A 72089-nucleotide genomic window follows, 5' to 3' on the forward strand; every position below is an offset into this window, starting at 1 on the left:
TCTTAAGAATGAAGTAAAGTAGAACGGACAGATATTTGCTGATATACCTGGCGCTTCTCTTTACATAGTAAAAATCACAGACGTAGACCAATATATCTTTTCTAATAGGGTCACTTCCACAACATTTGCACATGCACATAGACATGACACATCCAGGCTGTAGGAGTTTATACACACAGAGTCTCAGAAGAGCAGTGTCCCATTTCTTTGTGTCCTTCGTGGCCTGAGCTACTTTTTCCACACTTCATAGTTTAACCCTCTCTCTTCAGAAAAAGACCAAAATACACTTGAAGCTCTCGTTTGGAGTTAATAGCATGAATATTTGAGGATGTCCATCTTTATGAAACTGCTCTTCAAACTGTCAAAGTCATTGCTGAGTCATTATAAAGTAAGTGGTTGTGGTGATGTCACGTTTTATTTTGAGAATTTATCAGTCAAGATAGTGGTTGAAGTCTTACAAGGTTTTACTGTCCTTATTCTAACTCATCACATTCTAAATATTGTGTTTGTGTACTTGTTTACTCAGTCTTTCAGGTCTCTGCCTCAAAAACCACTGTCTGTTGACCTGACAGTGGAGGCAGGTCAAAGATTAAAGGTCATCTACGGTTCCTTGTCCGGGTTCCACGCCATCGATGTCGACTCTGGAACACCGTACGACCTCTACCTGCCTACTCATGTAAGAGTCTCAGTTTTATATACATATACATATTATACATATATGGGCCATTCCACCGAATTGGTGCAAAGTCAGGTTGGAAATATTTTGAAATTTTGTATGTTTTATTCCCAAAACTTTTTCCGTATATATATTGTACCATATCTAAAGTACACATATCTAGTAAAAGAACCGTCAATTTTTATGTTGTATTTTCAGACTGTTGGAATGTTTTTCCTCTCCCAAAAATTGTCACTACCGAAACATAGCAATAAACTAGAAAAAAAAGTATAATTATTAACCTGTTAAGATTGTGTTTCCTTCCTTTCTCTGAAGAGTATTTTTAAAAATATTTCTTGAAGGTTTTCACAATTAAATCAATAAAAATGAATTTTTTACCAAATTTCAAAACTCAATTTATACAATTTGTCAAAATCTAAATGCAATATTTCTTTTTAAAATGCATAATACTGCTCATATTGATTCCAGAGTTGATGATTGATGAAATTGAACATACATTAAACCAATCAGTATCATAACATTTTAGTGGATAACTCAATATACTTAATTTTTTACAAAACATCCAGTGTTTCGGTAGTGACTGATGGGATTGAACTACTTACCATTCCATTATGACACTACCGAAACGATCATGTCACTACCGAAACGTTACCATTTGTTTCGGTAGTGACTCTTTCGGTAGTGACAATACTAGCTAATTTTGAGCATAGCTAAAGAATGCTAGTTAGCACATGGCTAGCATACACATCTTTGAAGAGGTGTACACACATAAAAACACAATACTTTGCATAAAACCCAAAAAAGTTTACTTAATTGAAGATAATATGTGTTTCGGTAGTGACAATTCTAAAGGTTACACGCTGATTTTCAGACTTTGGAACACATTTACATCAAAAGTATAGGTTTTAGCTACTTACCATTGAGCCAGGAGGGACAGGGATTCAGTGTCACTGCCTGCTCAAAAATGCAGGGGTGTGGCTAAAAACCGGGCTCAGCCAATGGACTAAAACTCTTGTGTTTCGGTAGTGACATGAAAACTGGGGACATGATTTTTTGACTATAGTTTTTTAATTTAAAAATTAAACCTACAATAAATCTAAATCTTCCAAGTTCTGTTTGAACTAAATCATAAAGATCTTTGAAATAAGATCACTGAAAAAAATCTAAAAAATTGATAAGGTGTTATTTTCAGAAATTGAAATTTAGATGTCAGGGTTGGGGACAGCTACTTCGCAATAGAAAGTACCCTATAAATGATGATTTTGTATATATTTAGCTTATCCCTATCTCATTTAATGTCTTGGGTTTAAATAGACCTTAACACATTCTTAGTAAAAATCTATGTCATGAATATTTAATTGTTTTGTAAATAGCTTTTCTTGTTGGGGGACCATATATATAATATAATATATAATATAAGAATGGCCCATATATATATACTTTGAACACAGAGGCCTAGTTAAAATAATATCTCAGGAACACATTGACGGATTCCCTACACATTTGGAAAACTTGTATGCTTGGTCCCATGGATGGTCAAAGGTCAAGGTCGCTGTGATTTTGTTTCTTCAACTGGATATAGCAAGATTACTTTCAGGCAAAATAAATTCATATTTGGTTCATTCACAAATAAACTGCTTTCAGACATGAACTGAATTCTGGAGATCCTCCAAACTCCTACTGGCAATGGGAAAGTAGTAAATTGTCTTTTTATTTAGCAGGTTTACCCGCATTTAAAAAATACCCAGTAATAATTGGTGTAAAAGACGTGATATATATCAAGAATGATGTGGTTAGAATTTGCTGGGTAAAGGTCAAGGTGACCTCACGACACACATAAAATTGACTTTTGGGCAGAGGCATAAAAGTGTGAGATGGTAATTGTAGTTCAAAAAATACAACACAAATAGGATTTTTAATGAAAAGAGAAAAAGAGAAAAATTGAACAAAGCATTATAATATCTGTGATATCTACATTTTTCATAATTTTACCACGATAGAAAATGGGAGGCGTTGCAGAAGGAATTAACTGATTTTACTGAGTAAGTAGTCAAAATATGTAATGAAGGTTACAATATTGATTAAGAATGAACCTGAAGGAGGTTAGCAAGGCAAGATTATTTGTACAGCACATTTCAACAAGTCAGTTTAATGGGCTTTACGTGAAATATAACAGGTGTTAAAGCAACATAGGACAATACGAGAATACTTTTTTTTATAATAAACATAGAGAATGAAGCAGAACTCTCTCAGTGGAAAACAATATAGGCAGTGCACAGGATATTTTTAATAAAAATGCTTCCTCCAGTGCTGAACCTTTAAATATTTTTTAGCAAAGAGATCTCTGATGAGATATAGATGTTATTCTCCCTGTAGCTAGAGTTCTATATCTTTCCTGACTTTGATTTTGCCCCACATTTTTCTTATATCCTACAGCTGTTAACTTTCTATTCTACAGCTCACCTCACCCCCTCAGTCCCTCAGGATGCTCTTCTCCACCTCCTCCTCCCACTCTTAGTCTACAGATGTCACTCACTTCTCTTTTTATTTCTCACAGTTTTTCCTCCATCCACCCCCTCCACTCTCCTCCTGCTCATCTATAGCAAATACATTATTTTCTCTTCCTTTTGCATCCATCTCCTCGTTTTCCTCCTCCCACTCAGCCAATGTTGCATCGTTCATTTGCTCAATTTCTCTCTCTCTCTCTCTCTCTCTCTCTCTCTCTCTCTCTCTCTCTCTCTCTCTCTCTCTCTATCTCTCTCTCACTCTCACTCTCTCTCTCTCTCTCTCTCTCTCTCTCTCTCTCTCTCTCTCTCTCTCTCTCTCCCTCCCTCTCTTACAGAATACTGTGACATATTGTGAATGTTGTACGTTACATGTTTGTATTCTTAACTTAAATATCTCCTAAATTTGTTTATATGGTGAGTTTGTACTAATATGCAGCATCAAAAAGCATCAAAAACTAAAAAGAAATATTTTGTGAGTTAAGAGATTGAAGTCCTGATTTCAGAGATCTAAAGCAGTGGGTCGCACTTTGACTGAAACTAAGACTTCAGATTTCACTTCACGGCTTTATATGCAAATAAACACACATCACTGCTGTGTGCAATAAACAAAATGATGATGTTTTTAGTCATTATGACTGTGACAGATGGGTCAGTCGTCTGCGTGTATGTGCGTGTGTGTGTCGCTGTATGTGTGTGAGAGAGAGAAAGAGAGAGAGTGAGGCAATGAGGACTGACTGAAACAATTTTTAAATATTCTTATATAGAGGGTCAGAGGATATCAGCTGAGGTGATCCTTCAATGTAACCCAGGACACGTTCACACAGATAAAATGAATGTAACCATGTGCGTCTCCGACCCCCTCCTGATGGGGTCCGTGTGATCAAATCTCAAATACATCACTCCTGAACTCAGAGCTGTCCACGGAAAATATCCCTCGTGTTGTCATAGTGATGCATCAGGTTACCTCAGCTCAAACAAACAGCGTGCATCACACTGTAAATCTGTTGTTTAAAATGCATCGATATATTCACAAGGCAGGGGAGCTTAGAGACACTGTCAGATAATATGAAATGGAGAATCCAGCAATGTGTGGCTTGACCCGTATGAGGGTCCAGAGCAGAGACAGATAGTAAGTTCCACTGGACTAAAAAGTACAACTGCCAAACTTCAATGTTTTATCATATTGAGATTTCCTTTTCTAGTTTATCCTCGTGAACACCCAATCTCTATTGCAATGTATGTATTTGCTAAATGCCTAACAATAAAAGCATTCAGTGGCTAAATATATATCGTACTATCATTATTTAGGATCGCTGGTCATATTTTTGAATGTATCGTTAAGATGAAGTTATAATGGCTCATAGGAGTCTGTAAGCTTTGGCTATTTCCATGTCTAATACGTTTTCTGCGAATTAATTAGTCTTTAAATGCAGAAAATAATTTCCAACTGCTGGTAATTAAAGAAGCAGATGATTTGTGTCCCTCTCAGTTGTATGTGGGCACTTAAAGTTCACTGTCGCTTCTGATGAGTCATATTCACATTCACATTCAAACACATCCTGTTATTTCTATCTTACATTCATTATTTATTTGTTTTGTTGGTTCATATACCAGATTATGTTAAATACGCTGTGCTCATATAGTGTTGAGTGGGTGGACGGAGAAATGTTGGGTAAAACAGTTGGTCAAACATTTATGAAACACGTCTCAGTTCAGGGAAGAGCAAGAGCAAGTCAGAACACAGACACACACACACACACACACACACACACACACTCACACACACACACACACACACACACACACACACACACACACACACACACAAACGAGAATAAGCCAACATGTGCTACTTTCTGTTACAAAGTTGAAGATGGAGCAAGAAAGATGTATGATAAGAAAAATAAGCTAAAAATACACCCCTCCTGTCCCACTCTCAGTGTGTGTGTGCATGCGTGCGTGCATGTGTGTGTGTGTTCTTTCCATCACCCTGGTATATTAAGTGAGTCTGCAGAGAGCTACTACACTGGTGCCTTGTACAGCTGCTGCCGCCGCTGCGATGTCTTTTCACCTCTCAAGCCTGCCTCGTTCTCTTTTTTGGTCTCATCTGGTCTCTGATTCGCACTCATTCACACTCACACACCTTCTCTTCCCACATCGCTCATTTTCCCACACACACACACACACACACACACACACTTGCATCAACAGTAAAACACATTCACACAACACTGTGTCATAGTCAAAAGCAATTCAAACACAAGCATAACCCACATTTCACACATGCAAATGCAGCACTCACCCACTTGAAGAAGCTCCTACACACACACAGGCACACAAGCATCATTCATTGTTGCCTGCAAACTATGTCACAATGCTGATTCCAAGGCAGAGGATTAAGATTGCGTTGCGTCTGTGGATGCCTGTTCTGATGCTCAGGATCGTGGTGGCTCACACTCTGGTAATGTAGGAAACATGTTCACGTCGACCTGCTGTTTGTTACAAAGAACTGAATTCTGCTGAACCCTTTATTTATTTTTTTCTGGTGGAGCTGCGTTGTTGGATTTGAACAGGGATTCCCTGTTTTGGTTAAGATGTGAGCTGCTGCAGAGTTTAATCCTGGGTAGTTTTATTTGTAGTAGAAATATGTCGCTGCTTGTCAGTTTGACAAATGCTGATATATTGTTTTTAGACTATTCTTCTCAGTAGTAGATTTCTCAACTAGTTTTTTGCTGATGAACAATTTTCTTTCTTTTTTTTGGCTTGGTTTCCTGTAAAACACATTCACTACGTCTGACATGCATGTTTCTGAATTAGTGCAATACAGATTTGACTTGATGCATGTTTCTAAATTGGAAGAGATGTTTTTCTGAACTGTTAAAGAAATGTCTGAAATGGTCATATAAACATTCCGGAACATTAAGAGAAGTGTTTATTTTCTGGATAGAGAAATGTTAATGAATTTTTTTTGTTTCATGAAGATAGTGGTTTTGGCTTAAATCTAATTCATTCAAAAGAACTGAGAGCTTTTGCTAATAATAAGTGGAGGTTAAGTATTTGACTGTTTCAAGGTTTCGGTCATTTCCTATAAAATGGCACTGAAATTTGTCATGAATTGACCTTCATGCTTCACTCAGGGAAGTTGTTTTTTAAAAAGAAGTCCAACATGTCTCTGTATCTGTGCACTCAGACATTCCATTTCATTGTATTTACATAAAACAAAATCCACCTCTCCCCCTTTTAAATCGAATTTTATTTTGTTTTTTTATCGTAGTCTCTTACTGTTAACTTTCCTAATTCTGGTCGTTTTTAATGGGTTTACCATAAGAATGAAATCAAGAACAAGAGATCATTATTTTTAGCTTGACAACCTAAAGACATTGTTGGTTAACATCTGAACAAAAACACTGCCAACTTTGAGACAGTTTCTATCTCTGAGATGTGCCTTTATGTTTTATGTACAAAGAAGTGTCCGAAACTTGAAACACGCTGAAGTATTTGAATTTGCAGCATAGTCTTCGCTTGGTGGGTTGGTTGTTGTTGGTTTTTGATGGATCTGTGTTTGGTTCACAGATCCAGGGCTCCATCCGTCCCCACGCCATCATCATCTTGCCAAACAGCGCTGGAACGGAGGTTCTGGTTTGCTACGAAGACGAGGGCGTCTACATTGACACCTACGGCCGGATCACCAAGGATACAGTGCTGCAGTGGGGGGAGATGCCTGCATCAGTCGGTACGTGTCCATCACACACGCACTAACATAGAGCTGTGCAGTATGAGCGAAATCTATTTTCCTAATAGAGATCACATTAACAGTCAGCCAGCCTCACAAATGGACACAAGGAGTGTGCTTATTGTTTCTCAGGCATGAAATGACAACACCCACAAGTGTACACAGTGTTAGTGTTCCAAACTAAGATATTAAATCATTCAAACAGCTAGAGTTTATAATGAATTGCTGTTTGATGCATTGATTCTAGACCAGGAGGTGTCCTGAGCACTGAGGACTTACCCTGAACCAGATTCTATAAAGACAGATCTAGGACAGGTTGAACTAAAAATAAAAAGCAAGGGATTCTCAATGTGAGCGAGTTGGCTTCAGTAGATCATTATTCTCACAAGGACATTCTATAGGGAATATATTTACACACACACACACACGCACACACACTTCACAGGTCATTGCCTTACATTGATTTCCTGGAGACATACCCTAACCTTAACCATAGTTACTACCTACCTAACCCTAAATGTAACCTTTTCCCTAAACAGGTCTTCACCCTTAATGTAATGAGTTCCATTATAATGACTTGCTTTTGGTCCCCATAAGGTGAATTTATAAACATATTTAGGTGCCGAGGTCATTAGTCATTAGTATTCTAACCACCTATCCACACCTAGTCTCACATAATATTAGATGGGGGGGGGAGACAATAAGAATCATATAAATTAAATAAACAAATAATTAAATAAACAAATAAATATGAATTTAAATAAACTGTAGGCTGCAACAGGCCTTTCCTTCTTCACATGTAAATTGGATAAATGATGAAACTGAAGAGCACATAATGAGTGTCCTGTAAATGAAATAGCTATTGACATGTGTTGGTGGAGTGAACATGATCTGTGGTTGTTTCATATGTCCTGCACGTGAAGAATTATCGGGCCCTAAAGGTTTACAAAGATCATGAGGGCTCTGAGCCACAGAGATATTTTGAGGGGAAAAGACGACTTCCACTGTCCAAAGCAAACAGCACTTTGTTTTTTTTCCTGACTTTTGATGACCTGGTACCACTCCAAAATAGCTATTTCAGAATATGGTACCATTATTTGAACACACACATGTCCTACCTTAACTCTACCCATCTCTCTCCCTTTCTCTCTCTCTCTCTCTCCAGCCTACCTGCAGTCTAACCAGGTGATGGGTTGGGGAGAAAAGGCAATTGAACTGAGGTCTGCCAACACAGGAAACCTGGAGGGAGTCTTCATGCACAAAAAGGCCCAGAAACTCAAGTTTCTCTGTGAGAGGAATGATAAGGTAGAAGTTACAAACACATACATTCATTTATTATCTAAATTTAAACCTTTTGATTGTATCAATTAATAAAAGCCCCATGTTCAGTCAACAGTGTTGTAAAGAGTACAGTTCTGTTGTCAGTTTACTTTGGTTAATGATGTCAAGCAAATGTCATGTTAAATCTAGTTGTTCGTAGATGTTTAGATGGATATAGTTTGTTGTTTAAAATGTATAAATGTGGTATTTATGAGCTTCCATAATCTTATACTTAATAAAAATTAAGAAACACAAGTATCAGTAATTTTTGACCTAAGAAATAGTAGCTGGGTTCAAAGTGGTCTTGAATCAAGTTTCACTCGCTGGATTTCTCTCAGAACTGTCAGCCACACACGGCCACGCCGTCCTTAGCAGATGCACTCGTTTGTTTTCACATAAAAAAAAGTCAAACATGCTGACAGCTGAACAATCTTCATGAGAAACCTCAATCTGCTGAGAAATCTAGTATGTGGACATAGAGGAGGAATTTTCTGTTGTTAAAAAGATATTTGTTGTCAACCATATTACTCATCTGTTTTTAACAAAATAACCGAAGTAACACCTGTTGCATACGACAGGATTTTCAGATCTTAACTGGTTTTAAAAATGTGGGCGACCAAAGACATAACGACAGATGTGATCGCTTTTATATCTTTTAACCATGAGAGCACACACTAGATGATCTAGTCAAGACGCAGGACCTCACACTTGCCGTTTAAACAAACCTTTTCTGAGCAGTGATCTCAGAGACCTGGGACAGCTAAATTGGGCCGAGAAATCGGGGAGATTATCCTCTACTGTGCAGCAGCAATGATCCACAACCACAGTAACATTTGTGGACATTCAATATTGTTCCTAAACCGGAGTCTCTCTTTTGCAGGTGTTCTTCGCCTCAGTGCAGTCGGGAGGCAGCAGTCAGATTTACTTCATGACTCTTGGACAGAACTCTCTGTTCAGCTGGTAATGACTGGACCTGTGAACTCTGGGATCAACTGGTGATGTCTGCCTATTTTATTCTGTGATCGCCTGGTGATGCCTTTTTATATTTGTGCAGACTCGTGTTGACCTCCATGGGCAGAAGACAAGGATCAACTAAATTCTCCTGGATGCATCACTTATGTCTAGTTTCCATGTATGGATCCACAGTTGAGTTGACCATGATGCCAGCGGCAGAACAAAATGCTTGAATCCATCGCCCCACCCTTGATTTTTGCAGCGGCAGCAGCACAAAATTCTGGACATCACGGTTGCCTCACTTGTCAATGGAAGAGTAATCTTTACATGCCTGATCACTTTGGTCATCATTTGATCATTCTGAGTATGTGGCCAGTTCTCATGAACAACAGATCACTGGTCAACATCTGGCCTCAAGATTCCTCTTCACATCTGTCCGACACCACAGGAGTCTATTCAGTTTGTACCATATTCAGCTCATCTCTCCGGGATCTGTTAACTTTTCTGAAGGGCACCATTGTTAACGGTAACTTTGGTATTTTTATCTGTTATTCACTTCTATCCATTTGCCTGGCTGTGGCTTGTGACTGGATCATCTGCTTCGCTCGCATGCAAGCAGCCACTGTGCGAAAAGGAGTGAAAGCGACAAAAGAAGCTGTTACTCAACCATGTTCCCTCTGAGGGGCCAGATGTTGGGGCCAAAATGTGGACTGAGTTGGACGGTAACCTTATGTCATCACAGAATTTTGTTGTGGTTGCTTGAAAGAAGCTAGTTACTCTGGGTGACAGTGAGTCAGCATGCCCATTACCGTTATAGACCAAATCAGTTATATTTAGCTGTATCGTTAGCTGTAATTATACCGTCGATGCAAACCTTATAGTGAAGACAAAAGTCATGATTAAGATGCACAATATCCTTGCACCATAGTTATCTTTGACTATTAACAGATCATTCTGTTCTAATTAATGAGATTTCAAATTCTTTCTCTGCTAAGCCTGAAATCAGTTGCTAATTTATCCAATACATTTTCTTATGCAAACCGCTTTGGATCAGTCCTTTCTGAGCGTTAGCTCTATTTCAGATCTGCACTATTTTACTTTAGTCTTTTAATGGTTTAATTAAGGACCTGGAGAGCCTTTAACTTTACTGTAGGAGCCATAATTCAGATGTACAGCATCAATAGTAAAGACACAAATCAACTCCACTCAAAGGCAGTGAATGCTTTTTTTGTTTTCTTGCATCTATTGTGTAAATACTGATGTAACAAGCACTGTTTTTTAAATATTGTATAATTGTCAGGACATCTTGATGTACAGTATGTGTACAGAAGTATAGGCTAATGAATGTGAACTTCTATCCCAAAGCAGAGTTAAGAGTGTTATTTCCATGATCCTAGAACACTTGTGAACATGGACATGAGCTACTGACAGTGAACCTGAAGGCTCATATCCATGTGTTTAAGAACAAAAAAAGGATCATGTGAATTCTGTTTTGTGGTTGATTTTCTCCTAACATGTATAAGTCAGGCTTTTTGCACAATGGCCTCTCTGTACATGTTTTCTGTAATATATCATACTTTGAAATTGTTTTTATTTTTCAAAGTGGGAAACATTTCAAGTCATTCTCTAGTCCTGTCAGTGTGTAAGAGATCACTGCGAGCCGTTGGCTTTAGACCTGTTTCTTCACCACCCAACATGGGACGCACAGTTGTTTTTATTGGGTCATCTTGAGAAATAATTATTTTTTGTTGACTCTTGGTCTGAAGAGATGCAATTAGCTGGGCTGAAAAAGTTAAAAGCCCCATTTTATAATATTTAGTATGTTTTCCTTTTCTTTTTTTATGTACACAATGAGCTTAAAAGCAAGAAACTAAAGATCAAAGGCTTTGATTTTTGGTTTCCCTTGATAATTAATGAAAAGAGATCTGACAAAAAAGAATCTATATCGGAGAAACACCCAGGGTTTGGGGTGTATTATTTAACAATGTTCAAAAGACTCAAACCAACATATCAGCCTACAAAACCCCTGGACTGGTGTGTTTTGCTAATTCTTACAGATATGCAAGTTATTGTTTCTAGCCTTCTTACATTTAATAGCCTACATTTATGTTTAAGACAGTATTAGATTTGGTGAAAGTGAAGTTATTGGGTTTTACCTTCAAATGTGAATTTTCAATTTGTTCATTTCAGATTCATTTTCACTTTACCAGTCTTTTTATTCCTTCGTCCGATTTAGCTTACACAGCTAGTTATACATTCCTCTCTATATTGTTATTACTCTTGGGTTTTGTGACTATCAGACATTGTGCCAAATGTTTTATATCCAGTGATACATTGAGTTTTTATTGATGTCATATTACAGCAGCTGGTTCTGTGAGAGTAATTTAAACTGGAATACAAACGTTCTGATATTGCTCAGTTGCTAACAAAAACACAGGACCAGATATCTAGCTACACAGGAATTTAAATGTATGCTGACAGATGCAGAATATAGCTAACATGGGCTAATATTTTTGAACTATTTAAGCTACCTAGTGTAATGCAGAGTTTCTAGTTAGCATGTGGCTGAGATAGCAACTCTTGGTAGGCAAGCTAACATTTGCTTAGCTGTGTAAAGTTTCAACACAATATTGGTTCAAAATGGTGGAGATTATTTCAAACTCTATTTACATTTATATGCAGTACATGTTTTGCATAATAAACTTTTAGCAATTCAAATTCATTTAAATATCAAGCAAGTCACAAGGGTTCACTTTTTTACTTTTGAATCTTGACCACTTCATTCAGTTACACAATACATAAGAATTATCCATCCGGCAGAAGAAATGTAACATTAGCATCAGGCCCCTTGGCTACTTTGTGTTAGATTAGTCTTCAACTACAACAGTGATTCAACCAACTGTCCAGTGTACAGTAAAGACAGTATTTGCTTCTCCTATATATGCATACGTATACATGTGCGTACAAACACGTAGTAATCAAAACCTACTTTTTTCATTCATTACATTATACATCCAATAATGTATTAAATCATCATATGCAATTTTATTACAATGACAGATTTGATAATGATTTGGACTAAAAACTATTACTAAATTTAGTCTTGAGTTTGGAGTTATGTTGTGTTGATATTTGAGGAAAAGAAGTTTATTTTATTATCATTATTGTGAAACTGCCATTTGACAACATATTTTCATTGATCAGTATGTTTCTTTTAATCTGTATCTTTCTTCCACCTGCTCCAAGAAACAGCACAGAAATCAGCTCATATTCAAACTTAAATCAGTGTCGTGCCTAAAGATATGTGTTGATCTGAATGATCCAGAGAGCTATTTTAGATACGGACATTTTCTTCCTCAGCTTCACTTTGTCGTCTGCTGAACATTTGACTATAGCTCTGTCACTAATGAGCGAGAAAGAGATCAGTGCACCTCCTCCCACACCTTCCACTGTTTCAGGCTCGCTGTGACTCACTTCTCTAACTCCCACCAACTCTTCTTCTCTCATTTTGTCAACACATCTCTTCTCTCTGCTGCGTCTTATTCCCTCAGCTCTCTCCTCAGCCTGCTATCGTCTGGCTCTCTAGTGTCTAACACCATTCTCCTGATCAGTTTGTTCCTCATGTCTCATTCTGGATTGTCTTTGTTTCTCTTGTGTCAAATCTCTCCGTTCACCCCCAGCCCACCTTCAGCCTATTGAGGACCTTTTTGATATTGGGACTGAATTGAGTACCTTTATTGTTCTGTTAAATCATCTGAATTAAGACGTTAAGTATGACGAATAGGAGACTGATGTATATTGTATCACATTTCTTAACTAGTACATACATCACATTATTTCCTTTACACCACAACACTGTCCCTCTCCCCCAATCTGTCCTTTTGCTGTTTGTTGGAGTGGGCGGAAAAATTATGCAGAAAACTGAATGAATATGCACTAAGTTTGCCATGTTCCCTTACACCAAGGCTATGTAACTTGTGGCAGTTGCACAGCAATGCTAAATGCTAAAACTTAACATAAAAACAGGTAGCAAGGATTCACAAGGTTAGTGATTAGCATTGTCACATGCTTGCCAATATCTTAGGTTTGCTAACATTTGCTACTGCAAGCTACCATGGACATACCAGACAGAGTGAGGCTCTGGAGGGTAGTGTACTGATCACGGGTGCATTCTTTTAATATAACTTTATTTTGTTTCTTCTTTCAAAAGTTACGTAGTTCTGTTTAAAGTGCTGCAACGGTTATTCTCCATTCTGTGTACGAATAAGAGTCCGGATGAGCAATGCAGGTCAAAAGAAAGTGTGTGTTTGTGTGGGAGGGTGTGACGAAGACTGTGAGCAGGTGTTTGCTGAAGCAGAATTGAGTCTGCGAAGGAAGAAAGTGTTAAGAAGAGTTAGAGGAGGACGCTGGTGGCTTGAGTGAGGTGTCGCCTAACAGAAGGAACAAAGTTGTTGCTTAAAAACACAAATCCACAATTGCAAAAAGGAATTTACTGCCATCCTCGAAGCACAAAGTATATTCAAGAAAAACGTTGGAAAACTCTTGTTGAAAGTCAAACTATTTACTGAGATGGAGCACCACACTGCACATGTGGATTGACAATTTATAGATGATGATGGCAACAAATGTTAAACACCAATAGGCTGATAGCAATTTCCTAGTATTGTCTGTTTACGGGGGATATTTTCCAGAAGTTGAGATTTAACATCTGTCAGTATTTTTGAATTTTTATTTTCAGTTGAGACTTACAGGACAATTGTGTTGAAATTCACAGAAATTGAGATTATAAAAAACAAGTGTTAATATTATGTATTCCAGAATATATATTTCTTTTTGATTCCATGCCTCTTGTGTTGTAAGGATGATTGTTACTTTTTTGCACTGGACCTACAGTATGTTTGATTGACTGACATTGACTGTACCCCTGTTACCTTGAGATGAACCCACACTTGTGTTTCCATGTAAAGATGCAAAAGACATTGAGGCAGCAATAAAAACGTCTAATTGAGTCAAATGCTGCTTATGTTTTGGAGTTGTCTGTCCATCTGTCCCATATTTCTTAATCTGATATCTCAAGAACATCTTGAGGAAATTTTTACGAATTTGGTAGAAATATTCACTTGGACTCGCAGGTGAGCTGATCAAAATAAGTTGGTCACAGGTCAAAGATCGAGGTCGCTGTTAGTTAACAAATTAAATTTTTTGGTCTTGTAAGCCCAACACTTCAGGAACACATGAAGGGAATTTCTTCCAAATGTTCACTTGTTCCCCTTCTTAGATTTGAGTGGTCAAAGGTCAAAGTCACTTGGTCTCACAAAACATGGTTTGGCCTTTTGGCTTTTTGTACATTGTAATGTTGACCAGTTGTCGCTTGGACTCAAAGATGAACTGAATATATTTCAGTTGTCAAAGTTCACATAGATCTCATACGAGTCAGTCCACAAAAATGTATGTTGACTGAAACTGCACTGGTTGGCAGAGGTGTACAACCGCAGGGCGGTCATTCTTGTTTCTGTTGACCACACTGTCATCGAAACCAAAGATCCTGCTCATACTACTTGGTAAAACACAATCAGCAGGAGCATTTGCTGTTTTGATTTCTTACGTTGACCTGATCAACTGATGCTTTTGTCTTTCAAAGTCAAAATATCTATTCAAGGCAACTGCAAAGCTGCCCATTATCACTCTGCCCAACAGTCAAGGGGACAGGGCCACCCACGTCTGAAGGCTCAACACAGCATGCCATAGATCCTTCCTGATGGTTTTAATCCACTTCTGATGATTGACCCTCTGTCAGAAATGTTCTGATCCCCTCTGGACAGCGGTCAGAAGGTTTGGGGGACTTGTGAGACAGATTTGTCAAAGAATGGTCAAAGTTTACAAGCCAAGTTCCTGATGTGTCGTCGCTGTGATGGCTCAAGTTCAAACATCCTGGATCCTACAATTCCCACAATGCAAGTGTATAGAATGTTTCATTAGACCCAAGATAACCCCAGGATTATGCATTCACATGCTCCTGGGAAGTCGTGAAGTCATTGTTCTGACTCTGATGGGTTTTGAAGTCGGAATGTGGAAAAAACATGGACAATGTAAACAAAATGTGTCTATTGATGTGTTTAAAGTGGTTAAAAGCCAACATGACACATTGTTATGATATTTGCATAATAAAAAAGGGCAATGAAAAAGGATCAGGTATGACTGACAAATAAATTATTTAAAACATACGTATGTTATTCATAAATAACGTATATGCTTAAAAGTCTGGTGTCTGGTAAAGCATAATATTTGACGAGTTCAAATTAGAAGCTTCTGTTCAACTATTCAGTAACTCTTAAACCGAAAATTCAAGTGATTGTTATGACTTGAGGTGGCGCTCATGTGACTTTTCCCATTCGAGAACATTCTCACATTTTTTAGGATTATTCAAACACCATATGAACGCACATCTGTTTAAATGGATTAGTTGAAAATATGCATTGATTTTTATGACAGAGCTTGAAGGCTCGCTGCTCTGACTTCAATCAAGTTCTTTGATTATGATACAAATAAAGCAAGTTAAACATCGCATTGACTGATTTTGTTTGTGAAAGTTATGCATATTGAAGAGTAACACCAATCTTTGTAATGAATAAATGTTGTGTTTGAAGTCAGAGGAGCTATGATCACCTCACTGTGGATAAAGTTTTTTTTGTTGAGGCATGATCAGAGTTGCTCAGCTGCCACCTGCCTTTACAATAACCTCTTACATTACTTATTGCAGGAGAAACAACAAATATAGAGACAAATGCTTATTGTAACAGGTTGTGAGTATCCACTACACCATTTTAGTAGTTCTCTGTTTTTAATGTGAGTTTTAAACACTGTCCCCCCCTCTCTCTGTCCCATTCTGTCTCTCTCTCGTCCAGGGGTGTCATATGTCCCCTGAAGACTCACTGGCACCAATCACAGGTTTCCTGGCCCCTGCCTCACTCTCTTGGATGAAGTCAGGTCATCGAGCCTCCGGCCGTGTTACCTCAGCCACCTTTAGATCTTTTGAAATGTAATGATCTGTGTCACTTTGGATCGACATCATCTGCAGACACTCAGCCAACGCAGGGACAGGTGAAGTCTGCCCTGCAGTGCTGCTCGTCACTGTTGACACTTTACTCCGCTCTAAATTTGCCTCTTCAGTACCCTACCACCAGCCTCAGATTCCCCCTAACCCCATTCCACTACCACAACCCCCCATGAACACGCACACACATACACACACACATGCCCCTGCCTGTGTGTGTGTGTAAATCAGTGTGTCAGCTCAACCAGAGCAGGGAGCGTCCGCCAACGAAGCCATGACTGGCAGCCACAGAGTCACACAGCAGTTTGGCTTTTAACTTTTGGATCATTCCCGTTGGATCAGTACCTTTGCCGCCGTTGTTGTTGTATGTGATCCTGCTGGGAAAAGAGCGGACAGGTAAGGAAGGGGAGGATTTGGGTTTAAAGATATCCACAGCTGGTAAGAAGCACTATCTTAAAAGGTGTAGCTCTGCAGGCCTCTGTCACATGGCTGCACCTGCACTCGAATTGTATCAACTCAATACAATTGCACCGTGAAGGAGTTGGTTGGATTCACTTTGCTCATCAGCACTTATCAAGATTAAAATGTTTATGTTAAGTGTGGAAATTCAATAGGGAAGGGTTCAAGTGTGCCAGGGCTTAAAGCTCTCTGCTGATCATGGTTTTGATTGGTACATAATCAAATGCTGTAATTCAGTTGGTCAAGGGCCGAGATTCCTGATACTTCTTGTTATTGATACTGCAGCCAGTACTGGATGACTCGGCTGTCAGAACGAGGAAGACATCTTAAATGAGTCTGGAGTCAAATCTATCTATCTATCTATCTATCTATCTATCTATCTATCTATCTATCTATCTATCTATCTATCTATCTATCTATCTATCTATCTATCTATCTATCTATCTATCTATCTATCTATCTATCTATCTATCTATCTATCTATCTATCTATCTATCTATCTATCTATCTATCTATCTATCTATCTATCTATCTATCTACCTATCTATCTATGTACAAATGTTGATTACATTTTTATGTGTGTGTGTACTGTCCACATCAAAGCTGCAAACTGTTGCTGCATTTGTGAAAAATCTGTTACATCCGTTTGGTGGTTTAAAGGGTGTAAGTGAAAAAAAGTGTGTCAGTTATATCCTGCAGTGTGCGCCTGTATGACAGTGTTCAGCCGCTGAGCTCTGTGGTTGGCGGACAGAGGGATCAGGTGACTGAGTCCGGGCTAAATCAGGCGTTCTAGCAGACAAGTTGAGGAGGTGGGAGAATTGGAGAGGCGTAGGGTTAAGAGGTTTTTGAGAATGATGCAAGTGAGAAAACGGACTTACGTCTCAGTGTACCTTAGGAATCAACTTTGGTCACATTAAAGCTGCAATCAACCTTGTTAAAGTGTAACTTCAACCCCAACTCTTAGCCGAACTCCACCCTTAATTTTGAAAACAGAATGAGGGCAGTTGCTGGGGAGAGGGAGCTGGGGGCTGGAGAGACAGTGTAAGTGGCCTCATCGGGCCATAGACACAGATTTGCAAGGCTTCTCTTCCACAGAGGGCTCTTCAGAAGTGGAGGACTTTTCCTCTTCAGAATCCTCTGAAGTGTTGGACCATGGTGGTGCCGAGCCTTTGTCTATCCGTCTCGAGGCAATGCAAGTGCATGAAATGATGGGAGCAGAGTGGTAACAAAGTAAAAGTTAGTTGATGTGCAGCAAAAGTTTGCATAGATTGTAAGGCTATGTTATTACCATGATTAGTTTTCTGTCCATAACAAATGAAGGGACCCATCCCTACCAACAATGTCCTTTCCTTGGGGGACTGCAGTGGCCCGTCTCCTTTAATCCCCTTTACCACTGGTCAAAAAATCCCACTGACATCTGGCTTTTGTCTGTAAATGACTGGATACAACCAACATTCAGTCGCAGGTCAATTGACTCTGCAGTGGAAACAGGTTTTTATTGGTGCGTTTGTTACGTCAACCATGATGCACTGGGGCTGGGAATAGAAAACTCCTCTAATGGCAATGGGAAAGGAGTTGATTGCCTTTTTCGGTCGGTTTACCCACATTTAGAAACCTGCTCATCGTGTTGTAAAAGAGGTATAAGAGGTCGTGTGTTGAGGACAATACCAAAGCTAACGCCACCAGAATGGAGTAAAACAAGAGCACACTTTGTCTATCAACACCATTTCTTCAGCCTGATAATGAAACTGCTTAATCAGAGGACTCTCTCTTGAAGATAAATGTCACGATGACAAGACTTACCGAAATCTTTTATAAATTGAATAGGAAAAGTTATATTAAAGCTACCATCAAACTAAACGTCATATCAACAATTTTAACACACACGTGCAGAATCTCTTTTAACTAATAGTACAGAAATAAATCTGAATCCCACAATGGGATTTCAGCAGCGATGACTTCACCTCATCATCAATCAAATAATTAATAGTTACTTGGGTTTTGTATTCAGCTTTTCTTTCAGTGAAGTTCATGTTCTACCCATAAATAGTAGTATACTAAAGTAGTACTTCTATTGAAGTAGACTATAGTCCTCTCCAGAAAACTGACATAATTTATAAATAACCAAAGATATTTATTGATCATTACTATGATTTGCATAATTCTGCTCTTGCTCTAATAAAAAAAAGAATAAAACACTTCCCAAAACTACTATGGACTTAACCAGACAACGATCCACAACTGACCACAACGTATTCCATTTGGTGTCTCGTGATAAAGAGTTTTATCTGAAAAGGAAAAAAGGAGTGAATAGCATCCCTACCAAATTGTTTTTGTCATGTAGCTTCTCAGTGATGTGTGTGCGTTTGTATGGAGAGTGTGTTTAGCTCACACACCAGCAAAGTTTCACACTCAGCATGTGTGTGTGTGTGTGAATCGTTCTTGTCCTTTTGACTCTTGTTTGGCCTACAAGCCAAAGTCCGCTCCAGTGCCTGATCTTACTGCTCCACACAGTTGAATGTCAATCACAGGAGAGCCCACAGCTTATGTAATGATTGCTTGCCAGTAGATTTAAACACGTCCAGCTCTGCTGCCAGAATGTGCCACTGATGCGCTATATATGTCCCCAGCTCAGACCTGCTGGGGGTTCGGAGGCATCACAGTGTTGCCTGCAGGGACTGGAATTACACAGTGGGTGGTTTGTTTAAATTTAACAAGGTGGATTATGGGTAGGTGTACAAGAAGGTCGGTGGCTCGATCCAAGGCCTTGGGGAAGATAGTGAGCCCCAAAACTGCCTCTGACGTCTGCACTGAATGTGTATGAATGGTGTGATAGAAAAAACATGCTGTATATGGGATGTTGTATAAATATGTGAATGGGGTTGAATGTGACTTTTACTCTTTGGTACTTTGAGTGGTGGTGTCTAAAACACCAACCAGTATTCTGGATTGACAAACCACAGAGTGTGTGAAACGGGTGGAAATCACTCAACTGCTCAGGAGATTGAGTGAACTTGAACTATATGTAAATGACCATTAGTGGGAAATGTTGATAAATAACGTGTCCAACTTAGAAACAACAGCACAGGGATGCTCCCACTTCAGAACTAGGCCTGAAATGAGTCCAGTTAAATATAGATTCTATTTTACAGTAACAAAGCAGCTACTGTAACCACACAGGCTCCCAGAATACCCTGCAGGTGGGTACGTTCAGAGTTATTTGTGGTGTAGTTAACTGGCATTATGATCCAGAAGCGGCCTGCACTTGAGGTCACCAGTGTTGTTTATTGGGAGCAGTGAACCCAGTTTGCTCGACACAGTAGGGCCTGGACTCATTCATTACTATAACTATTTAACATCACTGGTCTTTACCTCCACCAAGGAGGTTGTGTTTTCTGATTCCAGGAGTACGCAAAAAAACGCTTTTCTTGACATTTAGGGATTTCCAACTCGATACCGATAAAAAAAGTTTAAATAAAGATTAAACAATTGTGTTATCCTGTTAATTTAACACTGTGTATTTACGTTACAGACGGGCAAGACTGATAACTTTTGCTGCCTGGATCTTCGTTTTATTATTAGCCATAGCAGCTATCTGCTAGCTTTAGGATAACTTACCAGATGGCGAATGTAGCTATTGGCTAACTGCTAATAGTTAAAGAGCAAACATTTACGTGTGCCGCCAACCAAGTTAACGTTTATAATAACTGTTTGATAAGACAATTGTTGAAAAGGGAGTTTTACTGACCTTTGTTTCACTACTTAACTTCTTCGCCAGCACTTTGTCACATTGTTTACTTATCAACATCCTTAGTCTTTCCCTGGTTGTTTCCTCGTATGCAAAATACTTCCAAATGGAACTTTGGTCGCAAAGACCTATCAGCAGCAGCACTTGTAAATGTAAATTTACTTTTATGCTGGCGACACCAGCTAAACTAACGTTACCAGCAGGACAAAAGCACAACTTTTCTAAATATATTCAATGATGTGTGGCTTTGCTCAAAACTATAGAGCTTATGTGTTGTGTGTGTGCATGTGTACGAATGTGTGTGTGTGTGCGTGTGTCTGTGTGTGTGTGTGTGTGTGTGTGTGTGTGCATTCCCATCTTTATCCTTACTAACACTTCCTGTATGTCTCTACCCATCTACTGTATTGCTTGCCAGGTAGCAGATTAGTTGCCCTCTGTGAATACCGTTATAAATCCTCTGGTTATGTCACACAGATACAATTGATATGAGGGGTTCAGCAGCAGCATCAGCTGTTGTTGCATCAACAATGAGCTTCAAACTAAACCAAAGTACACACACACACACACACACATACACACCTGTCAGCAGCGATTATCTGAGGGGAAAACTGGATGAACACATGGATGATGTATATGTTGCAGCTATTTTTACTTAAGCTGCGACCCAGTCATTTAGTAATTATTAGTACGAGTGCTATACATCTTTCCATAGACAGATGGAGAGACACCAGAAAACTCAGGAAAGAGACGTTTGGAGTGAATGTGAATTTTACCCCATTCTGCTTGTCTGTATGTGTCTTGTTAATGGAGACAGTGAGATTTGTCTCTGGTCAGAGAGTCGGTGCTGTACTCAGGAGGCAGGAGGGTTTAATTTAGCCTGGAAACCTGAACCTCGACCTCCTCTGTCAGCTCCTTCTCTGGGCCCAGGACAGGGCACCAGAGGGCTGTAAAACCGTGAAAGTCTCCATTCACTGGAGGCCACTTAGTACCCTGGCACATAGGAAGTGATGCATTTATTGTCTTAGCTGTGAAAGAGCTTATAGGAGCACACACTATGCAACAGTGTCATCGGAGCGATCCTCAGGAATTTAGATCTGAACGGTTTAGATTGACACAGCTGTTGCATGCTGTGTGTGCCTGCTTGTGTGCAGGCATTACTCATGCTGCGGGGACCTAAAGCTTTTAATACAGTCACATTATGGGGGACTGTCTCCCTTATCGGGACAAATCATAATGTAAATTACATTTGAAAGTGAAAACATGTTTTAGGTCAGAAGTCAACTGAGGAGCAGAGCAAGCAGGGACAAGGAGTTGATGAGGTTCAGTTTCTGTCACATGTTGCAACGTCAGACATGACAAATATACAACAGAACATATGTGATGAAACATGCTTCAGCTCTGTTGCACAAGGTTAAATGGAGAATGGGGAAATGGGATGTGGGTGTGTTCATGGAAAAAACCTGCCTTGGCTTTGGTTCCATTCATTTTTGGATTCTTCACTCCAGTTAACACAATGTTTACTTCCCCACCACAGACTATTGTTTGTGTCCTGAATCAATCTTTATGCACATAACCTACTTTATGTTACTACAGTACTAACTTTTATTTATTTAAATTTGGTTGTCTTGTTTGTCCACGTTAAAATGAATCTTTATTTTCGGCATGTTTTAAATATTTGGATTAAGTGTATAAAGTTTATGAAATCATCTTTCTGGTTCCCCTCTGGAGAATATGTTGCCATGTGTTTACTATTAGAAGGAAGGGAATAACACACAGAATCATTATACTTAGACTGGTGACAGCCGCCACAACTGTACTATTTATATTTTTTCATAAAGAACTCTCTACATCCCTTTTCTTTATCATTGTTTTACATCCATCCCTTAATGCATGTTTCAACATTTAGAGAACTTAAATGACTGACCCATATTATCAATCATGTTTGATAAAGCGGGACAACTAAAAATATATATATTTTTTAAAACAAGTAAAACACATTTTTAAGAACCAAGTGCATATGTTGTTGCTTGAATACATTACACACATAATTTGATAAGAGTAAGTAACACTTATTCTTACAGATTTGTATGCTCAACATTAATCTTGTCAGAATCCTATGTCACATACCTTTGCGTTTCCAAGTATGGCTTCTGATTTACACTTACCCCGCCTCTCTCTGTGACATCAACTCATGAAGTCATCTGATTTCATTCGCATATAATTATTTCCCAAAATTAGCTGTGTCGTCAGTTACTGGAGGAGGTAGAGTTTAGACCACCACCAAAAATAGTTCTTTGCCACCAGTGAAAAGTCTGTCTAGAATTTGGTAAAATTGAAAATTAATTAAATTGATCATCAATTGACAGGAGATGAAATGTATCAGGATCTGGCTCAGGCTTTGTATGTCTCTTGTTTGTAACCATACAATCTTTTCTATGAGCTCACAACCATAACCTGACTTCTGACTGTGGCACTGTGCTGCTTTTAACTGAGGAAAGGTCAATTTGGCTTAATAGAAGATGCTGATTTATGACGTATTATATGTTTAGTTCAATGTTTTAAAGTTCCAGTGTGAAATGATCTTTTGGCAGAAATTGAATATTAAATAATCCTGGTGATGTTTTCACTAGTGTGTTTCATCTAAATTGTAAGAATTGTTGTTTTCTTTACCCTAGAATGAGCCTTTTTATTTAAATACTTTGTATATCAGGAGGTGGTCCACTCTAAGGAGGCTGGCATGTTTTTACAGTAGCCCAGACTGGACAAACTAAACACTTTTTGAGTTTTTATGACAACTGAAGGTTACCACAGGTTATCTTTCATGTTTGGAAGAGGAAGGTGAGGTGAGGGGGATTCACCTGCAACATGCAACTTCACTATTAAATTCTCGACACTGACCCTTTAGGTATGCTTCTAACCTGCACGTGTCACATCTATCTCTTACTCCCAACAATCTGTAACTACACACACACACAACTCAGACACACTGCTGGTTCATCCAGAAATCCCTTTCTGCATCCTAGGATAGATTTTACTGACCATGCACACGCTCTAGTAATCTTATTTATTATTCATGCGATGATACATGCTCAGACCTGTGTGTGTCCACAGCAACAAGTGTCTGCAGCACTGGGATAGAAGCTGTGGTTAGAGTCAGTGTGAGATGTTTGACGCTCTGCTTCTGTCTTTTTAGATAGAAAAACAAACCTCAGTCACTGCCTCCTGGAGCGCCTGAAACATGGCACAGTAAGTATGACTGCGTACACACACACACACACACACACACACACACACACACACACACACACACACACACACACACACACACACATTGACAAACAAAAACATAAACTAATATAATCCTTTCACTGTTGATTTGTACCGCCTTGTGTGTGCCTGTGTAGCGTCCAGAGTGTGCAGAAGAAGACCAGCACCATGTCTCTGACCATCTCCTCCTCCTCCTCTGCATCTTCCACTCGAGAGCTCCTCTCCAGCTCCTCGGGCTCCTCCTCCACCTCCAGCATCCTGGCTCAGAGACACTCCGGCCTGGTGCAGCCGCCGTGTGTCAGCCCTCAGAGGGTAGGTGCTTCCAATGATGGTAAATCAGCTCATTTGACAGACCTGTGCTGTATATTATTTAAATATGGTATTCACATTTGCTAATGTGACTTGTTTCTCTGTAATGTTGCAGAAGCATCACTACACAAATAACTGTGGAAATAAAGTGAATGTTAAGCTTGTTAAATAAAAAATTAAATTATCTGTGTCCAGATTCAGAGTCCCATCTACAATCAACAGTATTCAGGGAATCAAGTGGCTCCTACATTTGTTAAGGTAAAATATCAGAATTATCATTATATGTATATATATATGGAGAGAGAGAGAGAGAGAGAGAGAGAGAGAGAGAGAGAGAGAGAGAGAGAGAGAGAGAGAGAGAGAGAGCGACAGAGAGAGATTCTTTATGAATATATTCTAATTCTTCCTTTACTTCTTTAATCTGTGTTTGTATCCTTGTCTGTGCACCTGTTCACTCATCATCATCATCCTCATCATCATCCTCATCATCGTGGTCTTCGTTGCCCAGTGTCTGCGTGAGGTGTCCACAGTGAAGGGCCAGCTGGTGGTCCTGGAGTGCAGACTGAGGGGAACTCCACCTCTGCAGGTCATGTGGTACAGAGAGGATGAAACAATACTGGACTCAGATGATTTTAGGATTCTACGCAAGAGTAAGTTTGTGTTTATGACTTGAGTCATTAATACAACTTCAGAAAAATCCTTTGGGTTCTACAGTCCCTCACCCTGACTACAAGGAAGGTTTGTCAACATCTGTAGGGGCTGGAGTTTATGGTCAACACTGGGTGACATCAGAGATCCAACTACTTCAGTATTAAACTGGAGACGATGCCTATTTGAGCATTATTCTTATTTCCATGAAAATAAAACACATTCATCTCACCTCAATAATATACACTACACAATACTGTAACTTGGATTCACAGTAGATCTGTTCAATTATAAGAGCAGTAAAACTGTGTTTTCACTGCAGCAGAACTAACTTTTGGCCCTCTCTGTTTTTCCAGAGGCCAGTTCTGCATCAGTGCCAGGTGAGTGAACAATATTGATTTCATACTAATGACTAGAAAGAGGTGGATCCCAATATGCTTCCCCTTCACCCATCCATTAGCTGTACCCTTTATCCATTGAGGGTCATTAGGGAGCTGGAGCATATCCCAGCTGACATTGGATTAGAGGTGGGGTGTAAACAAAATTACTGCCAACAACCTATGACTAGACTAAAACCATGACTAATGATGAACGCTGGGATATTGCTTCATTTGAAGGGGTCCGAAGCTCAAGGGGACTAGAACACCTTCAGAGTTTTACCTCAGTGAGCTAGCGCCTCCATGTGGACACAAGAGAGAAACACATCTTGGGAATATGTTGTCATGGAAGATTTTGAAACAGCTACTGATGTGATCAGTTCATCTCACAGATTCACATAGTTAATAACTTGTATGTCTATATGTCTATCTTAATATATGAGTGACAATTTGGGTTCAATACCAACATTATGGCTGGTCCTCACAAATTGAATTGGCTTTCTAGGGTTAGAAGTTATAGGTTAGGGTTAAGGGAAGAGTAAGTCTTGTGTGTGTGTGTGTGTGTGTCCATCAGTATGTATTGAGTGTTAATGCTCTCGTGTTGACCTCTGCAGAGGAGCTGTGCACACTGGTGATCACTGAGGCATTTCCTGAAGACTCCGGCCTGTTTAAATGTGTGGCCCACAACTCCTTTGGCACCATCTCCTGCTCAGCAATACTGGAAGTTTTTAATGGTGAGATGTGATCATGTATGTTTATATACAGTAGAAGATGTTCACCTGTAACACTTTACCATCATAAAGTAAAATGAAAATGGTCAGTCTTGTTTTAGCGGTCTCTCATCCCCCCCCCCCCTCCATGCAGACCTGGAGGAGCAGCTGGAGATCGAGGCCATTCGTCAGCAGGAAGCAGTTCCTCTCCAACAGGAACATGAGGCCGTGTTCCAACAGGACATGGCCACCAGACTAGGCAGCGACGACTTCCCCCCTCCGCTGCCCGACTCCATGTGCCTGCCCCCTCCTGAGTGGCCCGACAGCCCTTTAGAAGATAGCATGCCTGCTGCGGAGTAAGTATGATGGCACACACACTCACACACACACATCACTCTCAGTATCTTTAATCATTATATAACACTGACCTCAATGCCCCGCATTGGTCGTTGAGGTACCCTGACAAGAGGTGTGAACTGCTGATGATCTGTTTCGAGTCGTTAAGCCTCTGTTGCAAATGTCCACGTGCTCTACCAACTGAGCTATCGAAGGGTCAAATACAGTTCACAAGTGTAGCGTTTTTTTCGAAAATGTCCATATCCTGATTAGAAAGTTAACCTGTGATGATAATACTTATTTCATGGTGCATGCATTGTATATAATGCTGAGAGTAAAGTCAAGTACTCCTACTTGCTATAAAGTTATTGGTTGTATTTTGAGTTAATACAAACAAACAAACATTAAACAGTTGATCTTGCAGTGTTGTTAATACAAGACAATGTCAATAACTAAAATGTGAAATTACAATAATGATTTAACTGTTGCGACTTTAATATATCTAAATAAATGACAGACTGTTTTTAGAATTTTTTTAGTTTATGGAAGACTGTATTTATTTATATATTTATTCATGCATTCATTCATTGATGCATTCATTTATTAAAACCTTTTATTTCTTCTGTTCAGGATTTAAAGGTTTCTTTTTTTTTTTTAAATGAACTCTTTACAACCTTGTAGTTCTTCTTTGTATCCAGACGAGGTCGCTGTTGTACTTGAAAATATAATCATTTTTAGAATCCAAGGTTAAGTGCAACTATTAACAAAATAAGTAAGTACAGATTTAGAAAAAAGTTTTGAACATGTATTGTCAACAAATTAATTTAATGGATGCAAACAATACGACGGAGGCCAATCAGGTGATGTTTTCTTCATCTTTGTGGGCAAGTTAATATCTGGTCAGCACATGATGATTTTCGAAAAATCCATATGCATCTCTTGCGACTTCAGTAGCACACGGCCACACAGCAAGTTTTATTTTTACTTTGAAATATCATACCTACTAATTCCACAAATATCTGTCTACCTAACAGCGGTGAAGTAAATCATCGCTGCTTATATTTAAACCCCACATGTGAAATACTAATAAAGCAAATTCAGTTTCACTCTAGGGAAAACATTGACTCTAAATAATGTGCTGATGATAAACCAGGTAGGATGAACACAAGTTTTTACCACAGACAGTTCAAAGCTGAGCACACAACTTCCAGTACGCAAACAAACAATGAATTACTGAATGGAAGTATATTGTAGAACTGTTTGACGAGGACTCACAAATGACAAGGAACAATTCTGAAGTAGCTCCTGAGCAGTAACACAGGACAAGATAACACCCAATAATAATAATAATAATAATAACAAACTGAACGAGTGCTCTGACTACGCTAGTCCAATCAGCTGGGTCAGCGCGTTCACGTCCCGTAGCGTTCCCGTCGTGAGCGCGCACTGTCACCTGTGGCTCCGCGGGCTCGCGCTCCTCTCGGCGTGCGGGTCGCGCTCCTCCAGCAGGGAGTCAGTGTGAGGAGGGGGACGCGCCGCGGACACCTCCGACTCGAGGTAAGAGCACATTCTGCCGGGCTCTCAACAAGTGACGCGTTTAACTCTCGACCAGGGTTTTACCCAAATACCTCTCAGTATCTAACGGGTAAAACTTCTCCTTCCTATAGTTTATATCATGGACTCTGACTATGCTCTGTCCTCCTTAGAAGGTCAAACTATGTTTAGAGCACTTGGAAAGTGGACTTTAGTCTATTTTGGGGTTAGTTTCATCTGCATGGTTGTATTTCAAACATCCTGGCCTGCTCGTTAAGTTCAAATTAAGACTGGTTCAAAACTTGACTTCACAAACTGCAGAACTATGTTGTGTGGGTGTCACCAAATACACGTTTCTCCAATTGTGGCTGTGGATCCCCGGTGTGGTTGGAAGTGGAGTGTGAGTGGACCCTTACCAGCAGGAGTGTGTCTGTGTTGTGCTGCTGCTGCTGCATGTTCTGAAGCTGTGTGGTCATGAGCTCATGTGTAGAGTTGTAAAAGTTGTGTGTCCTTTACCAACAAAGCCCCTGTTGTAGAAAATAACCATTTAATGGCAGCGTTTAGTATTCACAGGTTTGTGTGATGCTTCCAAATACACGTGATTACGATGCATTCACGTGCAGTCATAGAAAATGGAAACTTTCCAATCACATTCCAGCTTGTGGATACATTATTGTTTTTGCAGTTTTCTGGATGTAGCCCCGGCAAAACAATCTCCGTCTGTGACAAACGCTGGATTTCATGTTACAGCAAAATGCCAGCAGATGTAAAAAATCCCCCAGGTGTCTGCCACAGGTGCTACTTCAACATCTGATCTCTTCAGCTTTTGGTTCTTTGGTGTTTTATTGTTTGTGTCCTTAGGTTTGACTCAACGCTTTGGTTCAGATTCAGGTCCAGTGGGAGTTTAATGATGTGAAAGATGTCTGAGTGTAACGTGTCCGCTCTATATCAGAGTGCAGGACCATGATCTCATCTGTAATGTGAACTGCAGACATGGCGTCTGTGTCCTTCAGAAACCCCCCCACCCCCCTCATCCTCACTGCTGCACACAACAGCAGTTGTTGTCAAACTGTTGGCAGCGGTCTGGCTTTTAAGGTCAAGTCGAGGTTCTCTGACCAACTCGAACTTGAACTGATTATTTTATGGTCTCGATTGTTTGGTGAGAGACATGTGGTGATTGTGCTGCTGCGAGCTTTCTCTTCTCGATAAATGTAACAGTCCCTGTCAGATGAAGACACAGTGTCCTTATTGTTGCTGGGTAAACATTCAGCTGTCGAAATACTGTGTCTTTTTTCATCAATGACTTTTGCCACTTTTGACAGTTGGCAGATTTAAGAGTTATTTTGTAAAGAAGAGTTTTTTGTTGTTGGTATAAACTCTCAAGCCTTGCCACTTCATTTAGTAGATTTCATTTTTCCCCAGAATAAATCTGACGTGCCCTCGCCATCACCAACTGTCGCCCATAACACAAAACTCTGTATGGATTATCTTCGGTATCTCACTGTAATGGTTGGAATATTTTAGGATCCATCAGAAACTAGCATCTTCTGCTTCTAGATTAGATTAGATTCAACTTTATTGTCATTGCACAGTACAAGTACTTATACAAGGAAATGCAGTTTAACATCTAACCAGAAGTGCAAAAAAAGGCAGTAAAAGTGCAGAGTATTGTGCATATTTAAAGTGGAATATTTAAATAAATAAGATATGTACAGTAAGAAATATATATGGAATAGTACAGTATTAAGAGGTATTGTATGATATAGGAACGATGAATACACTATGAGCAAGATAAATATATAAATATAAATATAAATACACTAAAGGTGGGATAATACAGTAGTAAAAAATTAAATAACAGTCTAGTGCAAATCCTGTATAGCGTCTATGTTGCTGTCCCTCTGTTGTCATCAGTCAGAGGACTAACAGCTTAATGTGCTGCTACCCACAATGCCATGCGTGGGTGCCTGCATGCGCGTGCACGGGCATGTGGAAAGGGTTGGGTCACCAGTACAGTGTCTGCACCTGCCAGCTGATGTCCGAATTCCAAGACAAATATAGCTTCGCCCACTTAATCTCCCAAACACACAGAGACACATGCCATGGCAGTGATTATTCACACAGGTTACTTTCACATAGTTACATCTAAAGCTACTGCAGCACATATGATAGTCCTGGGTGAGTTTTTTGTGGAGGATACCAGTGTTAGCTTTCTGCATTACTATGTTGGCTGTTGACCTTTTAAAGAGGAGATGATTAACGGTTGACTTTTAGTTGGTAACATTAGTCCCTGCAGTGGGCGTAATGTGCATGCTTGTCTCTGTCTGCCATGGCTTACCGGCACAGTTCACTGGAGCCATTGTTAATGTTGTTATCTCCACCTGTGCTGGTCCCGCTCCGTCAAGCCAAAATAACTGTGTTGGAGCTCATTCGGGATAATACCTCAAGCCAATATTAGCTCACTGATATATCGGTATTGGCCTTGGCAGCGTACATACAAGTTGATTAGTAACAAGAGATGTCAGTAGAGAAACAGCAGAAAGATGTTAAGGGTTATGTAGAACATCGCTGGGCGATAGAACATTATCAACTAGAATGGTCCTCAAGAGAGTTCACAACTCCGCCAAGGCCCAACACTCCCGTCAAATTCAATCAAGCTGCACCAAATTTCACTCACTTAGATACCAGATCAGATTTCAGTCACCAAGATGTGTCATCAAAATTCCGAATTATGTGAAAGAAAATGATAAAATAAATAAATGGATTTGCCCCCTGATCTAGATCCTCATCAAGACTGAATGGGTTTTTCCAACAAGTATGTGGTAATCCATCAAGTAGTTTTTGCGTAATCTTGGTAACAAACCAACAAATCAACCAATACGCAAACGGACAAGGGTGAAAACATAAACTCTTTGGTGTAGGTAATAATAACCCGAAAATAATTTTCATCTACAGCAATATAGCAAAAGTCCAATAAATATGAATGTATAACTTGTGCTTTGTTTAAACACAGTGAGGATGTTTGTCACATAATTGATCTTTCTCAGATTTGTCAAATGTTTTGCTGTAATTGGTCTAAAGAACAAGAAGTCACATTTATCGTGATAATTTACTGACGTGAGCATCAGAGCTCACCGACCATTTTAATTTCCACTGTAAAATGTAGCCATCAGATATCACCATGTTAACAGTATTCAACCACACAGTATTCCCATCAAAACTTCAGGTAAATATTAGAAAAAATAACATTGTGGTTATTTGATTATTTCAGCTTCCAATTTATTGTTCTAAAAACAGTATCTGACTATAGTCTTCGTGAAAGTATTTGATTCAGGTTGGTCTTTGGATATATACCTAAAGTTGTTAATTTACCATGCCTAGGACCAGGAAACAACCATAGCACCACCATAGGTCCTCTAATAGATGTTACTTTTCATACTTGTCAACAAAAGGTAATGAATCTAAATCTGCACGCCTTGGTCGAACATGTATCCATCCAAATCCCCCCCCAAGACTGTATATTTTGAATTGGAATGCGTCATTATAGGTCGGTCTTTCAAATGAATGAATGTTCCAATTTCGGTAAAGAAGTGACAGCCCTAGCATTAAGACAATTATTTTCACCACTTATCCTCCAAAACACACATTCTTGATTACACCACATAATATAACTGGGTCATCTGGAAAACGGGTGATCAGTGTGGTTGTTGATATCCTGTAGCCTTGGTGTGGTTCCTAAATTTATTTAGACATTCACCCATGAGCTCCAAGGTTAGACTGTGTTTCTTTGAACTGGCGTGGGCAGTGTGATCATTCCAAGTAGTCATATATCAGATGTTTGTATGATTGAAAAAACGATTGGGTTTGTGCCCTCGTGCCCTCTGGAGAAATGCAGAAAAATAGTGAGTATGTGTAATTGAGTGTGTGAGAGAGAGAGAGCGAAGAGACAGACTGCTATTGTCATCACACTCCAGCGTAGCCCCGACGACGTGGTAGTCATGGGAACAAAATTCTTTCCTAGCAGAAAAGAGGAGGGCCAGCCAGGCTTGGTATTACAGACACAAAACTACTGAGGAGGCTGAAATGAGATCTGTCACTCTCATTAGACAAGTCTCACTTGTGCCACTGCAGCCACACTGGAATCAATCTGCTGTTGTGTTTTCATCACTACTGGTTTTTCATCACTTGGGCTCTGATGGGAAATATCTGAGTCAGTCATGGTTCTCAATGAGTCGCCCACTGGAACAACATCATGAGGCTGTGACCAATATTATAAAGCTGGTGCAGAATCGGCTTTCGATGAATGTGGTGGCAACATGGCAACCACTGTTTGTTATGTCAACAGCAACTGTTGGTCAGCTCCACCTTTCTTCCCGTTCTGTTCTTACTTTCATTTTCTCCAACTGGATCTTTACTCTCCTCTTCTAAGGAGCAACTGTTTTGACCAATAGTTCATCATTACATCTGACACGTTTGTTTGTTTATTGGTTGTTTTTTTATCAAGATTTCACAAACGCTACTGGATGCCATGTATCTTGGTGGAAGGATGTGTTAACATTGCTGGTTTTCTTTTTGGACATTTTCCCTGATTTTCCAGGGGGAAATTCATGGAACTCGATGACAGAAATCATGCACCTTTTGAGGACTGATTTCTAGTGTTTGTACAATTTGGCTGCAGCTTGATTGAATTTAAGCGGGCTGTTGGGCCTTGGTGAAGTTTTACTGAGTCCCATTCCAAGACTTAATTTTGAAATTGAGTTTTTTCCCTCTTAGGTGTTTTTGATCTGCATGGAGATTGGATGAATGTTTGTTATTTAGAAGTTTTCCGCATGTTTGCTAGTAGATATATAGACAAATGAAGCAGTTCTCTTTGCCCTTATTGGCAAACTCAGATGGTCGAATACATCAATTTGTCATAATAGCTTGCATGTTTGACCTACATTTGTCGGCATATTATCGGTCGGAGAGATGCTCTGGCTCCCTTGGTCTTCGTAGGTTCTAAACAATTTACAGAAAAAGCTTTGTGATGTCCGTGGACTTGGCCCGACTGTCAACTGTTAACCAAAATATGGCCATATTTTATTTTGTACATCTGCTCTGTCCTTTCATTCATCCCTGACCTTCTCTCAACGCATCTCAGGAAAAACAACTTGAATAAAAACAGCGTCAAACTTAAATGAATTAATTAATTTGTGTCTGTGGCTCTTTGAATACTGGTCTTATTTCCAGGTGGAGACGACTCTATAGGTTTGTGAATGGCATGGAGATCTGAGGATTCTGGAAGGAACCTGTGTGAGGGAGTCATGATGGCTATTTCTTTAGCTCACCCCTCATGCTCACTATTCACTTTCCATCCTGGAACCTGTATCTTATATATCTTTACAAATACTTGCAAACCTTTAGTAATATGTCTGTGCGTTTCTTGTCAGTTTTCCAGCGCCTCAGCCGTCCAACCACTCCTCTGAAAGACCCTTCAGTCGAGGCGAGGACGAGTTCATTGCCTTGAGTTCAGAAGGCCAAAGGTCACCAGAGGTCGACATCCAAGCCTGTACACCCAGCCCCCCCCTGCCACCCTCACCACCACCACAAGCTCCAGACAAGGAAAAAGCTCAGACACCCAAGCTGTTCAGCCCAAGCAAGATCAACTTCAATGTACGAATATTTCTCACTCTACGTTTTGTCAGTTGTTACTGCCGTCGTATGAAACCACTGTCTTTGTGTGTCATGGTCAAAAGCTTGAATGGAAATGGCATAAGATTAAACATAGACAGTCACCTTATCGTGGTGGAGAGGTTTGCGTGTCCCTGTGAACCTGAGGGCTGTGTTGTCTGGAGCCTTGTGCTCCTGGTAGGGTCTCTCATGGCAGAGTGGTCTCAGGTGAGGGGCCAGACTAAGAATGGTTCAAAAACCCTCAATGAATATCGTTACAAGAGGAGATGGGACCCAGCCCGGAGGAAGCCCGGGGCCCCCGTCTGGAGCTAGGCCCAGACGGAGGGCTCGATGGCGAGCGCCTGGTGGCCGGGTTTGCCACGGAGCCCGGTCGGGCACAGCCCGAACAAACTACGTGGCACCCCCCCTCTCTTCATCTCATGGGCCCACCACCTGTGGGAAGACCCGTTGGGGTCGGGTGCGCAGCCACATGGGTGGCAGCGAAGGTCAGGGGTCTCGACGGACCAGACCCGGGCGGCAGAAGCTGGCTCTGGGGACGTGGAACGTCACCTCGCTGTGGGGAAAGGAACCGGAGCTTGTGAGGGAGGTGGAGCGCTACCAGTTAGATCTGGTGGGGCTTACCTCCACGCACAGTCTCGGCTCTGGTACAGTACTCCTGGATAAGGGTTGGACTCTATTCTTCTCCGGAGTTGCCAAGGGCGTGAGGCGCCGGGCAGGTGTGGGGATACTCATAAATCCCCGGCTGAGCGCCGCGGTGTTGGAGTTTACCCCGGTAGACGAGAGGGTCGCCTCCCTGCGCCTAAGGGTTGTAGGGGGGAAAACTCTGACTGTTGTTTGTGCGTATGCACCAAACAGCAGCTCAGAGTACTCGGCCTTCTTGGAGACCCTGAATGGAGTCCTGCAGGGGGCTCCAGTAGGGGACTCCGTAGTTCTGCTGGGTGACTTCAACGCCCACGTGGGCAACGATGGAGATACCTGGAGAGGCGTGGTGGGGAGGAACGGCCTCCCTGATCTGAACCCGAGCGGTCGTTTGTTATTGGACTTCTGTGCTAGTCATGGATTATCCATAACAAACACCATGTTCGAACATAAGGGTGCTCATAAGTGTACCTGGTACCAGAGTACCCTAGGCCGAAGATCAATGATCGATTTTGTGATCGTGCCATCTGATCTGAGGCCGCATGTTTTGGACACTCGGGTAAAGAGAGGGGCGGAACTGTCAACCGACCACCATCTGGTTGTGAGTTGGATCAGGGAATGGGGGAAATTTCCGGATAGACCTGGTAAGCCCAAACGAGTAGTGCGGGTGAACTGGGAACGTCTGGAGGAGGCCCCCGTCCTAGGAATCTTCAACTCACACCTCCGGCGGAGTTTTTCTGGCATTCCTGTGGAGGTTGGGGACATTGAGCCGGAGTGGGCGGTGTTCAAAGCCTCCATTGCTGAAGCTGCGGCGGCTAGCTGTGGCCTCAGGGTCTTAGGTTCCTCAAGGAGCGGTAACCCTCGGACACCGTGGTGGACACCGGTGGTCAGGGAAGCCGTCCGATTGAAGAAGGAGGCCTTCCGGGATATGATATCCTGGAGGACTCCTGACTCGGTTGCAGGGTACCGACAGGCCCGAAGGGCTGCAGCTGCTGCCGTGTCGGAGGCTAAGCAGCGGGTGTGGGAGAAGTTCGGAGAGGTCATGGAGAAGGACTTTCGGTCGGCACCAAAGTGTTTCTGGAAGACTATCCGGCACCTCAGGAGGGGGGAACCATCCAAGCTGTGTACAGTAAGGATGGGACTCTGTTGACCTCAACTGAGGAGGTCGTCGGACGTTGGAAGGAACACTTTGAGGAACTCCTGAATCCGAATAACACGCCCTCTATGTTGGAGGCAGAGCTCGAGGTTGATGGTGTTTCGTCGTCAATTTCCCTGGTGGAGGTCACTGAGGTAGTCAAACATCTCCGCAGTGGCAAAGCCCCAGGGATTGATGAGATCCAGCCAGAAATGCTAAAGGCTCTGGGTGTTGAGGGGCTGTCATGGTTGACACGCCTATTCAACATCGCGTGGAAGTCGGGTACAGTGCCAAAGGAGTGGCAAACCGGGGTGGTGGTTCCCCTGTTCAAAAAGGGGGACCAGAGAGTGTGTACCAATTATCGGGGTATCACACTTCTCAGCCTCCCTGGTAAAGTCTACTCCAAGGTGCTGGAAAGGAGGGTTCGGCCGATCGTCGAACCTCAGATTGAAGAGGAACAATGCGGTTTTCGCCCCGGACGTGGAACTACGGACCAGCTCTTCACTCTCGCAAGGATCCTGGAGGGGGCCTGGGAGTATGCCCATCCGGTCCACTTGTGTTTTGTGGATCTGGAGAAGGCGTATGACCGGGTCCCCCGGGAGAAACTGTGGGAGGTGCTGCGGGAGTATGGGGTAAGGGGGTCTCTCCTCAGGGCCATCCAATCCCTGTACTCCCAAAGCGAGAGCTGTGTTCGGGTCCTCGGCAGCCAGTCAGTTTCGTTCTCAGTGGGTGCTGGTCTCCGCCAGGGCTGCGCCTTGTCACCAATCCTGTTTGTGATATACATGGACAGGATATCGAGGCGTAGTCGTGGTGGGGAGGGGTTGCAGTTCGGTGGTCTGAGGATCTCGTCACTGCTTTTTGCGGATGATGTGGTCCTCATTGGATCATCGGCTTGTGACCTTCAGCACTCACTGGATCGGCTGGCGGCCGAGTGTGAAGCGGCTGGGATGAGGATCAGCACCGCTAAATCTGAGGCCATGACTCTTAGCAGGAAACCGATGGATTGCTTACTCCGGGTAGGAAATGAGTCCTTAGCCCAAGTGAAGGAGTTCAAGTACCTCGGGGTCTATGGAGCGTGAGATTGGCCGGAAAATCGGAGCAGCGGGGGCGGTATTGCGTTCGCTTTACCGCACCGTTGTAACGAAAAGAGAGCTGAGCCGCAAGGCAAAGCTCTCGATCTACCGGTCGATCTTCGTTCCTATCCTCACCTATGGTCATGGGTGATGACCGAAAGGACGAGATCGCGGGTACAAGCGGCCGAGATGAGTTTTCTCAGAAGGGTGGCTGGCGTCTCCCTTAGAGATAGGGTGAGAAGCTCAGTCATCCGTGAGGGACTCGGATTAGAGCCGCTGCTCCTTTACTTAGAAAGAAGTCAGCTGAGGTGGTTCGGGCATCTGGTAAGGATGCCCACTGGGCGCCTCCCTTGGGAGGTGTTTCAGGCACGTCCAGTGGGGAGGAGACCTCGGGGAAGACCCAGGACTAGGTGGAGAGATTATATCTCAACACTGGCCTGGGAACGCCTCGGGATCCCCCCGTCAGAGCTGGTCAATGTGGCCCGGGAAAGGAAAGTCTGGGGCCCCCTGCTTGAGCTGCTCCCCCCGCGACCCGACCCCGGATAAGCGGATGACGATGAGAGATGAGAGTATAAAGAGATGGAAGATGCATCTCTACTTCCTGTTGTAGGTGTCAAGGACCTGTCTTTGTATTTAGGCTCTCTCCAAATTGCTATTCAGTCTCAGCTGTAAATCATGATTATATTTATAATCAGTTTGATAAGAAATATTTAGGAACCTTTAACTTTTATTCCATGTCCAATCTGGACCCATGGAGGAGGGTTGGGTTTTATAAGAAAAAAGGAGGGGTTAGGGTCCCACAGGATTTAAAAATCAACAACATGAATTGATAAATAATTAAATACCTACATTCTGTGTGCAGCCACACAGCATCTATCTCATAGAAATACTTATCTGTTTATTGAAGTTCAATAACATAGAGTTATTGTTGGTATTAGTAGACAAGAAGAAACATTTTCCAACACTGATGCTTTCAACTTCTACTTGCGTGTTATTTTTGCTATGTTGTTTCTGAGTTTCCGTACCTTTGTGTGTCACCTCTCTCTCTCCCAGTCCTCCCAGTCAGGAGGCAACAACATGAACCTGTCAGACCTGCCGACCTTCAAGCCGAGCACCTTCCCTCCCAGTGCCTTCAACTATGAGCGGCCGAGGCATTTCATCCAGTCGCAGGCGTCCTTCCAGGCACCCAGCTATGAGAGTGTGCAGAGGGAGGCTCAGGAGTACCAGAATAACTCCCAGCAGAACCTCCACAGCTCCCAGAATAGTCTCGGTGTCACAGAGACACAGAGTCAAGCAACAATCAAGTCATCACAAAGTCAGTCGTTTTCTCAAACCCAGTCCGTGTCAAAGTCCTTGGCGCAGACCCAGTCCCAGTTCCAGTCTCTCAGCCTGAGTCAGAACCAGTCCCAGTTCCAGTCTCTCAGCCTCAGTCAGAACCAGTCCCAGGCTGCTGCCCAGATCCAGATCCAGACCCAGGCCAATGGAACGGGCAAGTCCTCTCCCTCCTCCTCCAGCCTCAGCTCTCCCACTTCCACCCCGGCCTCCTCTGCTGTGCCTCCATTTTCCTCCAGCGCCCCTCTGCTATGTCCCACTGCTACCACACCGTCATCCTCTGCTGCTTCCTCTCCTTTCCCGGCCTCCTCCTTATCCTCTCTCCCCCGCACGACCATGCGCTCCACTATCACCCTCACCCCCAGTGTCCCCAGTGCCACCGGCCTAGGCAGTGCCACCCTGCCGGCCAACCAGGATATCCTGTCAGCACCCGCCGCCTTCCTCTGCTCCGTGCTGCCCTCCCCTTTCTCCTCCTCCAAGCTGTCTCCCAACTCCAACCTTCCTTTTCCCTCCATCTCCCCCTCCCGCTCCCCGCTGTCCCCCTCTAGCCCTCTGCTACCCATAAGGATGTCCCCCTCACCTTCCTCCATCTCTCAGCAGCCTCCCCCATTTTCTCCCTCCATCCCTCGCTCCCCTCTCTCTCCCTCCTTCTCTCGCCAACAACCCACCGCTCCCAACAGTCAGAGCAGAGTCCCGCCTGCTGTAGTCTCTCTACCTGCCGGCTACAAGGTGACGCCTAACATGTGAGTCACAGTATACATAAGTTTGATATGCACGGATGCATGAACATGACAAAATGTCCCACTGCTTGTTTGTGTAGAAAGATGTAAACAATTATTCAGAAAGAACAGAAGATTTCAGGAGGTGTGAAGAGGCTGTAACTGTCCTTTATTTCAGCATTACCTTTACACTCAGTCCCCATTTGAGAAGAGGTTAGTTAATGTTAATGGTGAAAATAAAATCTTGTGGACTGGTTTACAGTTTTTCACGATTTCGAAAACAGGGCCCGGTGTTTCAAAACACTACAAACAGTTAGCACAACCACACACCCAATCAGCAGAACACCTCAGATCCTTTGCAAAATAAAAACAGTCTTGTAAAAACTATACACTAATTTATCAAAACCATATTTTGTTTCATATGACTTAATTCTGTTTGAGCCAGCTAACCTAAAACACTTTGAGCAATTCTACTTCTAATTCAATTCTACTACGTTAGAGTACTGTAAGTGAAGTACACTTACAGAGAAAGTGCAAATATACAATAAATTCACCTAACAATACACAAGACCAATGCTGCACACTGATGAAATCATAATTAATTTCTCTCCATATACCCAAATCCGTCAATATGTCAACATGGAGAATCACAACAAAACACATCCCAGTTTTCATGCTACTACAGTAGTGTGCATAACACTGTAAGCTCAGCAAAAATCAGACATACTGTAGATTCTGTTTCCAGTACAGGTTACTATGACAGATTTCACTGTATATCTGCTAAGATCTGAACTCTTAGTCCCGCCTCCCTCAGCCTCAATCTGTGGTTCACGACATTGGTCAACTAGTGTTGCGCGAATTTCATTTGATAAATTTGGTCCTCTTCTTCTTTGAGCACGTTCTCCTTCTGCTTCTGGTCTTCCTCTTCAACTTCCTCCTCCTCTTCCTCTTCCTCTTCCTCTTCCTCTTCCTCTTCCTTTTCCTCTACCTCGGCCTCTACCTCTGGCACGGCCTCTTCCTCTTCCTCCTTCTCCTCCTCCGTGGATTCCCCCTCTCACCCTCACTCTTCTTCTTCTTCTTCTGACTCCTTTAATTTTGGTTGAAGTCAAGTGAACTCACCTGCTGCATTTGTATAGTGCTTAAACCTAATTGGTGTGTCTACAATTAAGCAGTCGTGTGTGCACACCCGATGGCTGTGTTGAACCGATAGGCTCATAGGGGGGTAATTTGACAGTCAGTGCTTTGGAAATTGCAAGGAAGTGACATCTTGATATACTTCTTGGTCTAATGTATACAAGTATGTTTAGTGTTTTGCAAAAAGTGTGAAGCTGACATTGTGCTGATAGTGGTGCAAATCTGGGCTGATGATTTGCTGCTTGAGTGTAAGGTTTTGTTAATTGTGTAATACTTTTGATTTTAGTGTTAATGCAATCGGAAAAAACTGTAAATCAACTTTCCAGAGACTTTAGATCACCTGGATAATGAAAGGAACATTCAAAATAAAATCCTTGAGAAAATTGCTGACTTTTAAAAATAGCTGTTTTCCTGTTCATAATTAGAAACCAGTGTTCAGTCTTTAAGGTTTCTTCTGAGCTGAACTCATAGACTGTATCTTAAGATGGACAATATGACTGCTCCCCAAAAGGGAAGCCCAAGTGTTTTGATCGCCATCCTGCCTCTTCCATGTTAGCTGATGGGACATGGACCAAACTAAAAGGTCAAAGTACACATCAAATTAACTTATTTGATGACATAAAAATTGAAAGCCGTATCTGCTGGACCATGTTACAGATCTGAATCATCCCCGAATAACGACTATGCAGATACTGGTTTCCAATGTGTTTAGATGGCAGCATTTAAATCTGGGATACTTTGGCTTCATTTCTTGATATTGGGAGGAAGTGGAGACACATTGTCCATTTTTACATACAATAAAATAAAACCATAAAGCGAGCACATAGGGCACTTTAAAATACTCACTGCTGTCTCCAAAGTCATTGCATTTAATTCTACCGTCCTTCATTTTTCATTTTATCCCTCTTTTTGTTCTGTCATCCAGCCTCCCCAAGCCCATTCTGAAGAAGTCTGTAGCTCCTCGGCCGTCTTCTCGTTCCACAGATGAAGACATCGCAGGCTCCAAAAACGCTCTCATGCAGGATCTGGAGAACAAGCTGCGCTCAAAGGAGGCCAGGAGGAGAACTAGCCAGGTGTGTTTCTCCTCTGTGTGTGTGTGTGTGTGTGTGCTTGTGTGTGAATGTCTCTGTATGTGTGTCCTACATATACACTTTTTATACCATATGCATTTAACGCAGTTTGTGTCTGTTTGAACATAACAATAGCAATAGCAGTTTACCAGCACACATCACAGCACACTTTCTATGTGTGTGTGACAAATTCCAATTCAACAGTATAAAGCTTCATTTTTGACAGAAACTGTCCTATGAGGAGCGTATGGCTCGTAGGCTGCTGGGTCCAGACAACGCCAACTACGTGTTTGACCAAGACAATCTTTCAGACTCACAACCCGACCAGGTACGACATCGAACTTTCATGTTGTCATTGGACATCCTCATTATCACAACAATCCTTCTGATGGTGTGTTGCAGATTCTAATGATGTGTGTTGCAGTGCTGGCCGTGCGGCACAGAGATTTATGTTGGCTCTTGTCCAAAAGCCATTAGGGTGTAATTTTGCTATTAAGTAAAGCACACACATTATTACAGTCATTTGGGTTTGAATGGCTGCACAGGCAGACTGGTTCCACTCAGGGCCTCCTGAAAGCCCGGCAGTAAACCCTGCAGCCCCAGTGAGCTGTCTGTCTGTCTGTGTGTGTGTGTGTGTGTGTGTGTGTGTGTGTGTGTGTGTGTGTGTGTGTGTGTGTGTGTGTGTGTGTGTGTGTGTGTGTGTGTGTGTGTGTGTGTGTGTGTGTGTGTGTGTGTGTGTGTGTGTGTGTGTGTGTGTGTGTGTGAATGTGTGAATGTGTGTGTGTGTATATATGTGTATATGCGTGTGCGTATGTGTTTGTCTGTGTGTGTGTGTGTGTGTGTGCGTGTGGGTGAGCAGAATTGTGATGGCTTTTTGCCATATATTCTCTCTGTCTTTCACACTCATGCACACACAACACCAACACACAACACGTGCATGAACACACTCGGACACACACACACACATGTCCTCTCAAGCCAACACGGTTTGTCAGCAGCTATTTCTAGCCCGCTTTCTGAGAACGAGCCCCTTTCACTGGTGACAACAGGAGTATTGTGTCAGAACACACAGACACACACACACACACACACACACACACCCTCCTTGAATTGTGTCAACCTGTTTACCAGTGTTGTTTAGTTTTCAAAGTTCAAACCTATAATGCCTCTGCTGATCTGTTTTCTGTTACAGCCAGAATCACCAGAAGGAAGACACACAGGTGGACTATGGTAAATACAATTTAAGCATAAATGTTGCTGATATTTATTGACCTATGTTTCCACTCAACATTAAAATCTTGAAAATAGAATTTCTTCTCTGAATTCGTATCCAGCATAGTTGTATTTATTACATCTATGCTGCTGTAAAGCTTCATTTAAAAATAGCTCATGAATACAAGCTTGTGATCTTGTGACACTTTTAGTTTTTGTCCATTTGATGCGGCAGCTGAACCTCGAGCTGCTCTGTGCAATCCCTAACACTGACCCTCATGGGCAGTGATGTGTTCACAATTCAACCAATGCCAGTTTGCTGCATCAAGGAGAAACAATATTCAAAGTGAAACAAAATTGTCTGACCAGATTTGTAGACTGAGGTGGGAACCAGCAGTTGAATTATTTAACGTTTTGCAACACAATAGTATTTTTAAGGTATTCAAAAAAGGGCCATTGAAAATATTTTCAAGTATTTGCCTATATAGGAATCAAGAGAAGTATTCATAAAAATCCCAAATCTACAGAGTGTTCTAAAAATGAACCGGTTTGTCAGGAGAGATACAGGATAGTGACTTAAGCTCCTCACACAGCAGCACAGCAGCAGTGTGTGTGTGTGTGCCTGTGTGTGTGTGTGTGTTTGCAGAAACTAGTGGACTATCAAATTCAGTTATTGAAAGGGAGGTGAAGTGCGGTTATGAATAAATAATCTTTCTCTCCCTCTGCAGGGGGAGGCAGCACTCAGGGAGAGATGAGAGGGGAAATGAGGGGTCGGCCATCCAGGAGAAATGTTATGCTCCTCGTTTCCTACAGATTCCCTCCGACCTCACTGTGGAGGAGGGACGCTTCTGTAGGATTGACTTCAAGGTGAATTACACACACACACTCACGCAATAACACCAAGATCTTAACTGTTCCATCTGTATTAATACACTTGTGTCTGTATTGCTACAAGGTCAGGGCCTTAAGTATATATCACACTCAATAAATAGGTGTGATAGTGATGGGATCAAGTAAAGGATCGATGAAGGGGGAATAAAACTCCTTGCTCCTCTCTTAAGGTCGGAGGCCTCCCTACACCAGACCTCTGCTGGTACCTGGACGGCAAAGCCATTCGTCCAGACGACTACCATAAGATGCTGGTGTGTGAGAAGGGGATGCACTCGTTCATCATAGAGATTGTCACGGTGCACCACGCTGGTGTGTATGAGTGCGTCGCCAGGAACCGAGCTGGGGAGAGCCGGTTTACCATAAGGCTCGACGTCCTAGGTAAAGAATTAGAAGTGCTAGAAATTACTTTTTATGTCAAATTTCAGCCTCATGCAGCTTACCTTTCTTATTGGTTCTATTGAATTACACTTACGGTACCTTTGGAAGGTTTTTTGCTGGAATCATGTTTAATTTTCTGTGGTGAATGAAAGGGAGCTGCACTGATAGATTCACTCAACCTCCTCTGCTCTCTCAGCCCAGGAAGCTCTCCGTCCTCCCACCTTCGTGCAGAAGATGTTGAACTCTCGAGCTCTCGAGGGCGACACTGTGAGGTTAGAGTGTAAAGTGGACGCTTCCCCTCCTCCACAGCTTCACTGGAAGAAAGATAAAGACATGCTGCGCATTGACCCCAACAGAATGAGGTAGGTGGTGGTAAATGTCCTACTCAAAAAACGTTTTGTTTCAAAGGAATTTTAAGAATCAAGATTTTCTCGAAGTTAAAATCACCTTTACATTTACATTCAACTTTTCACAAAAACACCACAGACAAGCCCTACTCGTGATTGAACATATACAATCATATCAAACAATTAGTGGAGTGCCTCATTTAATCAGTGATTCACCCTTTTATTGACTCCCATTTATTGTTTCTGTGTTTTTTTGTTGTGTTTCCGCCTGTGTCCTGACACTGGGCGCAGTGTGTGAACCAAGGGATCAAATGTAATATTGGATTTTTTTGTATCAGTTTGTACCAGGACGGTTCAGGACGCCAGTGCTTGTTGATAGAGAGGTTGCTGAAGACTGATGCCGGCTGGTACACGCTCTCCGCCATTAATGAAGCTGGCATGTCCACATGCAACGCCAGGCTGGATGTAGGCAGTAAGTCCACTGTGTGTTTATCCAATTTAGCCATAAAGGTTAGTCTCAGCTGTCTCTTGTACGAGATAGCCTGGCAGTTACCATAGCAGCCCCGGCTGTAAGCTCAAACAACAGATGGAGAGTGCTCTACGCTCAATGCTGCACTGGATCCACCTCCACACTCTGCAACTCGTTAAACACGTTGTTATATGATAAAGCGGAAACTTGATATATATATCGATATGAGGCTTCGACCTGTTCAGCTTACTTAAAGTAAACGGCATGATCACCAAGTCAGAGTGATAAGTATGGAGGCCGTCCATATAACACGGCTATTAGGTTTCTGCTTGATCACATATCCCAGCTGCTGTGTGGAGATGGAGCTGAGTGAGAGGACTGACAAAGGCTGCACAGAGAAGTGCCTGAGCCTCTGTTACACATGAGCTGCACTGCTCAGCTGAGCAGCAAAGCTGAAAGTGAGTCCAGAGTTTAGATTACAAACCTATAGCAGAACAGGACCTCACAAGAGAGAGGTTGCTCAGCTGCGGGTGGTTTAGGATGTCCATATAAGTCTATACTTTCTCTGTATGTTACTTTTCACACATGAACAACGCAGCAGGAAAATCTCTGACCTGTTCACAACAACATAGACATTTCCAGTGTGTTCAGATGAAGGGCGGTGCAGCAGACAGAGATAGGACCTATATGTGCCGCTCTGGGGATCAAAAGTGTTTGTCCATAGTGAATCGTCAAACCTTCAATTCTTGTCACCAAAATTCTTAACATCTTAGTTGGCGTCTTCTTTTTGTGTGGCAACACTCACTCGATCATTCGCGTTCTCTATGTCACAAGATCATTCGGAGTTCAGTGCATGTCTGAAAGCAGCGAGTGTGAAAGTCTCAGTTGGTGAACGTTCTTCAGTCATGAGTGGAAGTTGCAGTGAGTTAATTTCCACATCATTGTGCGTGTGTTTGAATTACAGAGTAAGGTTAAAGCAAACAAAAGGTAAATGAAGGTATTACACATTTACTAATCATTTGACTAAGTTTGAAAGTTTGTGTCTTTGCCCACTGTTAAACTCATTGGCTGAATGTTCTTACAAATCTGCTTTTCTGTATAGCTGCTTTCAGACATGTCCTGATCTCCAGATAATCTCCTGACATTCTGCATATGTGACATTCTGCATTTGTGAAATCGCACAGTTCCTCCTGCCAGCCCACTCGTATAAACTCTGAATGAGTGAAAAGCAGCATTCATCACAAGCGAAAGGATCTGTTCTCGTTTCTAAGATCAGATGCCAGTGTTGATGTGCTGTGGAGAAAAAAATATGATCTCCGCAGTGGAATAAATACGTTTCATCCTGCCTCTGTCTGCTGCGTCACCTGGCACCTTAACACTCCAAAGATTTCTGTTTTGTTGTGAACGTGTCTGAGCGGAGAATCTCCTGCTGCGTTTTTATATGTATATGGCAAAGAAAGTCCAGACCAAATTAGTTGGACATCAAGTCAGAAAACAGCTCAATAATTTCCCAGATTTAGCAGAAATCGACTCACTACCAGGTTTATTTGTGCAGCTCAAAGAATGCTGTCTGTTACATTAACAGGGACTTGGATCCTTTTCATCTCCTACAGTGGACCTCTTTGACCCCTTTGGTCTGTTCTGTGTATGATTTGAAAGGTGTTTGTCATACAACATGCTCTACATTTTGAGTCTTCACGACAAAAGTAGTGATATTGATTAGAATCTGTACATGTGCAAGCATCAGTGGGGTTTAATGGCACACAGACAGGACTGATCTGTAGAGAAAACAGTGACAGTGACAGGGCGGCTGTGGCTGAGGGGTAGAGTGGTCGTCCTCCAACCTGAAGGTCGGCGGTTCGATCCCCAGTCTGAACCATCTGCATGCCGAAGTGTCCTTGGGCAAGATGCTGAACCCTCAATAGCCCCCCATAGAATAACAAAGTGCTGCAAGTAGATGCACTGTATGAATGTGTGTGTGAATGGGTGAATGTGAAACTGTACTGTAAAGCGCTTTGAGTGGTCTTCATCAGACTAGAAAAGCGCTATATAAATATAAATCCATTTACCATTTACCATTTACAATCATTCACATACATGTTTGTATAAACAAACACTGACACACATTAAAGTTCAGATACACACATTCATCCTGTTAAACACTCACAGTCCCACTGTACCCTCCGTCAGTGAATTAAACAAACTAGTAGTTGTGTTTGTTTAGAGCATGAAAGTGAAACATGGAGAACTGTGCAGCCATTGTTCAACACAACTGTGTGTTGGTTGCTTATCTGAGCGGGCCGTCCTGTGCTGTGGCGTGCAGTCCAGACGAGTTATTTTCAGACACCTGGCATGATAAGAATGTTCAGCATGAGACCAACCAACAGTCAGATCTGCTGCTGCCGTTGGGGTTGACACCAGTAGTGTCATACAGTGCATATACATATATATATATATATATATATATATATATATATATATACATATATATATATATATATATAGTATATACACTGTATATGATTTATATGAATCATCATGAAATGTGCAGATCTGTAAAAACTGATTGAAAAGCAGATTCTCTCTCCTGCTGCTGGATATTACTCAGTACTGTTGCTTCAGTATAGACACAATTTCATGTGCTTGTAATTGGAGAAAATCACTACTACATGATTCAGATGTTTTGCTTTCACTATTCAAAACATCTGTAGGTATAACTAAAATAAGATTTTTCTAAAATATGTTTTAAATCCAATAATCTTTGAGGCAAAAAAATACAGATGAGTTGCTGATATGGTCTTAAAAATACGGAATATGTGTTTGTCATCATAATGATCTTCCAAATCGGTCCTTAAAATATCCTGTTGTCGAATGTAATCATTAAACGCTCCTTGTCCTGTTCCCCTCCCAGCTCGCAAAACCCAAGCCATGAAAACAGCGCCCCCTGGCTCAAAGACCCTGAAGCTGCTGTCGTCTCTGAGCCACGTGCCCACGCTGACTGTGGAGAGCCCGGCCCAGCACACCGCCCCGCTGTACGAGAGTGAAGAGCTGTAGGCCACGCCTCCACACATCATACCTCATCTCTGAACTGTAGCACTGGGCCAGAGTCTGTGATAACTGTAATGTCCACGCAGAGACAGGTCTGAGTTTGAGGCTGGTAGCAGATGAGCAAGAGTATGTCTTTGGAGGCCAATCCAGATCAGGTTGAATAAATGCACCTAAACAAGGTTGATGTACATCAGTAAAAAGGCAATAGCTGTGATGCAGTATTAGATGATTCTTCACTATTATTAGAAAATGTATATCTTAGTGTTGCTTACAAGCTCGCAACAAATCGTCCTTGAACTGTCACAGGTTTAGTTAAAAGTACCGAAATGGCCTTGTAGAGATTGTTTCAAATACCTCAAGTAACCCACCCTAACCGTCACGAACACTGGTATCTACCATGAGGCGAAATGGTGGTCAAATGCCCAGTTAGTCAAAGTAATCACTCCTCATATTGTCCATCTGGTTCTGTCTGTTCCTGCTGCGCCCACTCCGGCTGTTTCACCATCTTTCTAGTCCAGGCTCATGTTTGACACATGCCCGTAAGCCTCTCTACTCTGCACACATGTCCCTTTCTCCTCATGTGCCTGTCCTGTGTGCTCTCAGTGAAACGGTCCTGGATGGATCAGTAGGCGTAGGTGAGATGAGGCAGACTCCTCCCTGCTGCTAGATTTATCCCAGCAGCCAACCACAGTACAGCAACATAAAATCCCATGTGGTCTGGAGAACATTTTCTCCAATAGAAAACCGATGACAGGGAATCTCCAGCAGCACACGTTACACTACGACTTGTATTGGACTCACGTGTACGTGATGAGTAAGCACCTTTCATTGCGAATAATTGTGCGTTATCTTGAAATACAGTGTCTAGCTCTGTTCTTTGGTCTGTACAATACCCACAATCCCACACTGCCAACATCTGTCACTGCACTTTAATCATGACAACTGTCAGTGTCTCATCCAGCATTTGCCCTCATTTTCTTTAGCTTGGAGTTGTTAAGGGATATTTTTATGTTTCAGCTTCGGAGTTTAAATGTGTCTGAATCACAGCTGCTGTTGCCTTTCATCTTATATTGTGTTTCCCTGTGGTTTTAAGAGAGATTAGATGGTGGTCACTGCTCAGATTCTCCGCTGTGATATAAATTCAGCCTAATATGTGTTTTTAACGTCGGTCTCTAATATACAGTGTATGTGAATGAAACTATTTATTTGAGCTGAATTAACTATTTATCGTTATTTGTCCTTAACGTTGTCCCTCTCTTGCAAAGGGCTGCAGCCAGAGATATACAATATCAACGAGTTGGACAAAGAGTGACAGGCTGTCATTACTGAACACTTAACCAGGTCTGCAATCTCAAATCTGAATTATTGGCTGAAATTTACATTTGATCACATCTGCAGTGCAGATAAAACATGTTTTACACGTAACCCAGGAGAGACGTTTTCTCTCTTGATGCATGTTTGCATCCTAATGTTCAGTTGAAAAATGGAGTTTCAATCAGAATCAGTTTGTAAGCCTGTGTCCAGTTATACCGATCTCAACTTCTGACCAGAGGTTCATTCAAAATGACATTTCAGTAAAAGGCTTGGTTTGCCTGCTTACCTTGAACTGCTGATTATTATTGCGAGCCAGGAAGTAATTTCACCAAGACCATTCATTTCTGTCTGGATCGGCATGTAAACCAAAATCTATCTTTTAACCCTGTGTGATCACAACTCTGTGCAGGAATTTCTTTTTAGAGCAAGACCTAAAAGAGATTAAATGGACCTGCTGCCCTTTTTACAATACAAACTCGTGTATTTGGACTGGATTCATACAGTAAAATTGAAAATATCATTTTGTGAGATGAAAAGCCTTATGTCTACAGTTTTTTGAGATGTTTAGATCATAAAGGGTTAAACGTTTGGTAAGTTAGGCCCTTTCTGTTGACAGTTTGAACGCAGGTAGACGTGTGTAACTCTCCTCAAGTATATATTTGTTGTGTGAGAACCTCTGCATATCACCGGATGAATGAGGAATAAAGTCTGTGTGACCTTGGCTTTGTCTCCAGCTAAATATGTTTTTCTTTTTTAATGGATGGCACAGACTAATGATGCTCTGAGATATAAGGGCTCATGATTCCATCTGCTAAAGGCATGAAAACCAAAACAGGCATAAAACATTTTATACTATGGCAGGTCATACAAATTTACAAAGTAAGAAACTAGAATGTCATAGTATAGTAACAAGCAAAAATAATTCATTAAAGTAATAAAAGGCATCATAATACACAAAGTCTTACAATTGCTGTATAGTGAGACATAAAATGTCTTCTTAAAGTTAGTAATAAAACTATTTTGTATAAGTTAAACAATAAATAGTATAAAAGTCATGAAAATGTCACTGTACAGTAAGACATACAAATGTCATTGGTATAGTAAGTGATATAAAAATCTGATTGTACAGTCAGTCATTATACATTTTTATAGTATAGAAAGTCATTATAAACATTTTACAGTTTATTAAGTGATAATAAAAATGTCACAGTATAGTAAGTCATAAAGATATCAAAGTTTAGGAAGGCATTGTAAGAATGTCATTGAATAGTCAAGCATTAAAAAGTTAAAATGTGATTTTAGAATAGATACAAATATGTGCCCACTTTTCAATTGGGGGAAGATTTTATGTTTGAGCTTCAGAAATGAAATGTGTCTGAATTTAAGCTGGTGCTACTTCTCTATGTGTTTCTAAAGTTGATCTCTAATATACAGTGTGTGAATGAATAAAAATCTCTCAACTGCATCTCCATGGATCCTCATACTGATCGTAATAATAATGGCGGATCCTTTATTGCGTTGGCATCAGATTATGGTGGTGGACCACGACCGAGGTGGCAGCTGACGATGGATCCTAATTGGCGGCAGTGGACAATGACTGTGGATCATGATCTTGCTGGCTGCTGACCATAGACTATGATTGCAGCAGGACTGCTTGACATAGTACACTTGACCAGATACTTGAAGGTCAAGTTTATAGACAATTATTTTTTTTCCAACAAATTTAAATGTCTTTGAATACACATTAATGAATCCAACATATAACAGCGGACGGATAAATGGAGGCAGAAGACGTTATCTTTCTGTGTATTATTTGAATAGCTTAGTATTAATTGCACAATAACAGGGCAGTTATGTTTATACATGGCACTAGGACCAGTTTAATAATAAACACAATTTCATACAATATATATAGTAGGGGGTCCCTGCTCTATCTCTCCATCAGTTTGGAGGTCCTTGGCCTGAAAAACGTTGAAGACCCCTGATTTAGATGAACTTTTAGGTTTCTATTGATTTAGGTTAGTGGGTGTGTGTGTCTCTCTTAAACTCTGGAGTGAATCAAACAAACACAAAGTAAAGTTCAGTTCTGTTCAGGTTTTAATAACTTTGGATGAGTGTTGGTGTTGATAAAGAAAATGTAAAGTGAGACCAGGTCAGTGAGTGTGGAGGAAGACACTCAGACTCTGACATGATACAAGCCAACCGCTGCTTCTGTTCTGATCCTGAAACAGCAGCGCTAATAATTAATGATTAGTCCAAAACCCTGTATTCACACTTGTGTTGCTCCCAGTCAACATTTACTGGGAGATCAACGAGTTCACCTCTCTCATGTGTGTTTGAGTGAGTGGGGGCGGGGCCTGTGTGAGCGTGTGCAATTCTGCATTCCAAATACTGTTGAACTGATAAACAGGTGAAGGAGGGACTCTTTATTCTCTATTTACAACAGTGAACTATGAATATGTATAATATGAATAGCTGCTGATATCAATCCTAATAAATCTTTTGTCGCCAAAAATGCTACTGAATCTCTGCTCTCCTCTATGAATTCCCATATAATAGTTTAATTGGACTTTTGGCTAAATCTTTTACCACACTCAGAGCAACCAATGGTTTCTGTCCTGTATGAATCCTCATATGATTGGTAAAAGTGAGCTTAATGCGAAAACTTTTACCACACTCAGAGCAACTAAATGGTTTCTCTCCTGTATGAATCCTCATATGATTGGTTAAAGTGAGCTTATGGCGAAAACTTTTACCACACTCAGAGCAACCAATGGTTTCTGTCCTGTATGAATCCTCATATGATTGGTTAAAGTGAGCTTAATGCGAAAACTTTTACCACACTCAGAGCAACTAAATGGTTTCTCTCCTGTATGAATCCTCATATGATTGGTTAAAGTGAGCTTATGGCGAAATCTTTTACCACACTCAGGGCAACTAAATGGTTTCTCTCCTGTATGAGATTTTATGTGGGCATTTAGCCCGCTTTTACGATTGAATCTTTTACCACACTCAGAGCAACTAAATGGTTTCTCGTCTTTATGAATTTTCAAGTGTGTTCTCAGCACGTCCCTTCGTCTAAAACTTTTACCACACTCAGAGCAACTGAATTGTTTCTCTCCTGTATGAATCCTCATGTGCAGCTTTAGCTGTTCCTTTCGTCTAAATCTGTTGCCACACTCAGAGCAACTAAATGATTTCTCGTCTTTATGAATTATCAAGTGTTTTCTTAGCATGTCCTTTAGTCTAAAACTTTTACCACACTCAGAGCAACTAAATGGTCTCTCTTCTTTATGTATTGTCATATGACAAGTTAGCTCTCCCTTTGTTCTAAATCTTTTGCCACACTCAGAGCAACTGAATGGTTTCTCTCCTGTATGAATCCTCATATGATTGGTTAAAGTGAGCTTATGGCAAAAACTTTTACCACACTCAGGGCAACTAAATGGTTTCTCTCCTGTATGAATCCTCATGTGCAGCTTTAGCTCTTCTTTTCGTCTAAATCTGTTGCCACACTCAGAGCAACTAAATGATTTCTCTTCTGCATGAATTTTCATATGTAGAGTTAGCTTGGCCTTTAGTCTAAATCTGTTACCACACTCAGAGCACCTAAATGGTTTCTTATCAGTTTCACATCTCATATCACTTAAAGGCTGTTTGTTGTTTCTTATATTCAAACGACCCTGAGGCTCCCTAGTCTCCATCCCATCATCTTCACTCTCTTCAGGCTCAGAAGAGTCCTCAGTCTTGTCCTCAGGACCAGTTTGTAAATGTCCATCAGGACCTGAGTTCCTAGCTGGTTCTGGTTTTCCACCATCCGCTCTGTTCTCCTCATTCTGACTCTGACGAAGCTGTGACGACTGAGGTTTCTCTTCGTCTTCTTCACTCTTCACAGCGAAAGGAGTCAACGTGAACTTGATATCAGTCTCCTCCAGTTGTTGAAGCTGCTCTCCCTCATGATTGGTCCAAGGTTCCTCCTGTTCCTCTTTAATGTGAGGGGGCTCTGAGTCCTCCTGGTCCGTAAGAGGGCTCCACTGCTGCTGCTCAGGGGGAACCTCCTCTTTAATCACCACCGGTTGCAGGAAGTCTGCATGGAGAGTAGAGAGGTTTGGTGTTGTTTGGTCTCAACTAGTGTCACAATACAAAACAATGAGTCGATAGTAGTTTGATAGTATGATATGTAGTTTGTGAGGCTACAGTTGTGTGCAGGTTAATCCTGGGTTGAAAATGACAGAATTACAATGTCATTTATGTGTTGAACCCACAGGATACATGAGATTCTAATTTAAACATTGGGAACACTGGCTCTGGAACAGTTGCTTATGTTAACTGATGAGAGCGTCACGCTGGCTGCTCTTCTAGAGATTCACGGTCTCGCCCACTTTTTTCACATTCTAAGCAGTTCATAGTACAATATACAAACAACATCTTTAAGCACAGCTTCAATGTTACTATGTCCAGGGTTCATACACATTTTGACAAATGGATTTCCATGACTTTTCAATAACTTTAAACCAAATTTCCATGGCGAACATTTTGTGAAATCTCGGTGTATACGCGGAAAAGTGACAAAATGTAGTATTCATACTAATACATGAGAATCCAAGGCATACAGTATACCTTAAATGACACAAACCCAAGTATGCCTGCCTATATTTTGAGCGTATTTCTTTAAAAGCTTTTGAATTATTTAAAACTCAGCGTAAATGAACTAGGGATGGGCATTCCATTAAATTGTCTTAATCAATCGTCGGCAGAATTAACAATCGATTTTTGATTAATCATTAATATTTTTATATTAAAATTCACTATTTATATGCTATATTAAAATGCAGTGAAAATAGAAAAAAACACAGCGTGTTTCTTCATTGGGGTCTTTATTACAAGATGAACAACTCTTGTGGCAGTTAAACGGGATCAATTCAATGGTTACACTTGAAAATATGCGCTGCTGTACTCCTAAGCCCTGCTGAGAGAGCAGATATACGCTGAGAGCTAGCTCGATCTGATGGTTCTCGACCTCTCAGTCCGGTTGTTGTCACGCCCTCACTCCCGGAACCCCTCACCCAGACCCGGGTCTGTCAGGGTTCCCTTCCCCGTGGACTGAGGGTCAGTGTGCGGACAGGAAGCCGAGCAACGGAGGCTTAGCTCCGGGCTGCTTCCTTCAGCTGTTAACATCTTCACTGTGCTGTGTTCAGGGCAACTCGGATATTCAGACCTCCTGCCACATAGCGAACATGCAATAGTTTTCATCGATGAAAAAATGTAATTTACGAAATTCTTAACGATCAATTAATCGATAGTCTATTAATTATGCCCATCCCTAAAATGAACGACATGAAAATATGAATATAACAAATTTCCATGACTTTTCCAAAACTTTTGGTAGATTATTTTTTTTCCATGACTTTTCCAGGCCTGGAAAAACACATTTTAAAATTCCATGACTTTTCCAGGTTTTCCATGACCGTACGAACCCTGTATGTCAAATATGACAGTGAGCACAACTGATAAATGAAAACTGAAAACACAGCTTTCAGACATTACTCTCGTTTCAAACACACAATTAGGTCAATGATCAGTCAGTGAACAATCCATGAATACAGATTTCACTGAGTTTATTTTCTCACATGAATGAATAGAAAATATGTAATGTCTGCTCCAACTTGTACTTCTATAAATAGAGTATTTTCTATTTGTCGCTGCCTTTTATTTAGTCACATCTGAGGCCTTGTATTCATTCATTGTCTCTGTTTTCTATTCTCTGAACTGTAATAAGGTTTTTTTAATTTGACCTGACTGTTTATGTTTTTGTCTCTTACACTTTGTCTTAATGGTTTTAAAGATTTAGGTCAAATTCAGATCAACTTCTTGAAGCTGTTAGTGACGAGTGGCTCTGCCCACATTAAATACATTTTAGAGCCACAACTGTTTGTGTCTTTCGATGAAAAGCAAGCTCCACTAGCTCAGCTACCAGAGAGCAGGTTAGCTCCACTAGCTCAGCTACCAGAGAGCAGGTTAGCTCTACTAGCTTAGCTACCAGAGAGCAGGTTAGCTCCACTAGCTCAGCTACCAGAGAGCAGGTTAGCTCTACTAGCTTAGCTACCAGAGAGCAGGTTAGCTCCACTAGCTCAGCTACCAGAGAGCAGGTTAGCTCTACTAGCTCAGCTACCAGAGAGCAGGTTAGCTCCACTAGCTCAGCTACCAGAGAGCAGGTTAGCTCTACTAGCTTAGCTACCAGAGAGCAGGTTAGCTCCACTAGCTCAGCTACCAGAGAGCAGGTTAGCTCTACTAGCTCAGCTACCAGAGAACAGGTTAGCTCCACTAGCTCATCTACCAGCGAGAACTAATGCTTTGACGTCCGCATCTCTTTCACGGCGGAGCAGTAAAACAAGTCGTTGTTTCTCCAGAGCCTGGGGGGGGGGGGGGGGTCTCAGCGCGTGGCTCTTCGGCCCCTCTGCAGTAGCTCCCTGTGCAGTGTTCATATGTTGAACGGGAACGTCACGTTCATTTGTCAAATCAGCATCGTATCAGACCAGCATGAAAAAAACAGAAGCGGGCATGTGTGTGTGCGCGCGCGCCCGAGCCCAGGCAGCGCGCACACACACACACACAGGCCCAGGGGCCCCGCCCCCACTCACTCGCTCAGGTGGCATGTTTTAACTCTTGTGGAAATAACTATGTAGTCATATAGTCAGATACGGACAATAGGCCTGCATGGTCGTATATAATCAATGCTATGATGTCACCATGTAGTTTTCATTAATATCTTTCTGTAGGCTAATACTTATATGAATGCTATTTGTTAAGTGTTCAAAAAGCTGGGCAGGAACAAGCTGGTGAAAAAAGGAACCCTACAGATGTTTTATTTATTACTATCATAGATAAATATACCAGTATCGTTTCGTATTTGTGGTATCGTATCGAAAGTATCGAGTATCGTGATATTTTGGCAGGTATAGTATCGAAGTCATAATTTTGGTATCGTGACAACACTAAGCTCCACTAGCTCAGCTACCAGAGAGCAGGTTAGCTCCACTAGCTTCCGGCTCCAGGGAGCAGCGACTGACCTATTCTGTGCAGCCTTATTTCGGGCTTCATCGCGGCATCGAGCAGCCTCCTCTGGCGGCAGATCTCCCGCTCGGACCGCTCGGACCGCTCCAGTCTGTCTTCGTACTCTTCCACGGTTTCCTCAAGCACCGCGAGGATCTCCTCCGCCGCCGCCGCTAGCCGCTCGATGAGCATCGCTCTCAGCGCCGGGACTTGAGTCGTTTCTCCTCCTTTCTCCACCTGCAGCAGAAAGTCTTCAGCGGCAGCGCTGATCCGCTCATGTACCGACACCCGCAGCAGCTGCACGGCGGACATGTTCCTCCTCTCTGCACTCTGAGCCTCGAACAAGCGGCAGCGACCCGGGCTGAGCGACGAGACCAATGCGGAAGTGCAAGGAGCTGTGGCCACTTGAGTCTGGCTCAGTGTTGCCAAATCCTCATTGGCTGTGCTAAAAGTCGCTAAATGACGTCATCAACCATTTGCATCATCGTAATCGACGCTGTAGGAGTGACAAAAAGTGAGTAAAAAACAGTGTGTGCGTTTGTGTGTGTATTGGTTCCCCTGAGATGACTTGTACCGGCTGGGTGGGTCTGAGAGACGAGTGCGAACCCATGACTCATACAGGGGCCCTACTGACATTGGTCATTACGGATATTAAAAGCCCAGAAAATTTGTTTTACACAATATGGGCCCTTAAGATGTGTGCTGTCCCTGGTGGCTGGGTTCATGAGCCAAAAAATCAACTACACATGAACAGTTAAAATTGTTTTTTTATTAAAAACTAAGGTTGACAACAATATCAAAAATCACATTAAACCTGTTTTTGGCTAAAAGAGGAGACGGTGGACGGTAGAAATCATTTCCACTGTGGCTTCATACAGCATTCAATTGCCACTAATATACGTCTAATGAAGCTGCACAGTGAAGGACATCTGAAAACACCTACTTCTGTACAGATTCACCACCAAACGACCTGCCTGGTCACCAGTTGTCCTCTAATACATTACACTTACAGCTCAGATGTGAAACTCCAAAATGGTGAGAATGCCCTGCTCTGGATCATTTGAGGTGTAAGGCACACGAGTCATATTAGGATTTCAAAGAAAACTGTAAAACAGACAGAGTTGAACTCAAATTACACTTGGTTTTAAACATCTGTGCTGGCTAGTGACTCATCGCATACACTACATACATGATTGTGCATCTTGACACCCTGTGTGGCTTCTTCTTTGTGTCTTCTCACTGAGCATCATCATGTGGCCATCCCATTGTGTTACTGTACACATATATCAGATACTCTTGATCTGAAGACAAATCCTTGTGTGAGAAATTCATAAAAATGTATTTCAGTTGACAATTTCCTCTTTCAAAAGCATCTGGATAATTTCGAGAGAAAAAAAATACCAAAGAAGTTTTATCAAAATCTACATCTACATTTTGTCAGTACAAAGAAGCATTGTATCCTTCGTACTAATCTTTTTTTTACAGGAATAGACATAACACAGCTGATAACTTTATGTACATATGTTTCAAGATCCATCGTTCTAAAAACGTAGACACTTCCTGATACATGATTTGACCTGTTGACTCAAAACCCAAAGAGAAGTGAGAAAACTCCTGTATGAAAACAGAGTCTCGGTGATTTTTGTTCTGTTGAGTATAATAGAAGAGTCATGATGACAGTGTGGAAAGATGGATTAAAGAAACTAGTGACAGCAAACAGAGAACTTGAGGGTGCCGTCCTTCCTGAAAGTTATTTTAGGATGTCATGTTTGCAGTCTGCAGAGGACGCAAACTCTAGGCTGCAAGGAAAAGCTCCACCCCTCTTCATCCTCAGATCAAATTTCTACGTCACTCTCTTTGTCGTTGTCTTGATCGCCATCGTAGAACTCATTGGGTGCCTCTGGCCTGAGGAAGTGATGTTATTGAAAGACAGTTAGATACGGGACAACGGCAGAACACTTCAATAAACATGCTGCCCCCTGCAGGCCCACTGACCTGGTGTAGTTATCCTCAGCCCCCCTCTCGTCAGGGTCGGGCTCATCATTGCGTTCGTAGCTCAGCATGTCAGAGGGAACGTCGTGAATCTGGACACTTGGCGCGTGGTTCAACATCTTCAAGTTCTCAAACACTGTCTGACGGATCTGCTCCAAGTACTGCAACAACATACACACCCTTAACATGACTGGGAAGCAGATGGGCTGATGCATCATTGTCATATCCTCAGACACAACAAGCGACCTTGACCATGAAACACCTGGATAAAGACTTACGAGCATTTCCAGTGTTCTCAGCCTCGGAGTGTGTTTTGATGTTTTACCTGTCGGGAGTTCTGGTTTTCTATCCTGGTGCTAACATCAGGATGCAGCGTGAAGTCCGGAGCAAAGTATTCAAAATACTCTAGAGGAAGCAGAAACAGGAGAAAGATGGAAAAGATTCACCAAAGAGAACAGATTAGCAGATCAAATCACTGCTAACCTTCAACTATATTTAAAACCAGTAGCTTTACTGAACTTCCTACAGATGGCGCTAAAGTTCAACAATGCTCAATATGAATCTACTCTATGGATGCATTAAAACAACATTATTCTAATAGGGGAACAAACATCACAAACAGCCATTCATGTGCAGCATATGTAATAACAACAGAGGGCTTGATATTGAGTTTACATCAAGTAAAGTACAACTCACCGCTATAAGGCAGCTCATCACTGATGGGTTCATCCACCAGCAGAGACGTCTCAAAGGTCCTGCAACACAACAGCACAGACATTATTTTCAGAAACAAAGCAATGACCAATGAGCTAAAATGAAATGATGGCCTGTTAAAATCCCCATTAAATTTAAAAATACATTTTCCAAGTAACATTGTAAGGAACCAGCATTAATTGCTAATTTCTCTCTTGTCGTTTGCTAAATATGTCAAAAACAATTCATAGTATTTTAACATTTGAATCTCTTGTTATTGTCTGTTCTCTTCTTGTATGACTCAGATGACTCATCCTACTATCAGGATTAGGGCTGGGTACTGAAATATGAACATGATCAGGTACCAGCTTCTACACGGCTGATACCTACTGTACAGAATCACAATGCAGATTTTAATGCCTCATTTTTAGGTGCGGAAACTCTGTGTTAAAATGGTTGCTCTCCTTACAGGGAACATGAACATCCCAGCACGTGCCTTGTTAACATTACCCTCGACTCTGTGAAAACGCACTCTACAAGGCTTTGGCAGCAGGTTAGCCTACAGTCAGCTAGTAGCTCCTTCAAACATGAGTAGCAAAAAGCTACACGGTTCAAAGGGTGGCTGTACTTCACTCAAAAGGATTCCGACACAAGGATGTGAAACAAATGTTTCAAAACAACTCCATGTGAAGGGAAGAACACGACAAATTTAATGAAGCATCTGGCGGCACACGGATACATCTGATGTCTGGAAAAACCCAAACGATACCCAACCCTAATGAGGAGCGTTAACTCATTTTGTTTCATCAGTTAAATTCACAGGAATTGTCTTTCCCTTTAGAACTGCTTGTTAATGTCAGCTAATCCACAACTGCCTCCATAGCTTTAGGGTTTTATGGGACACATAGATATGTGGAATCAAACAGCGCTCTGACAACAATTTCACAGGATCTTAGTAGTCACAGGGTTGTATTGGTTCTGTGCATCAGACTCACCAGCAGCGAGCCACGTTCCTCACTGTGTATCCTCCTCCTCCTAGGACCAACAGTGGAATCTTAAAGCTCTTTACAAACTCCACACACTCACTGCATAACACAAAGCAAAGCATACACAGATTAATACACACAGGTAAAAAAAAAAATTCCCTGTCTTTAAAAAAAGACATCTTCTTACAACAAAACACTAGCTGTAGAATAAAGCCGTTTCTATCACATGCTGTTAGTGTGATGAAGAAAAAAGAAAAGATTTGACCAATTTTTGCACTGATGAAAACCAAACTGTGGTTGATAAAGACTCTTAGCCCGTCTCACCCATGTCCTCGTATACTGAGGTTGAAGCAGCCCAGTCTGTCACAGCCCAGAGAATCTGCTCCACACTGCAACCAGACACAAGATGTGTTAACAATCCTTCAGTGGGTACAACCTCACAAAGGTTTTACTGAAATTCTCAAAGAGCTGCATCAAGTCCTAAACCTGAAGTTTATGTTATTTCCTCTCAGTAAATGAGTAAATGACCTATGACCTGGAAATTCAACAGATGAAGACTGACCTGTAAAACGATACAGGTGGGTTGGTAGAAATCCACCACCTGTTTAATAACCGGCTGGAACAAGTGTCTGTAGCCTGAAAACACAAACACAAACACACTCTGGCTCTAGTTCTTTCTATGACCAGCTGACAGCGGTACGGATAATGCAGGTTTTTGCATATCAAACAGTAAGTATTAGGTCTCAATAATCTGATTTTCACATGAAGTGAACTCACTCTGGTCATCGATGCCGTCTCTAAGAGGAACATTGAGGCAGTAGTATCGTCCGCTCTCTGCCCCAACCTCATACATGTCACCTACAGGAAACACACACACACACACACAATCTGTGTTACGCACACTTGTCTTTATAAGTTTGTTTAGTTACAAAAGATAATTGCACATTACTTAGTTTACTCTAAAATAAGCAAACACAAGATATTTATACTAGTGATGTGTCGGTCGTGAACGATTCGTTCACTATGAAGAATCCTTACAAGGACTCGGGAGTAACGAGTCCTCTCAATGAGAGATTCGTTCATTTTCTTGTGGCCGCGCATCGGGACTGCTCCATAGGCTCAGTCAAGGAGGCAGAAATGATTCGTTCACTTCCCTACTGGGTCTTCGGGTACGAGTCTTTGGATCATTTATCACGTGACCTGCATTGGCTCAGTAGAGGAGCACTGGAGCTGGAGCGAGGGGCGTTCACTGTCTTCCGGAGAAATGAACACTGTGTTTTTAGTATAGAAAAACGTGAATTATATTCGTTCACAAGTCATACAGACTGGTTTTGTTATTTTCACTTTACATTAACACTTACAGTTTAGTGCAGTGTAATTGTTTGCCGTGATAATTAAATGCCAGTATGATAATAAATGACAATTTCAAACCATACAAACTGTAATGTTGTACTGTATTTAATAGGTTTACTTTAAAAAATATGATCTGCAGTAAACTGTAAGAGTAAATAACAAAACCAGTCATTATGACTTGTGAACGAATATAATTCACGTTTTTCTATATTAAAAACACAGAGTGTTAATTTCTCCGGAAGACAGTGAACGCCCCTTGCTCCAGCTCCAGCTCCAGTGCTCCTCTACTGAGCCAATGCAGGTCACGTGATAAATGATCCAAAGACTCGTACCCGAAGACCCAGTAGGGCCCCCCGTTGAAATGAACGAGTGACTCGAAAAAAGATTCGTTCCTTTTACTGAACGAGATTCAAAGAACTGGGTCGGTAAAAAGATCCGAACTTCCCATCACTAATTTATACGCAAAACATTTGCTAGATTTGTCAAAACAGCTCATACCTGTTCCAGGAAAAAAGTAGTTCCCATATTTGTGGAAGGACACAGTCATGACACGGTCGGTCAGGTAAAAGGCTTCCTGGACGCCGTCCCCATGGTGAATGTCTATGTCGATGTACAGAACCCTTGGGTGGTATCTGTAACAACACACACAAAACATGGGACAGTTAGAAAAAGGGACTGAGGAACTATATAATGACGTCTATCCAGAGGAGTGTGTTCTTACTTGAGGAGCTCCAGGATACTAATGACGATATCGTTGACGTAGCAAAATCCAGACGCCTGCAAACACCGGAAACTCATTTAAATAACTAAAGAAACTCACAGCAACATATACAGAGACAGCAACCAATTAAATAAATTCTGTTCTGACCTCAAACTTCTTAGCATGATGCAAACCTCCAGCCCAGTTTATGGCAATGTCACAGATCTGAAAAAGACAGAGCAGAAATGATAAAGAGTCACAAAAGTCTTGAAAAGTCTATCGTTCATGCTGATGCCGTTTCATGCAAGGACCCCTGGATTAAATATCACCCTACTATATATGTTTTTACTGAAATATGTAAAAATAGTCGCCCAGCGATCTCCTCAGATTCTCCATACACCATCCATACAAGTTTACAGATTCTGTTGTCCGATCACACCGTTTGTGTTTAAATGTGTGTTTATATGTGTGTGAGTGTGAGAGCTAGAAAGTCAGCGCTGTGGAGTCAGTTTGTGTGTTTGTGTGTGTGCCATCACTTTTCCCTCAGGTTCTGGGACTATCATGAATAAGCTTGGCACTACTTTTACATAATAAACCGCTCATGGTGATGAATTTATAAGTTTCAATGGTAAAAGTAAGTCGGGAGGAGGTTGTCTAGCTTCAGTAACCAAAAGAACGGTTCACATTATCATCTGACGTACACATCAGCAATCAGCAGCTGTTAAGCACCACACCAATGATATTCCCTGCAGGAACAGCTGTGAGTTACCTTGTGGTTGAGCTGTGTCGCTCCCTGTAAAGAGGCTCCGGTGTATCTTGAGCAGAACTCAAAAAGACCTGGAAACACAGGACTACAAATGGACAAAGATAATGTTTAGTATGGTTTATTCAGCTCTCTAATAACAGCAATAAACTTAATAAAAAAGTGAAGAATTCTGACATTCACAATGCTGAACGACCCAAAAGCCCCTTTAGGAAAGACCAAAAGGGCAGTTACAGTGTTTTTGGTACAAGTCAAGGCTCCTCTCTCAATGAATAAGGTAGGAATGGAGAACCTGCAATGGTCTCCAGGAAATAAAATCTGAATTAAAACACACTGGTTGTACTTCCTCTACACATGACCAAGACTGTGGAACAATATAACTGGCTTAGAATGTTTCTTGTTCTGCTGTAATGAAGCAGACAATTGGCTATTATTGAGTGGAGGGGCGGGGCCTGTGTCAGCAGTTTAAGTGGTGCTTCTCTCACTCTTGTCTAAGAAGAAATGAGACATCATGAAACTGGTAACAAATATGAAACCATGCAGGGTTCATACACATTTTGGATTTCCATGACTTTTCCATGACTTTTCAAAAAAAGCATGAGGTAAAAATGTTTGATTGAGGTTTTTGTCTGTTGTAACCCATGGCATGTACTTTTCCATTTGTAACCAAGCATGGTAAAATCGACACTTCCGTGGCATAGTGCATTATCCCACCTGCTTCCCCACCGAACTTTTTAATTAGTATGAGAGAGTATGCCTGCTTATATTTTGAGCTTATTTCTTTTAAAATCATATGAATTATTTAAAAATCAGCGTAAATGAACAACATAAAAAATATGAATATAACAAATTTCCATGACTTCTCCAAAACTTTTGGAATTTAATTTTTTTCAAGCACTTTTCCAGGCCTAGAAATAAACATTTAACAATTCCATGCCATGGGATTTCTGTGTGCTTTGTTAACTGTGAAATGAATGTCACAGATATTTCAGAATTTTAGGTATTACTATTTCTGGAAGAAGCTTTTAAATAAGTAAATACTCACCAGTCATCTCCCACATTGAATGTGTTGAGGCTCTTTGTGAAGCCCTGCATGTTGTTGGGGCTGACCTTCTGCAGAAAGTCGATGTAGTCTTCAGAGTGGAACCGACACATGTCATGCTGAGATGCTTTGTATGGCTTGAACACCTAACAAACACAAACAAGAACAGCAGAACAAGGTGAAGTCCTTCATTTTGATTAATAGTTGTTAACTATTACTTCAGTATGAGAAGCATCGCCAGGGTCTGAAGATGTAGATCCACTTCCCTGTGCTGCTCACCATCATTTTCTTGTAAAGTCCATAGTGCAACACCAGACTGTGAGTCAGGGACAAGCGGTGTGGCTTCATGGGGTGGCCAGCACCTGGCAGAGAGTCAGAGACAGTTTCCACATTTCAGTACCAGTTACTTCAACAGTGCATTTGTATTTGCTGTGTATAAGAGTTAATCCAAGGCAGGCAGCCAGTCATCCGAGTTTCAGAACCACACTGATGGAACATGTGCCTTATCATGACTCGACACTGACTAAATGACACAAGACTCCGACACAAAAGTATCGATAACAGATTAAATGTTAAGTTGGATCTGCAGTTACACAAGTTTAATTTAATTATTCAAGGTTCATACACATTTTGAGCAATGGATTTCCATGACTTTTCAATAACTTTAAACCAAATTTCCATGACCAAACATTTTGTGAAATCTCAGTGTGTGTATATGAAAACGCGACAAAATGTAGTATTTAAACTAACAATGACAATTCCAAAGCATACAGTATACCTTAAATGAAACAAATGAATGAGAGACAATAGTTTGATTAAAAGATGTACTTTTCCATTTGTAGGCAAGCATGGTTAAACCTACACTTCCCTGGTATAGTGCATTATCCCACCAGACTTTTCAGTTAGTATGAGGTAGTATGCGTGCTTACATTTCGAGCGTATTTCTTTTAAAAGCATATGAATAACTTAAAAATGAACGACATTAAACTATGAATATAACAAATTTCCATGACATCTCCAAAACTTTTGGATTAAATTTTTTTCAAGCACTTTTCCAGGCCTGGAAATAAACATTTTACAATTCCATGACTTTTCCAGGTTATTTCATGACCGTAGGAACCCTGATTCTACAAAATGAACTGTAGAGAGAGCACAGAGGTTGTGTAAATGTCAGTTCGAGTGGAGCAGGTAACTGTGTTGCACCGGAAGCACTTTATACACACGGACAGACAACAAAATCAAGGGTTGACATATAAGACAGTGCATGCAGACACTCTGTAATATGCCGGACGCTAACCGTTGTTTAATGTTTTACAATCACAGAGCTGTGGATGCGCTTCAGTCAAACCCTGCAGGACGAACCCCACAAAGCTTCAGCGAGAGCGTGAGATGTGAAACATGTAAAAATAAAAACCCCAGTCTGAGGATATTAGCATGTAGCTGGCTAACATTAGCACCGTTCCCTTTGTGGGCCCGCTCACTGAGGCATCAAAACCCACCGTAATGGAAGTTGCCCACGTCGGGGTCGTAAAAGTAAGAAGTCCGGTTGGTCATCCTGAAACAAATAGTGTCTGTCTGTCTGTCGTGAAGCGGTGTTGTTGCAGCTAAAAACCCCGCTTTTCTCCTCAATTAGCAGAGAGCCGCCATGGTGAAAAGCGAGCTGGGGCGTCATCAGTCCGCGACAGCGCTGACAGGCAGGGGAGGGGGAGCAGCCGAAAGGCGAGGGACGAGAAAATATAATTCGAGAAATAAATTACACCCAACAGAAATGAACAGAGAATAACTAAAGTCTCTCCTTCACACAATCCGAGGTTGCGAGTATTTATAAAAGAAAAGCTCGAGGAGCAAATATCAGGTCGAGATCTGAGTTGATTGAAGAAGAATGAAGCGTATTTCTGCAGACTAGAAAAAAGGAGACAATAGAGGAATCCTGTACAAACTCTGATGATAAATGCTGACTCCTCAGACCCAACGGTCATTTCAAAAGAAATAAGTAATTTCTATCAAAATCTTCACAACTCATCATTTACTGCAGGGTATTCGGAAAAGTGTCTGAAATAAATTTAAAGAATGTATCTCTCAAATTGGAAGTGACTTCAGGAGAGAATGTGATGCGGACTTTACAATGGATGAACTAAACAGAGCAGTCACAGGCTTACAATAAGACAAATGTCCTGGGCCTGATGGATTAACAGCCACTTTTTACAGCCACTTTTGGGGAAATAACTTACAGCTATGATTTTATAATTAGGGCCCGAGCACCAAACAGAGTGAGACAGGGTGAGGCCCTATTGAAATTGTAAGGATTATTATTATTGTTCAGGCAATAGAAAGGGCTTTTTGAGGGCTTCAACATGCTCAAAAAGTTTCTACAGTTTGCAGTAAATTAGAAAGTGGTGAAAATGTACGTATTTTGGAGTATTTGGAAATGACGGTACCGCAGCATCCGGGCCCGCACCACCAGGCTTAGAGACAGTTTCATCCCCCAGGCCATAAGACTTTTAAACTCCTCTGAACTGCAATAACTCCACCAAACCAGCACCCTGGAATATTTGCATATTTGCACCAGCACCATAATAAGCATATTTGAATATTTGCACTACTGCACAAATTGAACATCCATCTGTAAAGATATATATTTAGATGTATATATTTTATTTTCTATTTTTAAATTTTTTATATTCTATTTCATTGTTATTCTATTTTATTCTATTTTATAATATTTCTATTTTTATTTTATTTTTTGTGTTGAAATTACTGAGCATTGCTTAAAGAGAGCCTGTGACCCAAGTATTTCATTGACAGTGACTGCTTCATGTTATCTCTGTTCATTTGATAATAAGAAATCTTGAAATCTTGAAATCTTGAAATCTTGAAATCTTGAAATCTTGAAATCTTGAAATCTTGAAATGGGTGTGGCAAAATGGCTCAACAGCACCACCTGGATCATCAGATAAACTTTAACTTCTGGGAATGTCATCTAAACAAGATGGAGATATATATTTGATTTCATCACACGGTGTTACCATGGCGCGGCATCAAAGTTTGACTACACGCCATCAAAAACACAAGCTTCTGTATCTCAGACATATTTGGTCCAATCGAGTTCAAACACTTTGAATAACTGTACTCTGACCCGCCCTTCTGCAACTTGTGGTCTCTTTTTCCCCTTGTATGAGCACATTCTGTGACGTAAAGAGTATGCGTGTGAATGCATATGGTGGACACAGGCATGAACACTGAGGGGAGCCTATAGGCGGTTGACATGTGCAGAGTTAATCATGTTATATGGGACAGACGAATAAAATCTCTATGAATAAAACATGAATCGAGTCTTCAGTGCATTCGAATTAGTCTGTGTAAAAATAGTGCCTAGTAACAATTAATTCATCCAGCTCATATAAGTAGAGCATTTATGTTAATCACATTTTAGTTATTAATTCTGCTGGTGGTAATACACTACATTGCATCTGTAGACAATAAAAACATGCAACAGGCTGCAGGTATGGAGACAGTCCTATCTCCAACATTTCAGTTAAAATAACACTTCAAACATTTAAACATCACCCTCTCTTTATGTGCCACAGCCTCTGATTGTGATTTAAAACATAATTAATCTATATGTGCTGTGTTTAATTTAATACATGTCAGATTTAAAATATCAAGCCTGATATGATGTGAGGTTTAGATAAAGAAAGAATGAAGCAAACTGAAGATCTATTCTATTCTATGTTTAAAATCGAAAATAATTTTTGAAATAAAGCAGGAGCACTGTTAAACTTTACTGAGAATTACCTCCGATCAAAGAGCACAGACTGCAGCATCACAAGACTATATGTATCACAGCACCATCTAGAGTCCTCATCATGCAGCGATTCCAACTACAAGATTTACAGGATGGGAGCAACACTAGTATGAAATGAAGTTCATGGTGCTTTACGACAAATTAATTTACATAAAAGACATACAATGAATTTAAAAATAATTGCAGAAGAATGTTCCTCATTTGAAGGGGTTTATAGTCCGTTCATAACCAAAATTTGCCTATGAAACTTCGGTCTCACATATACTAAAATTGGAACGAAACAGAGAAGATTCGCACGGTCCCAAGGGAAAAGACAAAGCGCCTCTTCGGAGGGACACTAAAACATCAAACCTTTCCTTCGTGAAGTTACAGATTCATAACATTAAGTCCGCGTCTATACAGAAACTGCACACAAAATAAAAGCATGTAAAAAAACGATGTTTTACTGAGATGATTATCTCTCTCTCTCTCTCTCTCTCTCTCTCTCTCTCTCTCTCTCTCTGTGTCTCGCTCTCTCTCTCTCTCTCTCGCTGACTTCCTCTGTCTGCGACCGAAAGTCAGTAACACAGCGAGAGGGAGGGAGCGAGTGTTTGATAGTGTTACTACATACAATTATTTAGGCAATAGCATTTCCACGGGATTCGTCGGGAATCTGCCCCCCCAGTGAACTATGAAACAGACTTGTCTGAGGGGGGTTGTGGGTGGAGCTTATGTTCTCTCGCCTGTAGTCAGCCAATCAGACTGCCGTGACGAAGAGTTAATTTGAATATTTCTCCCATCAGCCCTGTGAGCTTGTGAACAACGTGGAGTTTAATAAATAAATAAGGTTGAAAAAGCAGATTCCAAAGAAAGTGTGAGTCTCCAGGTGTGTGTCTGCCTCTGTTTGAGCTCTGCGTGAAATTACAAAATTTCAGCACCGTGACTAAGAAATGGTCCTGACTCGAAGGTCTTTAAATACCGGTCCCAACCATGTTCTTTTTGTGAGACTTCGGTTTCACATATACTAAACTGGATACGATACAGAGAAGATTAGCGTGGCCCCTGCGCAAGGATGACACGCAAATTCGTGAAGCGTTCCTCATTTTGTTCTATTTGTCCTAATTTTGCTCAGAATTTGAATGGAACTGCAGGTGTCGGGCTCCCTCTTGTGGTGGTACAACAGCATCACAGGCACCAAACTGGCCCGAAGCAGACGCTAGGTGGCGCTTTGACACAAGAGAAAACCCTGGTGCAAGCTCCGTTTCTAGGATAAATAACCAGGAGAGGAACATATAGAGGCAGTTTATCAAGATTACGAACATTGAAGAATAGAATAATGATTCAAACAATAGGAAGATTAAAATAAATAATGAAGCTGAGTAAAGACACACTAATACAGAACAACACATTTAAAATTATATTCAATCATATATCATTCACACACACACACACACGCACGCACGCACGCACGCACGCACACACACACACACACACACACACACACACACACACAAAAACACACACACACACACACAGCAGGCAGGTCCTCAGGTTCAGCTCCTTTTGTTGATTACACCCAGTCCTGATTTAACATCCAGGTCTCACACCAGAACTGAGCAAATGATGCCGACGGTTCTGACACTGGTTGGACGTGTGTGTGTGTGTGTGTGTGTGTGTGTGTGTGTGTGTGTGTGTGTGTGTGTGTGTGTGTGTGTGTGGAGGACGAAGGTCACTCTGTATTTAATAACGTGAGTTCTCTGCAGCCTAGCTGTGAGGAGTGTATGAGTAACATGGAGGTGGAAACCAAAGAGCTGATCTCATCCAGAAACACACTCCTGATAAGTTCTGGCCTTTGACCTTCACTGGATCAGCTGCAGAAATTGTCCATTGTCTTCAGTGTCTCTGAGCTGTCGTAAATTGTGTCATTTCAAAAGATCACTTTTATTGGAACTTGAGTGTTTCTGGGATCATCCCTGAAAAGACAGAGACTGAACATGAACCCGGAGGTTTGTGGAGTTTCAGGAGGAAAAGGGCTCCAATGACTCTTGTTCAGTGATTTCATGGATTCCATTTGATTTATACATTTACTCTTTGGACACATATAGAAATTGGTAGATTTCACAATAAGAGGCAACTTATAATTGGTATATGTTATACACATAGAAGTAAAAGTATTCTGCTCATCATGGTGAGAAGTTGTTTCAAACTAATAAAAAGCACAAAAGAAGTTTGATATTATTTTTTTATATTTTCCGATTGGACGAGATAACTGACTGATGACGTTTAACTACTATGAAACTTATTATAAACTGCCTTAGTAATAACAGTAGGATGATTTTCACACTAACAATATGATTGACTGCAATGAACCTGAGCATAGCATAAGTTGGCTGCCCTCTTTCCCCACTCCCAAGTATGGCCACGGCCACGTAGATTTTGCAGTGCAAAACAAAGGTGATTTATTTGAAAATCTGGTAGGAAAAATCGGCAGGAAGAGCACAGACAAAATAACAAACAAATCAATATATAACATCGTACTCACTTCCCTACTTCCAAAAGAAACGAAAGGGAAATTCAGGAATCTTACCTGCCTACCTAAACAATAACAGAAGAGAAGACTTACAAAATCAAAAAGGCTTGTAAGGTAAAGGTAACAAGCAGAAACACTCTAACAATATAGATCACACAACAATACAGATCAGGCGGGTTGCAGAAAACAAAAGCACGGTCATGTTGGGAGCCAGGAAAAAGACAAAGGCCAAGACCAGCATGGACAGGTGACCTTTTAGAATAAGCTCAATTAGCCTATCCTCCAATCACCAGCTGGACCTGAAACTCAGACCAAGGAAAAACACAGAGCAGGGTGAACAGCACCACTCCCAGGCAGGGAGGGAGAAGAACAACACAAAAACACATATATACACACACATACACACAAATACACACAATATGACTTAGAGTCATAGCAATGTGCATGCATTTGACATGTTAAGTACTGGAACTGCGGTAATGTGGTCCATCCATTGTGTAAAAATCCAGTCATTATAGCAGGTTGAGGAGATCATGAGAGTGATCACATCCTCTTCCGGCCTCGGAACGGTTTTGGTAGCTGATAAAGCTGATTCTCTCTGTCATTCACACACCCTAAGTGTGTGTTGGCAGTGAAACACGAAGTGTCAAATGTTTCGGGGCTGGTATCCTCTCTGTAGACAGGGCCATCGTTCCACATGAGATCATAGCCACCCACCCTTTTCTCCTTGCCCGTTAGCCTTCCCTCCATATCAACAACATTCAAAGTATCTTCCAGCATCCTGCACTTCATATCGTAATCCTCTTGACTACTGGCCGCGTAGGAAGGAGAGGCATTCACCTCAATTAACCAGGGTTTAAGGTTCTGATCCAGCAGAATGTCGTAGCCGTAGAGCTCAAAGCAGTGTTTGTCATTTATCATGATCTTCTGTACACTCTGGAGACTACGGATAAAGATGTTATCCATCTCTCTGAACAGGGTTTCCACCTTCTCTCTGCCGTGCTTTGCAGTCAGATATCTCCGAAGTTGCTGTATCTGCCACTTGCATCCCTTTTCAGGATCATAGTCAGGGGATTTTTTTTGAACAGCCACATTGGTGAGATGCATATACTTGTCATCAATACTCATGAGAGAGAAGCGGGTATGTGAGAAGCGGGCAAATCCATCCCGAGACAGCCAGGCCTTCAAGGGGGCAAATGATGTGACCAGGACATAGACTCTCAGATCAAATTTCTTACCATTTATCAGGTAGGGGTTCTCTATGTAGCGTTGTGCCACATAGTTTTCCACTTGAGCAGCATCCCTCTGGTCGTCTAAGAACGTGCCATCCTTTTTCCAATCCATGATATCTTTTAGTTTTCTGAAGAGGAAAATGCCTTTCCCTTTTGATTTTGCTGCTGGCTTCATGATCCAGGTGCTGCCAGGGCCTCTTTTGAACTCCTCTACAAAAAGATGATACTCACTGGGCAGCACAAAGGTGCAGGGGAAAAAATCACATCTTAAAGCCTCAGTGTTGCCAACTTCTCTTTCAAGACTCTTCCTGTACCTTTTGAGGTTTTTCACCAAGAGGTTTTTGCGAGTCAGCTCGTAATGGTTGCGAAAGTGGTTTATCCTCACATGCTCCTCCATGTACGTATGATCAAAATGCTCACTGATCCAGGCCACAAGGCACCAGTTGAAATCCCACTCTCCATCATCTTTGACTTCAATCCAACCAGGTCTCTGACGCAGGACATTCTGTATAGTGTGTATTAGGCTGCATTTGAAACGCACAAAACATCTTCCCTCCCGTCCCTCATTTTTCTCACAGTCATATGAACCTTTGTTCATCTTTTTCTTCTTTGTTTGGTTTATTGGCGGTTGGGAACCATTTTTAAGGTGCATTTCTGCCATCTCCTGGATCTGCTCCCGAAACCTTAGTATCCAGAAGTTTTGTCTTGGGCTGATTTTCTGCCAAAGTCCTTTCTATCTTCTTCTTTTCTTCTTTGAGAAAGGTTATTGTGTCACTTCCATAAAAGAAAATTATCTTCTTCTGTTGGGTGTATTGGCGAGTGGCCACCACCTTTAAAATATGCTAGCTGTCTATCATAAAAGCATAAAAGGATCAAAAGCAGACTAGTTTCAAATTCTATATTACAGGATCAAAGCTTAGTAATATAGTAAGGCCGGAGATACACTTGCTGTTTAAAACATGCGTTTGCGTTGACAACCGGCTGCGTAGTGAACGTAGTTGTTTACATAGTTGTAGATGTACTACGCATGTTAGTGGATGATACCACTAGACGGCACACCGGAAAACTCAGACTGTATAGAACTTCCGGATTTGCCCTTTGACCCCTGACCCTGTCACATTCCCTGATACTACCGCTACAGTACACTGCCCCTACCGATCAAGTGCATATTGCATTTGGAGTACACATAGCGTTCATTTCTGAGGACGTGCACAACCGACTCTCCAAATGGACGCAGGCTACACACGAGGCAGCCGTGAAGTGCACACATTGGCGTAGTTAACAGCAAGTATATCGCCGGCTTAATGCAATTTTATGTCGTTTGCCAACCGCCATAAACCGAAAGAAGAAGAAGACAAGGTCCAGACCCCCTATCCTGGGAGTTGTCCCCCTACTTGTCACTGCAAAGATAACTGCACAGTTCTAAATAATGAAATGATATTATGCACTGAAAGAACCTGTGCTTATTATAGATGTAACAAATCGCCTTTACATAGATACAACATAAAGCTATTTTCTAAGGTTTCAGGGGTTAAACTCCACTCTCTCATTTGCCTAACAGGTGGTTTGCTCCACTGCCCATCTTACACAAACACACCCACACTCGCTCCCTCTGTCAGAGCGATTTGATCTCAGTGGTGTCTGACCTCTAGTAAGTCGCAGCTTTGCAATAAATAACATGTTGCTTACATTTTTCCTCTTAATAGAATAAAACATGTACATTTAATCAGACTGCATCTTGTTTGCTGTTGAATCTTCGTTTACTCCAAATGCAATATTTTTCCTTATTACATCTAAAATGGTTGCCACTGAGGTCTCCCAGCAACAGCCAGAGATGAACCATTCTGGTTTCAACATGCTTTATTTCTTTAACTGGTGCAAGCATTAATTCAAAATGAA

The 72089-nt window shown here is 41.4% G+C and overlaps 5 protein-coding genes and 1 non-coding gene across 10 annotated transcripts in view; 3 read left to right on the top strand and 3 right to left on the bottom strand.

The window, feature by feature from the left end:
- si:zfos-2326c3.2 (misshapen-like kinase 1) overlaps positions 1–14204 on the top strand; it is a 69038-nt gene extending 54834 nt beyond the window's left edge. For 4 of the 5 annotated variants that reach the window (XM_061078951.1, XM_061078955.1, XM_061078956.1 and 1 more), the window contains 4 exons: positions 527–676; positions 6757–6916; positions 8082–8221; positions 9117–9200. In XM_061078951.1, the coding sequence (XP_060934934.1) occupies positions 527–676; positions 6757–6916; positions 8082–8221; positions 9117–9200 (534 nt within the window). Of the gene's footprint in view, positions 1–526; positions 677–6756; positions 6917–8081; positions 8222–9116; positions 9201–9290 lie in introns of those variants that run through there. The other variant, XM_061078952.1, reaches the window with a different exon arrangement.
- A 9485-nt stretch (positions 14205–23689) lies between these two features.
- myot (myotilin) lies at positions 23690–48757 on the top strand. Its single transcript, XM_061080224.1, has 18 exons — positions 23690–23697; positions 23844–24030; positions 24223–24285; positions 24536–24677; positions 25032–25055; positions 25667–25786; positions 25917–26118; positions 27608–27610; positions 33061–33283; positions 37202–38223; positions 40259–40406; positions 40630–40731; positions 41596–41633; positions 42344–42482; positions 42677–42884; positions 43081–43246; positions 43570–43703; positions 46612–48757. Exons 1-18 carry the CDS (start codon positions 23690–23692, stop codon positions 46752–46754), a joined length of 3072 nt encoding a protein of 1023 aa, XP_060936207.1. The 3' UTR covers positions 46755–48757.
- A 1384-nt stretch (positions 48758–50141) lies between these two features.
- LOC133012025 (zinc finger protein OZF-like) lies at positions 50142–55294 on the bottom strand. Its single transcript, XM_061079990.1, has 2 exons — positions 55133–55294; positions 50142–52149 (listed from the first exon to the last, which is right to left on the bottom strand). Exons 1-2 carry the CDS (start codon positions 55161–55163, stop codon positions 50789–50791), a joined length of 1392 nt encoding a protein of 463 aa, XP_060935973.1. The 5' UTR covers positions 55164–55294; the 3' UTR covers positions 50142–50788.
- Positions 55295–55864: 570 nt separating this feature from the next.
- On the bottom strand, positions 55865–64311 carry hdac3 (histone deacetylase 3). The gene is made up of 15 exons (XM_061079319.1): positions 64144–64311; positions 62924–63006; positions 62648–62790; positions 61609–61690; positions 61008–61064; positions 60861–60916; positions 60638–60771; positions 59564–59644; positions 59349–59422; positions 59111–59175; positions 58796–58885; positions 57804–57862; positions 57433–57512; positions 57111–57268; positions 55865–57020 (listed from the first exon to the last, which is right to left on the bottom strand). The coding sequence occupies exons 1-15, from the start codon at positions 64196–64198 to the stop codon at positions 56951–56953; spliced, it is 1287 nt and encodes a 428-aa protein (XP_060935302.1). The 5' UTR covers positions 64199–64311; the 3' UTR covers positions 55865–56950.
- A 3118-nt stretch (positions 64312–67429) lies between these two features.
- Positions 67430–67535, top strand: LOC133012971 (U6 spliceosomal RNA). Its single transcript, XR_009681397.1, has one exon. It is a non-coding gene; the product is annotated as a U6 spliceosomal RNA (small nuclear RNA).
- A 1966-nt stretch (positions 67536–69501) lies between these two features.
- On the bottom strand, positions 69502–70851 carry LOC133012248 (probable tubulin polyglutamylase TTLL9). Its single transcript, XM_061080225.1, has one exon. It carries the CDS (start codon positions 70849–70851, stop codon positions 69502–69504), a length of 1350 nt encoding a protein of 449 aa, XP_060936208.1.
- Between the last annotated feature and the right edge of the window lie 1238 nt (positions 70852–72089).

The sequence above is a fragment of the Limanda limanda genome, chromosome 10 (genome assembly GCF_963576545.1).
Source record: "Limanda limanda chromosome 10, fLimLim1.1, whole genome shotgun sequence".
Taxonomy (NCBI): domain Eukaryota; kingdom Metazoa; phylum Chordata; class Actinopteri; order Pleuronectiformes; family Pleuronectidae; genus Limanda; species Limanda limanda.

Coding starts and splice junctions, on each gene's coding strand:
- myot (XM_061080224.1), top strand. Junction 24,031..24,222: donor CGTGTGTCAGCCCTCAGAGG/GTAGGTGCTTCC, acceptor ATCTGTGTCCAG/ATTCAGAGTCCCATCTACAA. Junction 41,634..42,343: donor AGACACACAGGTGGACTATG/GTAAATACAATT, acceptor CTCCCTCTGCAG/GGGGAGGCAGCACTCAGGGA.
- LOC133012025 (XM_061079990.1), bottom strand. CDS start 55,163: ATGAAGCCCGAAATAAGGCTGCACAGAATAG. Junction 52,150..55,132: donor AATAAGGCTGCACAGAATAG/GTCAGTCGCTGC, acceptor CTCTCCATGCAG/ACTTCCTGCAACCGGTGGTG.
- hdac3 (XM_061079319.1), bottom strand. CDS start 64,198: ATGACCAACCGGACTTCTTACTTTTACGACCCCGACGTGGGCAACTTC. Junction 59,645..60,637: donor CTACTTTTTTCCTGGAACAG/GTATGAGCTGTT, acceptor TGTTTCCTGTAG/GTGACATGTATGAGGTTGGG. Junction 57,513..57,803: donor TGATGAGCTGCCTTATAGCG/GTGAGTTGTACT, acceptor TGCTTCCTCTAG/AGTATTTTGAATACTTTGCT.
- LOC133012248 (XM_061080225.1), bottom strand. CDS start 70,851: ATGGCAGAAATGCACCTTAAAAATGGTTCCCAACCGCCAATAAACCAA.